The sequence below is a fragment of the Cupressus sempervirens genome, chromosome 4 (assembly GCF_028749045.1).
Source record: "Cupressus sempervirens isolate cs-2001-9-10 chromosome 4, ASM2874904v1, whole genome shotgun sequence".
Taxonomy (NCBI): Eukaryota; Viridiplantae; Streptophyta; class Pinopsida; order Cupressales; family Cupressaceae; genus Cupressus; species Cupressus sempervirens.
The window spans coordinates 284,647,752-284,719,840 of NC_143121.1; the positions used below are offsets into that span (position 1 = coordinate 284,647,752).

General features: G+C 33.9%; 3 long non-coding RNA genes and 1 pseudogene across 3 annotated transcripts; all 4 read right to left on the reverse strand.

The window, feature by feature from the left end:
• Positions 1-1,139: 1,139 nt before the first annotated feature.
• LOC149561113 (uncharacterized) lies at positions 1,140-4,205 on the reverse strand. Its single transcript, XR_016363401.1, has 4 exons — positions 2,336-4,205; positions 2,176-2,245; positions 1,619-2,078; positions 1,140-1,508 (listed from the first exon to the last, which is right to left on the reverse strand). It is a non-coding gene; the product is annotated as an uncharacterized LOC149561113 (long non-coding RNA).
• Positions 4,206-9,789: 5,584 nt separating this feature from the next.
• On the reverse strand, positions 9,790-11,655 carry LOC149561114 (uncharacterized). The gene is made up of 2 exons (XR_016363402.1): positions 10,974-11,655; positions 9,790-10,841 (listed from the first exon to the last, which is right to left on the reverse strand). It is a non-coding gene; the product is annotated as an uncharacterized LOC149561114 (long non-coding RNA).
• A 1,502-nt stretch (positions 11,656-13,157) lies between these two features.
• On the reverse strand, positions 13,158-19,677 carry LOC149561115 (uncharacterized; annotated as a pseudogene).
• Positions 19,678-51,035: 31,358 nt separating this feature from the next.
• On the reverse strand, positions 51,036-53,254 carry LOC149561116 (uncharacterized). Its single transcript, XR_016363403.1, has 2 exons — positions 53,093-53,254; positions 51,036-51,390 (listed from the first exon to the last, which is right to left on the reverse strand). It is a non-coding gene; the product is annotated as an uncharacterized LOC149561116 (long non-coding RNA).
• Positions 53,255-72,089: the final 18,835 nt, after the last annotated feature.

A 72,089-nucleotide genomic window follows, 5' to 3' on the forward strand; every position in this document is an offset into this window, starting at 1 on the left:
TAAAGTTGTCTTGGGAATTTCAAATAGTTCATATTTTATTAAAGTGATGGACAATTTATCTTAAAGGGATTTATTGCTTTTCTCTGAGGGTTACATAGACATTGTGAACAATTGATAGTAATTTGGTGAAGAATCTATTAGTTAAGGTACTGGTATGATAACATTGATCTCCATGGTCAAGGAAAAGTTTTGGATGTTGCAAATATAAATTTAAATGGGGAGTTTGAGAAGGCTGAAATGAAACAATTGCTAGGGATAGGGTTGTGGTGCTCCCATCCTGATCCAATTGCAAGACCCAAAATGAGGCAAGTGGTAAAGTTGTTGAAGCTAGAAGATCGAGTACCTAATATTTCTCTAGAGATTCATACATATACCATAGAATATCATCCCATCATTCTAGAACTACAATGAATGAAATTGATTAATTAATGAAGGTATGTTAATTTGAGCTTCACTTGGTTTCGAGAAAACTTTAATATTCTCTACTTAACGAGACCAACCACGTGAAGATGGAAGCTCATCTGGCCTCACCTGCCCTCCCCCTAACATCAATCTAATTCTCCATTATCATCTAATTGCATACTTCATTCATTTCTTCATCCATTTATGAACTATAACATTCAATCAATACAATCACATAACATTCATTAATATGATATAAAATTCATTAATATGCAATACTAGTCAAGACTTCATTAACACATAACAATATTCATTAACATGACATAAAAATCAATATTAATACAAAATATTCATATATAATTACTTAAAACAACGTTCTTTCATTATCCAACAAAGTTTACCAAACAAGGTTTATCAAAGAGCATTTTAAAAAATTATTGCTTCTTTTTATTTTTCTTAGCTTTCTTAAGGAAAAGGCTGATAGTAGCATCAATATCTTCCTCATTCTCCTCCTCTTGTGGCACATATAATGTCAAATTATTATTCCTCCTATTTTGAGGAGCAAAAGTTTGTTGCACTAAAGGGGGCTCTATTGCAATGACAAGTAAATGAGTTAAATTGGCATACTCTTTTTCTTTTTTTAGCTTTTCAAGCATTTCATTAACCAATAGAACATAACGTGCATTTTTCTTAGCTAACAATGCTCTAAAATATTCAAAAAAAAGTTACACATCAAATTGTAATCGAAGATGTTAAATTGTATTCATAATTATGTAATTAATTTCTAATAGAAAATTAAAACCCCAACCACTATGATGCACATCATGGCCTTCATCATGTGTAGGTTCTATGATAGGATTTGAAGGCTGCAGCGAAATGTTATGCAGTCAATTTATGTTGGAAGCTAACACCAAAAAATAATTTTTTCAACTATTCAATTTGATTTACTTTTCATTTGACCAATTTGCCTATGTCTAATTTGGTGCACCATATTCTTGGGTATGGCTTTCATATTCTTGGCGTAGGCATGCGACCATGACTTTATAGCCTTCCTTCAAGGAAATGTTTTTATCTTCATCCATGGACTCTACATTGAATTCTGAGCCCTATATTTTTTTCTTAATATTGTCAGTTGTGCATGCATGATTTGGTTAAACAAAATTGTTTGCAACATTATATTAAAAAAATTATATGAAATTCCATTGTTGATACTTACAAGTCGAGATTGAAGATTCATATAGCCACCAAAGCCAAGTTTGTGTTGGCCAACCTTTTGTAGTCTCACTTTTGTAGCTTTTGATGTGTCCTATAGACTATGAAAACTTTAAAACATGTTAGATTATATATTTAAAAAGATCACTAAGTAGTGCATGATTACATTGTACTTAATACTATCATGACATACCACCTTTTGCCCTTTTCTGGTTCATTTCCTTTACCACATAGCCTTTTCTCTTTTGTATCTTCTATAATTTCATTCCACTCCACCCATGGAATCATAGGGGGATGCTCCTACTTTGGGTTATCCTTTAGACCCCTTCTATATTGGTCGCTCACAGTCTTTATATGTTTGGATTCTCTTTTGAGAAGTAGGGCACTCTCAAAAAAAAAAAATTCCAAAAAGGTCATCAAAAGTTATAATGAGATGTTTTTTTTTAGGACCCTATTCATTCCACCTTTAAAAAAAAAAAAAAATTCAAATCAATAACTTTAATATAGTACAATAAATGAAAGAAAAGAAAAATATTATAGAAATGATATGAAACTGCGTACATTTTACGTATGGTGGATCCAAACAACTTCAATGTCATTTCAAAAAGATGATCATAGAAAAAATTATTTCCTACAAAACCATCATGGGATTATCAATCCAAAATGAGTTATATATAAGTAAAATACAATTACACTATAAATAATACCAATTTTATGGCACCTGGAAGCTTTGGTAATTTTAACAGAAACATAGTTTTGTTGTCCAACAACAATGTCCCTGCAAATGAACCAGTACTAGTCACATAGGCTACTCTAGGAAATGGTTTAGCTTCAATAGTACTAGTTTGTGTTGTGCTATCAACTAATGGTGTATCTATTAGTGCACAAATTAGGTCCACGAGTATAAAATCCACCCAAGAAAAAGAAGAAGCGTGATGAACACATTACAAAATATCAAAAAACAAGGTTTTACTAGTTGTACTTGTCATTATCGAAGATGTATGCAAGCTACTTGTTCCCAACAATGCAGTCGGCAATATCAGAGCGACGAATGAAGGAGGCATTCGCAGTTGAAGAATACATTGTTAGCAAAGACATTTGCAATAGATAAAGATCAAATGGGATACTAGCTAGAAGCATCCAAAATTAAAATATAAGTGTTATAATGTTGATAAAAACAAATAATGTTGCACTAGTAGGGCCACAATCTTCTATTATTGGTAGTATTGTTTCACATGTAACCGGTGAAATTCATGTACTAATTCTTTCATTTGGAGAAGCAAATCCAACTCTATCATCGTATCAGTATGGAATAATTGGTTTCTATGGGAGAAATAGATAGCTTCTTATTGTGGTTGCATATATAGATGATATGTATGGAATGATGGCAGTTGCAGTTGTGATTGGTTTCTATGGCTGGGCAGGTATAATTCTCACATTGCATTTTTTGGTGCACTAGAGTTAATTTGCATATGCATACTAGGGTTATCTTTTTATAATTGCAACAATGCAAAAATTTGATGTAGGAATGTGGTGTACAATTGCTACATTCTTTTTTCTTATAGGAGTTGTTTTATGGACTTTGGAGCATAGATCAAATTGTGATTTTCATGAATGTCCAAAGGAGCAAGCCATATTGTTAGCAAAGACATTTGCAACATTGTTTGTTTTCATTTGCAATGGATAAAGATAAAATTTAGGTGTTATAATGTTGTAAAGAGAAAGTGTTCCTTACATGAAAGTTGTGCACTACAACCCTCACCATATTGACCACATGGTCTCACAGGTGTCACAAAATCCTATAAGAAGAACAGATAATATTTTATATCATGATCCATAAGATACTATAAAATATAAACATCTATTGAACTTTTATTATTGTTTAAGATTAATTACTTCTTACCTTCAAAGGATTGACTCTAAGTATCAATTGTTCTTTCAGTGCCTCTATCTCCTCGGTTATGTTTCTCTCAGGGACAAGGTTAAGAATTTCATCACTATATTTTGTTATGATTTTATGGGCCATGAATATGGGGTCAATGCTACATGTGATGTCATCTACAAATCACGCCTGTGTTTCAAATTGCATTTGATCTTTTGTCATTTTTTCTTTTCCCTATAAATAAGTATCAAGTTGTGAGATAAATATCAGTAAAATTCCATCAAAATAACTCCAAATCCATAAAGAAAAGAACATAATAATATGATATTTGTTTCTACATAATTTGTACAATTACATTAATTAAGGTTTACCTTCATTAAAGAAGGTGTGTGAGTTGCTACATCCTCACCTGTGCCTTGTGGTGTATCCATATCACCCTATGAAAAAATTAGTAATTCATAGCAACCAAAAACAAAATGAAAGTAATAGACGTACCAAAAAAATTATTAATAAAATAGTAGATTGTGTATTAGAGTCAATATTCTCATTGTATGCACCCTAAAATGGTCACCTAGACTATGGGCCCCAATTCTTCAATTTATCAATTTCCTGAATCAATGCATCACAATATTTTATTGAATCAATTCAAATCATTTTCTTTCATCAAATTGCAATTAATTTAATTATTTCAATATTTCCTAAGGTTTGATCATTTCATCAATAATCTTATTTAATTAAAAGAAAACATCCTTTTAAACAAATAAAATAATCTATTTAATTAAAAGAAAATCTCTCTTTTAATTAAATAGGTTTATCTTATTTAATGAAAATTTTTTTTATATTAAATAATCTTATCTTATTTAATTAAAAGAAAACATCCTTTTAAATAAATAAAATAATCTTATTTAATTAAGATTCTCTCTCTCTCTCTCTCTCTGGTTGATTGGTAAGAGGCCGAAGACAAGATTAATTATTATTATCATTATTTATTAAGCATGAGCGCAAGTAGATTCGAACCCAATACCTCTTCGATAAGAGGCTCACAATTTACCATTGTGTTGTAGGCTCTTGCCTTAAAGAAAATCTCTCTTTTAATTAAATAGTTTTATCTTATTTAATTAAAATCTCCCTTTTAATTAAATAATCTTATCTTATTTAATTAAAAGAAAATATCCCCACTTAAAGCTTTCTTTTTGATGAAAAAGGAAATAAATCAAATAAAGGTTCCCTTTTTTTGCACATATCTCTAAGTGGTGAGCTTTTTCCTCTTACTTGTCTTTTTAGGGATTTATCCCACATTGCGCTTATGAGAAGCCTCCCACCTCCATAGTTTCTTTTATAAGGAGCCCTCTGCTTCTCATTTGGATAGATGTTAGTTGCTATAGTATTGTTATGTTGCAAGTTTGGAGAGCGATTTTGGAGGAGGAGTTTGAGCTTTAGGGATTGGATATTGGTGCTTCATCGTAATGTTTCTCTTCTTGTCTTCTTCTCTCATGCATCCATGAATTCCATCATCATGCTTCATCCTTGCATTTTCATATTAGCTTAGAGTCATATTTGCTTCATAGATTAATCTTGCATTGTTATTACTTTTCCTAGATTAGATTTTCTTTCTTGCATTGTTTTGTATTGTTATCATTTAGATTAACTTGCATATTCATTTACATGCATATTTTGATCTTTGAATCTCTCATTTTATGGTGTACTTGCATGGACACAAACTAGTTCAAACTGAGGGTCTCCATTACAAACCCTTGCACTCCATGAATAGAGAGCTATGAGTCACCATTTGAGACTTCTTTCTGGAGAAATTTTAAATATAATGACTCATAGAAGTGTGTCAACATTTTAGCACACACTCGCATTTTCCTCACCTAAGGAAGACAAATCAGATAAATACCTATTTGGTGATACCTGTAATCCATAAAATGAGAGACATACTAGGACTAAAGTTGATGTTAATGGTAAAGAGAATATATGCAAATAAAAAATTGTACCTATAGGATATATTGACTTATACCTGTTGATCCATGTAACTATGCAAGATCCTGGTCAATGGCATTAAATAGCCTACATATGTAAATCATTTATCTTAAGCTAGGCAAAAATTACATGATATATATGCTAAAAACTATGTAGAAGACAAAAATTACATGATGCATTCATCGAAATCATTACATATTTTTTAATTCCTTGCCTCTACTTTATGTGTAGTAGCTATGCAATATCATTGTATATACTCCATGATAGTAGAGTTCAACACATAAGACTTAATTATAAAAACATACAATCCAAACAAATATTTATAAATAAATCATGACCCCATCATACTTGACATTGATCATACATCAACATACATTTCATTGATCATGTCATTGATCATCATCTTCATCCATGTCATCACCATCATCGTACTTGTCACTTTGATCAGCGTTGTCACCAACACCATCTTCATCGCCATCATCATCATCTTCATCATCATTATCATGACCATCATAACCTTGATCATCACCGTCTTCATCAGCATGATCATGATTGTCATCATCATCACCATCATCGTCAGCATCACCAAAATCATCATCTTCTTCTTCTTCTTCATCATTGTGTAATAGTCATTTCTGATCATCATTTACTTCATCTTATAATTCTTTAGTATCTTCTTCTTCCATCAAATTGGTTTGGAAGAACATAGGTTTCATCCCTAACTGGCTCAAATGACCTTGTATTAATCGTTGTAAATCCACTATCATGTTCAATAATAATCCTATCAAGATAATTTTGATTCAGTCATAGCCTGTACCATTTGACAACAAATAGAACTAATTTGAATGAATTAAAGTAGCACTCAAGTATATCATCCAAAATGTCATAGTATCAATTTTTATATTGTTGAGGATGTATGTAATTTCTAGAGGAAATATTGGTGACCTTGAAGACTGCACTTATCCCAAGATCACAACTTTTCTTCGTTTCATCTAACTTTTTTATATGAAATTTATGGTTATGGTAGTATATAGATTTGTGGTGTTTGATCTGCAATTATTCAAACATGTCAAGATTATTTGCATCGATCTGTGAGTTGATATTAAACTTACGGGTAATGATTAGTGATCATCTAGGTACCTTTCTATCTCTTAAGCCATATGCTAGATCAAGTACCATTGACATAACATTAGGATCTCCATTACGATGATCTTCTTTAACAAATGATGCAACACCATCTCATGTTAATGAATGACTATTTTCTTGAGACTGTTGAATCCATACAATCATCCAATCAAGATTATTTGCAATATACAAATATAATGCATCCCACTCACAAACAACTATAAAGAAAACAACTAGACCAGTTAGAAATAACTTATATTGATGATGGATAAGAATTAATTAACTACAATAACATCTTATAATTACCTCTCACTTTTCTCAATCTACCTTTCCCTATCAAGTATCCTCGTTTGAATTTGTAAATGGAGTTGGGATCCCAAATGCAATCTACATGAAACTTTGATGCAAACATAGGAAGCTATTCACTAATGTACACCATGGTCTGGTATATCATATATTCCTCTACCATATAACCTACAGGATGTGCTCTTTGTCAAACCAAGCCCTTCATAAATTTCAAGTGTCTCTCAACCATCCACATTGACCTAGTTTGTACAGGTCCACACAATTTAATTTCCTCAACTTGATGTATGAGGTAGTGTTCTTGAGCATTGAAAAAAGTTAAAGGTAGACACTTTTTCATTTCACACATAAGCTATGAAATTTTTCTCTTCCAATATTTTATATCTTTTTTATCAATTTCTTTAGATGATAACCACCTTAAAAAGATTCAACATACAAGAGCATATAAACAAGATTTCAAATAAAAATATACAATAAATTACATAAAAAGTAAAGCAAGTCATAAATATAATACATATATACAACAAATCTAAGAAATAACACTTCTAACCTCATGTATTTTTTGAGATCATATATAACTTGTTTAATATTGTTGTCAAACTAGTGTGGGAGGGATAGAGGTAGGATGTACTACAACCATTAAAAAAAGATCTTTTCAATATATTATGAAATAATACAATAGGTAGTATATGCAATTTTACAAATATATTTTAAACAAAGAACACAACTTACCTTGATGAAGGTATGTCAATCATGTGTTTCCAACCCTAGCCCAAAATCACCTTTTTTTGATACAAGACAACTTATATTTGCAACAAATCCCATGTGATTTTTTTTTTTTTTTTAAATGACTTCTTTTAATGTATCACTTTGTTGTTCCATTAATAAAAAAGGAAGGACACTCATATTTATGTAGTCTCCATTGCTATTTGACTCAATAAAAAATTTCAGTGCATGGTTGGATTCATGAATGTCATTAAAAATTTTGATAATTTTTTCTCTATCACGTCTTCAATCCAATATTTTCCATAGTGTCTTTGTTACATTATTTCCAATGTGCATAGCATAAAACAAATGCATGACTAGGTCTGGCTTCCAAATCTCTTGATGCATCTATGACAAGATTCTATTTTTGAAACTATTGGGAATGCTATTGGTGATTTTTTATATGTGGATCCTGACACTTCGGATATTTTCCATTCGACATGTGCATGAATTCTTGTGGAGTTGGATGTTTCTAAAGGCCTTCCTAAGAAGATTTTCTTGGGTTCTGTGAGGGGTTCCTGGACTCAAATGTTGGATTTTGAAAGTATCCCTTTTCGTTGTAGAAAATGTCATATGATAGGTCATATTGCTGATCATTGTGGTGCTAAGAAGTCCAAATCAAGGCAACCACCTTCTTGGTGGTTAGGGGCCTCTTCTGAGCACTATACGGTGCATAAATCTTTGGTTGTGCCCCTCGAACCTATGGATGTTTCTCCCCTTGATGATGCTTCTGGCAATCATTCGGTGCCTATGGTTGAGGATGTTGTTGGAACTTCTGGTTTGGACCCTATTCCCACTCTAGATCCTACCCCTGTATCGAATTCTCTTCCTAGGGGCCATTCATCTTCTAGCTCTCCTAGGGAGATTGTTGTGGCTTCTACTTCCCCTAGGTTCCACCGTTCCATTTCTTCTAGGGTTTGGGTTGTTGAGGCTACGAAGGTGGAGAACAGTTAAATTGTGGTAAAAAGAAAGAAATCTAAGCCTTCTGCTCCCCCTTTAGATATGAACCTTCGGTCACACAAGGCACTAAATTAAAAGAAAAATAATAAGTTCCCTTGTTGTCACTGGCTTTTCGGTGAGATGTTGGCTGTTGTGTTGGTGAGCTAGTTGTGGTACTAGTGTGCTAGTTGCTGGCTTTTGCTTGCCAGCTTGTTTTAGGTTCCTGGTCCCTATAAAATCCAGTTGCTTTTTCTAGTTTTTTCTTTTGGTTTCAGGTCCCTATAAAACTTAGTTTTGGTTTTTTAACTGGTTTTAGGTCCTATTAAAACTTGGTAGTGCTTCATGGTTTATCTTTTTCTTTTATGTAAAGGGTTTTGGAGCCCCTTCAAAACTTGTTTTTACCTTAATCTAAAACAAATGCACGATTGAGAGATCCTTGTAGTATGGTAACCTACTAAATTGAGTAGGATAACTTTTTGTTCCTTTAAAAAGTTGGTCATTGATGACTTGACGACCTTCACAAGCATCAATTATATCATTATTAAATAAAAGACAATATCAAAATATAAATTTCAAACTTCGAACCAAAAACTCGACATTACCTCGACGATTTAGTCGATCGCATTCCAACTTCAATAGATGAGGTGTCATTCTTCATGGGCTTGATGTTGTCTCTTCTTTCCCATTAAATTTTTTTTTTTAGCAATTTGATACTTACGATTATTGTGGACAAAGTGTCTAAACTCATCGAACACATGCTTTCCTAAACTTCTTGAATGACAATATTTCATCTTTGAACCACAAATGTGACATACAAATTTTTCCTTTGTTTGAAGACCTAAAGGATCATGTACAAGTATCATGTGCAACTTAAACATACACCAATAATGTGTAAGCACTATAACAAACCAAAAATATGTCACCTTAATAATATAACATACTGCAAAAATGAGTTAGCCCATGGGCATCATCTATTGTCCATACAAGCATTGCATGGAATTGAAATTGTCTTTACCCTATTGGTCCAGGGATGTCATACATAGTGACCCCATTCCATAACTTCAACATCTTGTCTATAAGGGGTTCAATATACACGTTCATATCTTTAACTTGGTACTTACATAATAATTGAATGAACATAAACAATACATAATTATTATGACCATTTTGATGCACTGTTTAAAAATTAATTTAGATAACTATTAAATGAAAAAATATCTGGTATAATCGTTGACAACATTATATGCTCCCTCTTTATGGACATCCAAGGAGGAATGTTATTATTAATAATAAAAAATGCCACACCGAGTAAACAAATCTCATATCTCTAAATGGATTGACACCATCTGCTGCCAATGCAAGCTTGAAATTACGAGATTTTTCTTTAAAGTGTGCCCATGGTTTTTTTATCTCTTTAAATGTAGAACCATCTACAGGAATTCACATAATGTCATCTTGACTTCGATTACGTGCATGATAATCCATAAATTGTGCCAAGCTAGTGCACCTGAATTATTGTTCAAGATGTGGAATAATGGGAATGTACCGAAGAACCTTACGAGGCACCTTGTTTATTATTTAATTTGACTCATATCTACTAATATGAAAATTAGGGCACTCTATTGCAAATTCTTGTTATTTATGATATAGAATGTGATCATTGGGACATGCATGTATTGTCTGATACTTCATTCCAATTTGATTCATAATGGTAGATAATTCTCAGTATGAATGAGGCATAATATTTTATGGTTGTAACAAAAACTCACCCATCAACCTACAACAACAAATATGAATTGTTAATATAATGAATAGTAATGTTATGATAATATTGAAGATGAAAAAAATGACATACCTTAGCATACGTGACATTGATACATTGGATAAATCATTCATAACCTTCAAGTTCACCAACAACACTATAGAAGAGAGAAGAGTTGTTTAGGAGCCTTGGTATAGGGGATCATATACCTTCTCAAGTATAGATATATCAAGACCATCTTCATCATCATTATTAGATGTGCTAGTACCATCATCACGAGCATTTTCATCAGCTACGCCAATACCATCTTCTTCAATCATGTCCTTTGGCACATTATCATCTTCTTCCATGGGAGTGTTATTCTCAATTTGGATATTCACACCTCCATGTTCCTCCAGTTGGAAATCCACATTCACTAATCAATAAAAATCATTGCCCCCTTCAACGTGGCCATGTTTCCTACAATGACTTCATTTTTGCCAAGACCTTATCATTGATAAGTAAACTCAAAATAATCTCAATGCCCAATCTCTAGCAATCTATAATCACAAATGTAGACAATAAAATCACTTTCTATTCTTTCAATTTTGAGTTGCATACCTCTTATAGAGTTTCAGGTGTTTCGGGCGCCTCTTCAAACAATCCTTAAGACTCAATAGCTTCCTTGTATACAAGTGTATCGTTAAAGTCCTTTGCACCAAAATTGTATGCCCTGACTGCTACTCCACAACAAACAATCTATAAAAAGAAGAGATCAATCTCATTCATTATTGAACACAAATCAAAATCCCACAAATATATAGGCATATTTAAAGAGCACAAGAAAATTATATTGCTTGAAATCCTTCTTGTAGGGCCCATTTGCCGTTGCACCAAAAGCCATGACTGTTAGTGAACATGGAACACCACATAATTAACCACCTGTGGGTAGGGGAGCGCGTCGCATCACCCAACAATCTCCCCCTCGACGCGCATACCAGGTTCTTACGCGGGTCGGGAAGGCACCGGGGAGATTTGAACCCATGACTAGGCCAAAACCAAGCTCTGATACCAATTGTAGGGCCCATTTGTCGTTGCACCAAAAGCCATGACTGTTAGTAAACATGGAACACCACATAATTAACCACCTGTGGGCAGGGGAGCGCGTCACATAACCCAACACTTCTGCCATTAAACATAGAGGAAATCTTTCTGAACTTTGAGCTTATCGTACATTGTAAGATAAATTTCTTCAAATGCCTCCTTCTCAAATAACAATATCATCATCAAAGTACTTTGGCCAAATTGATATCTTCTGTGAATATAATCATCTCTACTTATCATAATAATTATCATTAGATAATAAATAATAAAAAATTTAATATATATTTAACATAATTTATTAAAATTTATGATTTTTTTAAAAAATGATTGAGAAAAAATGTCTTTTAATTCATATTTAATTAATATAATGTTAATGAAAGTAAATTATTTCTTATTTTTAAATCACACGCACACACAAATATCTTTACTTTTTAATAAATTGCTACTTTAAAATAATAATAGTCATGAAAATAATTTTTTAAGACATTAAAATAGAATGTTATTAAATAACAATATTAAAAAGTGACTTATTATGTGATCCTTATTTCATATATGATTATAAAAGTAAATTGATTATATATTTATTATTGTAATATATATTTTTAAATCACACAAGAAAGAAATATTTAAAATGATAAAAAGACAATAAATTATCATCTATTTTATAATAAATTTAAAACAAAAATTATTTGTACAAAATAGTGTCATGTTAAAATCTCATAATAAGATTTAAAAATGTATATTTCCACATTTTGCATGTATCGTGCATGATGGAGACTAGAGAAATTAATATAGAATTAAAAATATTGTACAAGATTTTAAGATTTTAATTAATCACTTAGTCATCAATAATTTTCTACTATTTATCTAATAGAAAAATGGTTTTTCTCCCTTGCATTTTTTTGTGTTGGCCAATAAGAACATAGATAAATGGAAAGATTTATGTGCATGGGCCACTCTACTATGTTCACCTTAGAGATGGAAGACATTTCTATTTGGAGGAACAACATGGACAATCTTGCTACCTTTGATAAGATGGTGAAGGAGGTCAATAAGAAGATTTAAAAGAACAAAAAGGATGCCATTGATGACAAGATTCTCATGTTGGCACAGATCTAAGAGAAAAGGAACATTATTTGGATGGAATGCCCTTAGGGTTGGACTACCTCGGCTGAATCTTAGGATGAGATTCCGCATTAGTCTCACATGGCTTTTCTTTATTTTTCTTGACCATGCTTTTGTAATGTTTTGAATCTTTGATACTTTGATACTCATGTTGTGAGGTTGTGCCTCCCCTCGTTTTGTTGTATTTCTTTTTATTTTGGTCCCCTTATAGTTAATACATAAAAAAAAAACTTTTAATTCATGGTTATGATTGGTTGAAATAATTGACAAAATTGTTCTTAATGATTATAATAGTTTAATTCTTGCCTTTTGAAAGAACTAATAAGAAAATAAATAATATTAAGATTTATTTACTTTGAAGCATTTTTATAAAGATTCATGATAAAAATATCACATTATTTTTTAAAAAAAAATTCCAGAGTATTTGAGATATTAATATTAATTAACCTCATTAATATTAGAAAGGTGTTTTATAGTCTAAATGCTTTATCATAAATAAACTTATACTATAATTTATAAGCTATTGAGCCACAAATTCTAACAATATTTTGCAGAATACAAATGCTATCGTTATATTTAAAATAGAGAGAGAATAATATAATCCATGATTTTAATGCATGGGATACTCCATGTTTTGTTGAGACACAACATTCCCATTACAATTACAAAGCTAGCTACAAACCCTGTTGCCATTCCAATATCCCACCATATATCCTCCTCTAAATCTTCACCATCTTCCTATTGTACCTTTGTAGAATGAGGAGGGCTACTTAAACATGAGACATATATTTGTAGACCACATAGACCTAGATTGTTGTTGAAGTATGTAGAATCAAATGTCATCATTTGTCCTCCCTGTGGTATCATTCCTAATAGGTTATTGTAGGAGACATTAAAGTAACTTAAGGATGTGAGAAGTTGTAGCTCAGTAAGAATTGGCCTTGATATGTTATTTTGAGAAAGATCAAGTGATTGAAGTAGTGTCATCTCTCCAATAGACATGGGAATCTCTTCACTAAAATGATTTCTTGAAATGTTGAGAATAATCAAACCTTTGAGTGATCCAATATCCCAAGGAATGCTACCAGATAAATTATTGCTAGAAAGATCTAGACATTTCACTAATCTTAAAATTTTCACAAACTCCATAATTTTCCCTTTATTGTAAACTGTTATTTCATCTACATAATAGTTTGATGCTTGAAAACTAGGGGCTTCATGTTCAAGCATGTTTGTAATTTCTGATTGATTTGTGATTGTGGTTAACTTCATTAAGTCTTTTGGAATGGTCCCTGAAAATTTATTTTTGGACATATCCAAAATTTGAAGATTTTGCAATTTGGTTAATTGTAATGGTATTGGACCATTGGAACTATTATTTTTTAAAATTAAAATTTGGAGATTGACCAAGGTTTCAAACCATCTTGATATGTTACCTTGCAAATTATTGTTTCTCAAATCAAGGATTTGTAAATTTCTATATTTTCCAAAAGATGATGGAATATACCCTTCAAATGTATTATCTCCTAATTTCAATGTCTCAAGAGAATCCATTCCCTTACATACATTTGGAATCTTCCCTTGTAAATTATTCTTCTCTAAATTTAGGACAGTCAATATAGCACAATTCTCAAGACATTGAGGTATTTTTCCATTGAACTTATTATTTGACAAGTCTAAAATTTCCAAATTCTTTAGTTTAAAAATAGAAGTTGGAATATAACCATCAAGATTATTTCCTGCTAAAGAAAGAAACAGAAGATTTTGTGTATATTTATCTATTGATTTTATAATTGATCAATCAAGAAAGTTATCTAAAAGATCGATGTACTCAATATCTGTGAATCCCCAAAGCCAATTTGGAATAAAGAGTCTAAGAGAATTGTTTGACAAATCTAAATATTTAATAACATATTGCGCTAAAATGAACGCCGAGAAGTTTCCTCCAACATTACAGTCACCTAAAGTTAAGTATTGAGCTGAAATTTGGGAATGATAAGAGTCATTCACTTTTACGGTCAACATATTCCTCAAGAGATCCAAAGCAATAAGTTTGGTGCAATTGTTCAAAATGAAAAATGAGAAAGTTCCATTTAATCTATTGTTGGCCAAATCAAGCACCTCTAACTTGGATAACTTAGCAAGGGAAGTGGGGATTGTACTGCTCAAAGAATTATTCTCCAATTCAAGATCAATCAGGGCTGCAAGATTCCCTAGAGTAGACGAAATGCTGCCATTCAATCTGTTTGAACTTAGATCAGATTTACTAGTTTGGAAAGATTCCCTAGAGCAGGCGGAATGCTTCCATTTAATTTGTTTGAACTGAGATAAAGGAACTCCAGATTGGAGAGGGTGCTTAAAGAGGAGGGAATAGAACCTTCTAGACTATTCCATGAAAGATCAAGATATGACAAAAGGGGAGTTCCAAGTAATGTAGGAATGTTACCTCTGAATGAATTTCCCCAAAGTTCCAACTGCTGAAGGCATGAGAGATTTGTAAAGAAGGGAGGAATTTCTCCTGAAAGCTCGTAATCATTCATGGAAAGTGCGATGAGATTAGCGAGAGAGAGCAAGTATCCTCCCAACCAAGTATCTTCTGCCATTGTGAGATTCATGCCACTCAGTCGAAGATGCTTTGGCGCCCTCAGACGTGTTATCCAGTCACCCAACTTGTTGCTCTGCAAACCATCATTATCGCTAAGGTCCAGGAAACCCAAAGTAGTACATAATGGGAGAAGTAGATACGTTTGAATTTGATTTGGCTCATGAACGGTAATAGGACTACTCGCGAAAATGGAAAATGAAAACAGCCATAGAAAATCAAATGGACCCCACAAGATCCACCTAAGTAGTTAAACACTTAGTGTGTGATCTTTAAGCAAGGCCCTCTGTAGTAACTATTAGACCACTCTCCAGAACGATGTGATGATCAATTAAGGCTTTGCCTAGGTAAATTTCCTATTGGCTAGATAAATCGCCATTGGAATGTTCTTTCGAGACTCTCAATCTAAGACAACCCAAGAATGAGAATTTATTCACGACAAACATTGGCTATAGAGTCTTATTCATTGTATCTAGTTATCGTTTCCAAGTCAATAAGTTAAGTGTATGATTTATAGAGTATGAGTTTTTGGAAATATAAGGTCGGTTAGGTTACTGAGGTGGGAGGGGTGAATTAGGAACCAATAAAACTTTAACTCACTTCGTCAATTAATCCTTCATATATTATTTTGATCTAATTGCATGCATGAAAGAATGAAAGCAATAAACACTCATAACACTTTGTCACAAGATATGGTGACCCAAAACCCTTCCAATTAGAAAGTAAAACTGGGGTGGGGAAGATACCCATAAGCTTTAGTACTACAATATAAAGTGAACCTATTAAGGCTTACAATGGACCACTTTTGGTGATCCACCTTGTTAGGAGAAATAAGGACTTCTAAGTCCACCTTGTTAAAGGATTTACAAACATACAATGAAGTATGCACTTTGTTAGGAGATTTAGCAGAAGATTGTTAAGTCCACACAGTTAAAGGATTGTATTAATGCACCTGTTATAATGAATCAGTGGTTGATCTATGATCTATAACTTTGATTTGTTGAATGAGATTCCTTGAATTGCAATGATTACCTTACTGTGATAGATAAATCATTATCCCTTATACTACTTGTACCCTTCTTCAATTCACACTTATACAATTCATATTCATTCTTATTGACACACTTGGATATGATACAATGAGTTACATATATATCAATCCAAATAATTACCTTTTGGAGTTGAATACAATACTAAATTTATCATAATTCATAAAGTCAACCCAACTGATGTAACTCGGCTTTTGAAGTCAACTCAATGATGTTTTGACACTCTATAAACACTATCAATGCTCGAAAAAATCTCGCACTCAGTTAGCACTGTGTGACTCAGTGAACACTGAGAAACTCAGTAGATGCTGAATCACTTGATTAACACTACATGACTTGATGAACACTAGATTCACTTCGTTAACACTACGAGTTTGGTAGACACTGTAGAACTTGGTTAACACTATACAGCTTGGTTAACACTAAGATTTTCATTGCTTCCACTGGATAGCTTGGTAAAGACTACTACACTTGGGCTATACTGTAAACTAACTCAGGTGCTTAGTAGACACTATGAAGCTCAACATGAACTACACTCTGACTATTTTATCTCAGTAGCAATTGAAAGAATTGGTTAACACTATTGGATGAATAATAAACTCAATAACAACTATAGAGCTTGGTAGCAATGTAACCAACTAACTAAGTGTTAAGTCACTAATAGAAAAATTGACCTTAATGTCAACAATCCCCCCCTTTGGCATTAGTGACAAAGACACTTATCATACCAAAAATCTAAATTCTCAAAATTACAAGTCAAAAAATTCCTATATCAACATTATGTGTCTTCAACTTGGTTTTGACTTACTGCTGCTGTAGCTCAGTATATTACTCTATTCTTTTGATTTTTCAAAATTTCTTTTATAAAAATATTTTTTGCTTATCTGTATATATTACTACTCCCCCATACATATATCTCTCTTATACATATATCTAGAGTATGAACATATCTTCTTCCCTTTATCAATAGCATTCTCCCCTTTATTATTAATAAACATATCTTCTCTCCCTTTTTGACATAAATGCCAATGGTGCAAAGTATTTTCAAGTTAATACCAAAATGTGACAAGAAATAAAAATGTACCTTCAAAATTAGTACCATAGTCTTGTCCCAATTCTCTTGCAATACCTTACTTGCATGCAAGGCTATCTGTACCTCTACTAATAGATCCATCATGTGGTTTAGGTATGGAGAAGTTATTATCATGGATGAGTATATGTTCATGTATAATGTGTTTTTGCAGTGAATCCATGTTTGGAAGAATCATGCCCTGAATTTTTGCAAGTGTGGCTCTAATTCTAGCTTCTTCCCTTAGCAATTCTGCCTAAAGATTTGTCAAATATCTAATCTTTGTAAAGTGTATAGAACTAAAACTCAGATCAAGTGACAACTGATGTGCACTTGCCTTCATATCCTGATCTATCTTGGATAATTTATCCTTGATCTCCTTTGTAAAGATAGATGTGTCACTCGACAAATAAAGAAACAACATTATTTTTAGATGTTTCTAGTGTAGCAAGAATAATAGATAACTCTACTTGATCAATAACAATCTTTTGTGCTACCTCCTCCAAAACTTTATTTTAGATGAAAATTTTCTCTTAGCTCTCTGCAACAATTTTTCTTGTCCATTTAATTCTTCATTTAACTTGTGGACAATTTCAACTAACTTATCCAAAATAGGTTGTTTCTCATCAACCTCAATATTCAAAGCATCAACAAATATGCTCTTTATGTCCTCAAGGGCTTGATTTTTTCCTCTCTTCTCTAAGTTTTTGTTGCTTAGCCCTCTTCTTCCAAAGTTCTCCCAGGGTATCCATTTGATTAGGAGTGAGGTTAGAGCTATCCCAATTTGGAATAACAATGTCCTCATCCAAATCAATTTCTTCCTCTTTACCCTTTTCTGATGGAATAGCAGAATGAACAATTTATTTTCCCTTATCCAGAACTTCAGTGCTCGGTTGAGACTGAGTCTTAACTATCATTGCACTCACCATGATGGAAACAATAGTGGAAAAAGTAGGAATAGCACCAAATGTACTAAGAGTAGAAATAATATTAACAACATGAATACCTTGTTGTTGCTCAGTCAAGCCTAATGCTGGGAAGACTTGTTGCTCAACAGATAGCACTTCAGTCATTGAAACACTCAACATATAAATTCCAGAGATTGTTTGTGTACTTAGTGTTGTAGATTTGACCTCAATCAACTTGGTAGAAGCCTTCTCTAAGCCTGATTACACTAAGACTTTTCTTGGAGAGTGAGGAAAGGTGGTCGTAACTAATGCTACAATCTTTTCTGCATTAGATTCTTCAATACTCTGTATTTTTGGAAGACTTCCTCCAATGGCTTCTTTTCCTTCTTCCTCATCATCAATTTTGACATCGTCTATCCCATCATCTCTAATTTATACTTCTTCTTCCACATCATCTTCTTCACCATCTTTATCATCTATTTGCACAACAAATTCACTAGACTTGTGCAACCCATAGATATTTTTCCATGTAGTAGTAGTAGACTTCACCACAGATTTAATGTATTTTAGCAATATTAGACATGTATTGAATTTGGGTGTGAGCTTCTTCTCATTTTCTTTCAAAGATTACTTCATCTCTTTCTCATTAAGACTTGACATAAGTTTTCTCAAGTTTTTTTCACTGATGTCTTTAGCAACCTTCATTACAATGTCCCATTGAGGTTTTACTACTTTCAAAAGTACATTAGGAACTTGTTGTGTTAACTCATCAGGTGAATACTTCCACTTACCCAATTTTTCTACAAGGGCATCCTAAATTTTCTTTTTCTATTCTTCACTCCAAGTCTCATACTTAATTGACTTAAAACATGTCATACATGTTCCTTCCAATTTCTTCAACTTTTCTTGAAGGGTATTTCCAGATCTCTAAAAGATAATCTGTTCATCTTGATCTTCCTCACCCAACTTTAGTTTCCTCTTGGATTTGGCAGATCGTCTTGTAAACATAGCAAGGGAATACTTGGCAAGTTTGGTTATTATAACCTTCCCCTTCTTCTTTGGAGGCTCCTCTTCCTTAGGTTCTACTTCCTCTACTTCATCCTCTTCATCTTCATCTTCATCTTCCATATCATTTCCTTTTCCTTCTGCCAGCATGAGAGGAGAGCTTGATTGCTTAAGAGTTTTTGATTATTTTCTCTATCCTTTTCCTTCTTCTGCTCACTTCTTCAAATAACTTGATCTCAAACTCAATTCTTTCCTTAGCCTCTTCATAAGTGCCAAAATATGTTTCCTTTGGATCCACATGCTCATTCAGTAGAGCCTCGAAGATATCTTTAGTGTTATCTATGTTAAGCTCATATTCCAAAGGTTTAACCCATGCCACTCTAGGTCTAGCTGCTTGAATGTAAACCTTGTCACAGTCAACCATGAAACAAATATCCTGCTCATAATCTTCTACAAGCTTCATGGGTATCCTAAATATGCTCTACATATTTTCCTTAAATGTCTCAAAATAATTATCTATAATACTCTCAAAGTTCTCTCTCATCTTTGCTATAAATTCATTTATTTGATACAATACTGGTGTATCTTTCTTTTATAGTACAGTTCCTTTGAAAGGGAAAAAATTATGAACATAGAAAAATAGACATGTCAAGAGAGAACTAAACTTACACTGATTGTTCTTTGATACTCATATGCTCTCTATATTCTTGCTTAATTGATGTAGCAGTAGCTCGACAATGTTGAAGGATAAATTGTTCTTTACTAGACCTTGTATGTCAGGTCAACTGCTTCAAATGACACATTGTTCAACCGGCTTGAGTTGTAGATTTTGTGAGCAATCACATGAATGTCAAAATTCAATTCCATGTCAATTACACCACTAAGCTTCATGCCTCTTCCATCCCATTTGACAAGAGTTCACTTTGTCAATTTAGCTTGACCTAGGGTTTTAGTGGTCTTTTCTTTATTCAACATGGGCAATCTAGTAATCTTGTTTATCATCTTCTTAGTTATCAAAATAGGATTATCTAACCATAGTTGCATGTTATGAACATGACTTAGAATGAATCTGATCCACTTCACTTGAAAATCCCTTGACATATGTAAAATATGTGTCAAACCCTTTGTCTCCAAATGTTTGTGCTAAGGTTTCAGAATACCATCCACACATAGTTCATTGAATGCCTCATTCAACTCTAGGGTTCCGAGCTCCTGAATAGAAAAATGATAAAATGTCATGAATAGGAAGTACCTTAGGTAGAATTTGAGATTGTGCTCCAGTAGGGTCAAGTGCTTCTACTATTGCCAGAATCAATTTGAACATGGAAGCCTTGCAATCCACTCCACGGACTAACATTTCAAAACTTTTCTTAACCTTGTTGCTTGAAGATGCTATCACTTAGTAGGGTTTCAAACACAAGAGAAATTTTCAACAACAATTCCTTAAATCACTCGGAGGCTCTAAATTTGCTCTTTTCTCTTTTCTCTAAAAATTTGTGGCTAAACAATACAATCAATTTCATCCTTTAAATGAATATTAGTCTTTACGATCACTATTAATGCTTTGCACATAGATCCACTTGGTGATAGGTTGTCCCCCATTCAATTTGGTCTTTAATGCTCAGAAGAAACCTTCAACTCGATAAGGTCTCCTAACTCGGTAGGAACTACCAACTTGACATCTACATCCTAAAAAAGGTATGCAACTTGACCTTGCTTGGTAAGGTCTTGCAACCTGACCTTTCTCGGTAAGGTCTTGAATTACCATCATCAGTTGGTGATCCTCATGTATCTTGAATGTTGATATGAATCTTTCTTCTTGCTAACTAGAACTAATGTTAGATGACTTCTTCTAAATCAAAGTTCCAATGATCTCCATAGGGAACTAAGTTGAAATGGTTGAACCACCCAACTCACTGACTTGGGTGTCAACAACTTCAGGACATTGGCTTGCATTCTCTAGAGTTTTTTGTACCCATTGATGCCTCATTTGTTTTCTGATATTTTCAGCTTTGGCTTTCTTTTCATCTTCAATTCTACCTGTGTTCGTACAATTCTTGGCAAGATGTCCAAGTTCTGTGCAAATAACGCATCTCTTTATAGTGTCTCTTTTCCTCATGTGATGGTTTAGATAGTTTTCTCCAATGTGCCCAAACTCACAATAGTAGTGACATCTACACCATGCATTGTAATCCCATCCAAATATTGCTTTTACAATTTATTCAGTTGGGTTCCACTTCTTGGTCTTGCACTCTAAAGATTCATGTCCTTGATTGTTGCAATTGAGACACTTTCCTTCAAACTTAGGTTTCTCTGTGCATTCACTTGCTCTATGACCATGCTTATTGCAATTGTAACACTTTCCATTGAATTTTGCTTTACCATTGCTTCAAAACTTATTTGATGTATAACATATCTTACCACAATGATTGTAAGTAGGTTTTTTATTCTTTTGAGCTCCTTGTTGAGATGATTCACCTTCATTTGTATATCCTAATCCATTTGCCTTTGTGTCTGTATTGAGTTTTCTTATTCAACTAATTCATGCTTTCCTGAGATTTCATCATTCTCTCATTGGTTTGCTTTTCTATGCTAAGATTATTCTGTAATCTTTCATTCTTTCCTTACATTGATAAGCTCCTTATTTGCATCATTGATTTGATCAATAAAGTCTACTTGCTAAAGGGATAGTTGTTGAATTTCATTGTCCTTTTCTTCTATCTCTTCTTTGGCTTTGTCATTTTATTACATGAATTCACATAATCTAACTGATTGGATTTCTTTCTCTCTTTTTAGCTTTTTGAATTCTTCTTGAAGATTGGAATTCTTCTCAAGTAGGTCTTTGATTGTTGCATCAGCTTCATCTAAATTTCTTTCTGGGCATAAGTCTTCAATTATTTCCTCAATGTAGAGATTGTCATCCATTTGTGCTGCAAGATCTTTCCTTCTTTTCAATGATTGAGAGAGTTGCTCCTTTTCTTTCTTGATTTGTCCAATAGCCAATTCCAAATCGAACTTTTCATTCTCAATAGCCTTTTCTAGCCTATATACCTCCATTGTGTCTAATCTTTTCTCAAACTGTTAAAATTATTCTGTGAGAACCAAATGCTCTGATACCAATTGTTGGAAATATAAGGTAGGCTAGGTTACTGAGAGGGGAGGGGTGAATCAAGAACCACTAAAAATTTAACTCAATTCACCAATTAATCCTTCATATATTATTCTGATCTAATTGCATTCATGAAAGAATGAAAGCAATAAAAATTCATAACACTTTGACACAAGTTATGGCAACCCAGAAACCTTCCAATTAGAAAGTAAAATTGGGGTGGGGATGATACACACAAGCTTTAGTACAACAGTATAAAGTTAACCTATTAAGGCTTACAATTGACCACCTTTGGTGATTTTCCCTGTTAGGACCAATAAGGACTGTTAGGTCTACCTTGTTAAAGAATTTACAAACATATAGTGAAGTATGCACTTTGCTAGGAGATTTAGCAAAAGACTGTTAAGTCCACTCAGTTAAAGGATTTGACTAATGCACTTGCTAGAATGAATCTATGGCTAATATCTGATCTACAACTTTGATTTTCTGAATGAAATTTCTTGAATTGCAATGATCACTTTACTGTGATAGATAAATATATGTTGTCCCTTATACTACTTGTACGCTTCTTCAATTCACACTCACACTTTATATTCTTTCTTATTGACACACTTGGATATGATACAATGAGTTATATATATATCAATCCAAATAATTACCTTTGGGAGTCAACTACAATACTAAATTTATCATAATTCACAAAGTTGGCCCAACTGCTGTAACTCAGGCTCTAAAGTCAACTCGGTGATGTTCTAAAACTTGGAAAACATTGTCAATGCTCGAAAAACTTTGGCACTTTGTTGAGGTTGAATTTTGGTCCATATTGATCACTCTGGGTAGCACGAACTTGATTAGCACTGTGTGACTCGATGAACATTGAGAAACTCGATAGATGCTGAATCACTCAGTTGAGACTGCATGACTCAGTCAACACTAGATTCACTTTGTTAACACTACAAGATCGATAGACACCGGAGAACGTGGTTAACACTACAAAACTCACTTAACACTAAGATTTTCATCACTTATATTGGATAGCTTAGTAGACATTTGTACACTTGGGCTATACTGTAAACTATCTTAGGTGCTCAATAGACACTATGAAGCTCGACATGAACTGCACTTTGACTGTTTTAGCTTGGTAGCAATTGAAACACTTGGATAACACTGCTAGATGAATGATAAGATTGGTAGCAAATGTAGAGCTCAGTAGAAATGTAACCAACTGACTAAGTGTTAAGTTACTAATAGACAAATTGACCTTAATGTCAACAATATGGTCCCCTTTATAAAGGGACATCCACAAATGAAAATGATGATGTAGTGATGATGTCATGAATAATGTTTTAATAAGATTATTTCAAGTGAACTGATTGTATATTTTTATATTAATTTTTTTTTATTGAGGTTGAAATGGGTTCTACACCTAGCGTAAATTCAATTGAACCAAATCTTTAGAATTTGAATATATTTGACTACCTACTAAAAATACTTGAATTTATTTTGCATGTTCTTGCCAAGTACTTCCACAAATATAAAAAGGTAAGGGGGAAGGAGATCTCCTAGGTGTTGGCTTTTTCATGAGGAAAAGAACCTGAAGCGGAAAACATTGACCAAAGTAGAGAACATAGTCGTAGTAACACAACTGACAATAAGTTTTAAATAAATTATTTTAAACCCACATTTAACCAAAAGAGGTTCTAAAGAATTCTAGTTCACACAATCATAAGCTTCAAAGATCTCCAACTTGAGCATTATCCCTACCTGATTGCTAGAACTCAAAGAGTGGACTATTTCATGAGTAGAGATGATAGCATCAAGGATATTCCTTCCTCCAACAAAACGTTTCCAATTTATTTAGACTAATTTTTTCAAACCACATTTTAGTCTATTGACAAACACCTTAGATAAAATTTAATATAAAGTATTGAAAAGCCCAATAGGTTGAAAGTTAGCCATAGAACTAGAATCTCCATTCTTAGGGCTAAGGTAAACATAATTTGAGTTCATCTTTTTGAGACACAACCTTTCTTAAAATAGTCAAAGACTACATTAAACACATCCACTCCCACAATCTCCCAAAATTCTTGGAAACATGTCAAGGAAAAATGAATAAGTTAGTTTTAAAATGTCTGATGAAATTACTATGTCTAACAACATTAGTAATTTGATATCTCTAATCAAACAACTTGCTAAAGTTTGTGTTGTAATTGATAAAGATGATACTAAAGTTATCTTGCTAAATATTTGAACTTCAAAATATATCAATGTTGTTTTTACTCTCAGTCATCTGTCTTCACAAACTTTAGAAGATGTAATTTCAGCACTCTTGGTTGAAGAAAAGATAATAGTTACAAGAGATTCAAGAAAAAATACTCAACTCATTCATACATTATACTCAAAGAAAAATATGGGAAAGAGAATGTATGGTAAGAATGAAACTGAATGTTTCTATTGTAAAAAGGTAGGACATATTGCAATGAATTCATGCAAATGACCTTCTCAAAGGTAAAAATTAAAGAATCAACAAGTATAGTTGTTCATGTTGGATCACCCGATGTTGTTAGTGATGATGAAATCATTGAAAATGAAGAGCTTATTTTATTTTGAAGAAGTATATGCTCTAAAAATAGGAAAGAATACAGTAGAGGCTAGATGGATGCTCAAATAGTTTGAGGTGTTATAGGATCGAATAAGCTATACATTTACGAGGGTTATGAGGCATTCCATGTGGAGATAGTGTGTCCAATAGTTCAAGAGATCTAAAAGTATGAAAGCTTGGCATCGTACCTTTATGAGGGTTATGAGACATTTCATGTGGAGATGGTGTGTCCAATGGTGTTTCAAAAATGGATGATACCTACATAACTATGAGAAAGTCTTACTCCTCTATTACTTATTTTGAAAGTATAATTTCTACATAATGATTCCTTTAGTTGTCACATTAAGTGGGGGTGTTGGAGTTAATGTTCCAACTAGTCAATAAATAAGTGTTGCACATGTGACAAGTTTAGGTGTGAGTGCAAGAGTTCTAGTTTGAATCAAATTCTTATTATAGATGTGTTTGAGTTAGGTGTCCATAAGTTTCAATTAGTTGTCAAGTTTGTGTGTGTCATCAATCATGAAGTAGTTTGTTGTCAATCTAATTAGTAGTCATTTAAGAATTTTGTTGGGTCAAGCTATTGTATAAATTTGCATCTATTATTCAATAAAATTAAGATAGAAGTTCTTTCTTTCTCTGTTTTATTTTTGCTGTTTTGTTTTTCTAATACCTTGATGGGTGTTTGTCCTTCTAAATTAAAATTCCAAAAAAGATTCCTAAAACTAATATCATGGAGCACACAATTGAAATCCCAATTACCTACCCTTTGATTATGCAGCTTCCTACCCTAGTATCATTTTGAGGATTGACACTGCAAGGTAAACTAAGTAGATCCATTTTCCTGTCAATCATATGATGCGACATGCTAAAGAGGAGGCAAACATAATAGATTACATATAGTTGTAATTTAAAATCTTGTAGAAGAACAAAAATTTTTTATACCAAAGCTCCAAGTTGGGTCTCACTAATCTTCTTGAGATGGTTCCTTCTAATTTATTGCCCTCTAGAAACCTAATTAAGGACAATGAAGAAACTCAATAAGAACACCTACTTTCAAAGCTTTACCAAGCAAGCTGCAATGGAGTGACATAGGAAGTGTAGTGAGTTAACATTTGAAGCTTCTCTGATGATTTTGGAATTTCTCCAGCAAATTTATTGCTTTGCAGTTGTCTTTCACGGACCAACAATGTTGCAAAGATTAGGAAATGTGTAGAAAAAATACCTTTCTAATTCACACAACAAATTTCAGATGGTAGCCAGTCACAGGTGTCTTACAGAATTCTAAGATTCTTCAATGAACTTATGTCTAGAATATGGCCGGACAAACTATTGTTTCCTAGCAGCTATAATAGGCAGCTTAGATTTAGTAATACTGTATAAAGCAATGTGATTTTTATCAAAACCTAGCTTGACATTCTTATTTCAAAGGTAAGTTAGTATACAACTATGAAAAATCTTTCCAGTTGTGTTAGGGCCTGTTTGGCAACCAAGCAGAATAGGCATATGTAAATTCTTAAAATTTTGAATTCTTCGTTTGGATGAACCAAATCAAAATTGGAATACGAAATAAAATAGGAATACGTATTCTAATTTTGGCCCAAAAATGAGGTTTTGCAATTCCACCAAAATAGGTGGAATTGGAATATGTATTCCTATTCTAGTTTTATTTATTTTAGAAAACATAAATTTTGGGTCTACGAATTCCTTATCAAATTCTAGCTGAACCAAACAGAGAATAGGAATATGTATTCCCATTTTCTATTCTAGAATAAGTATTCTAGAATAGCTATTCCTATTCCCCTATTCCTATTCCCGCAACCAAACGGGCCCTTAGTGCTGTTAAGTCCGCTATATCTTCAGTCATGATGCCCTCGAGATGAAAATTTGTTAGATTGCTGCCAATTTTTTTTTTCAAATCAAACATATTAATATCATAAGACATAATTCAAAGAATTAAGATTATTAGATTTTTAGAATATATTCATAAAGTAAGTTTTTTCTTGGATTTTATTGTTTATATTTTTTATCATTAACATTTAAGATCACATTACATTATCTATCTTTAGAATGAGCAAGTGCAAAATTAGCAATAGTGAAAGGATGGAGACAAAACCTAGCTCATTGCCTATCATCCCATATTTGTGAGAAATAATAAATTTTAATTAAATTCAAAACTCACAACCCTAACTCTAAAAACTGCTCGGCAAAAACTATTACCGAGTGCCAAAATTTGCTCAGCAACTTAAGAAACTGAGTGGCAGGAGAGTTTACCGAGTGAGCTCAGTAAATGAAGAACAAACAACTCAGTAGCGAAAGGATGCCGAGTGAGCTCGGTAGTGTGATTATCAAGTGAACTTGGTAGCCATAGGATGGTGGAGCTCGGTAGAAGAAAGCATCGAGTGAGGTCAGTAGCAACTGCAGGGAGGAGCTTGGTAGAAGACATTACTGAGTGAACTCCACTTGAACTGTAGATGACTTCTACCAAAGGCAATACCGAGTGCAGACTTATGACGTGAATATTTTCACCATTATAACCAGAGACCCAAAGCTTGAAATACTCAACAATAAACTTCACAAATGCAATGAACAAGAAGAAATGGAATCATGTATACCTGCTTGCTTACTATTCAACTTAGATTCAAACTATTACAAAATCTGGGAGCATTCGCCTTCAACCAGAAAACCCTAAATTGGTAAAACTTGAACAACTTCAATACTTAGAAACTTTAAACTTGCAGCTTTAATGGCTACATACAGTAACGCCTGGAGTAATCACTACTTCAACAAGACGAATGAAACAATAAAACATTCAACTTACAGAATGATCAGAGAAGAAACACGTGCAACTGTAGGCACGAAATGAACTTCCTTTTCTCTGCACTCTGACGTTTGGATCTGTTGATCACTTCTCTTTTCTTCCTTTTCTGCAACTTTTGATCTACTCTTCTTCTAACTGGTCGAATGAAATAGAATATTCCTTTTGTCTTCTGCCAAAAAAGTTTTCCCCCTCATTCAGATTTCAAAATTTCACCTACCATGCAATAAATTATTTTGATCATTTTGCAAGTCATTAGGGAGGTAGGTGAGTGTTTGGCTCCAGGGACAAATAGACATTTCATTTAATATTCCAACACTCCCCCTTTGTCCCGAGCCAAAAAAATAAGGATCACTGCTAATCCACATCAACTACACCAAGAAACTCTCTTAGGTGTACAAAACTTCCAATGCCTAATGGCTTGGTAAAAATGTCTGCTAGCTGCTGCTCTGACCTGCAAAATTCCATCGTGATATCCCCATTCTCCACCAACTCTCTGATGAAGTGATATTTTATCTCTATATGCTTGCTTCTACCATGGAAGACTAGATTCTTGGACAATGCAATAGATGAGATGTTGTCACAATAGATTGTGGTTTCATCCTCTTGCCTTTCATTCAAATCTGTCAAGATCCTTCTTAGCCAAATAGCCTGATATGCTGCTGCATTTGCTGCTATGTATTCAGCCTCTGTTGTAGATTGAGCAACAATAGGTTGCTTCTTGGATGCCCATGAAATTGCACCCGATCCCATATGGAACATGTATCCAGAAGTGCTCTTCCTATCATCTATACTTCCTACCCAATCACTATTAGTATAACCTACCAACTTGAATTTATTTGCTACAGTATACAAAATTCCAAATCCCTTGGTACCTTTCACATATCTTAGAATCCTCTTTCTCGCTTGCCAATGGGAATCCTTTGGCGTTTCCATAAATCTGGAAATCAGACTTACTACATGCATTAGGTCTGGCCAAGTTGCAGTCAAATACATCAAACTTCCAACCATACTCTTATATAGTGTTGGATCCACTCTCTTGCTAGAGTCTTCCTTGCTCAACTTTAGACCTACTACTGTTGGTGTGGGGGCTGACTTACTATTCTGCATTTTAAGTCTCTCTAAGATCTGTCCTGCATATTTTTCTTGAGAGATGAAGATGCCATCATGCATTTGTTTTACTTCTATGCCTAGAAAGTACTTCAAGAGACCTAGGTCTATCATCTCAAATTCATTTTTCATGGTCTCCTTGAACTCACCAATTAGAGCCTTGTCATTACCAGTAAAAATTAAATCATCTACATACAAGACAACAATTAACACATTATCATTTGCTGCCTTGATGTAGAGAGCAGGCTCACCATTGCTTTTGCTAAAGCCATTACTCATCAAATATGAGTCAATCCTGCTATACCATGCTCGTGGAGCTTGCTTGAGCCCATAAAGTGATGCAGAGCCACACCTTGGAAAGCTCAGGAGGAGAACTCACTCAACTGAGTTACATCAAGGGGCATCTACAACAGCAAGGATCGAACTCGAACCAAACTAAATGCAAATCTTCACATGCACACCAAGATCTTTAACCCGGAATGTCCTTCCAAATCAAATTGTTAAGGCTGAGACTCAAAGAAAATGTATTCCATCTTCGTGCCGCCTATACTTCAATGTGATCAGACTCGGCAAAGGTTTGCATGAAGAATAAAATGGAGTGATAGAACATACAGAAGATCCACCAGAAAATAGACTGTAAAAGAATGTTATAACGTCTCATACTAATCCTCATGCAAGATCATTCGGAAATCTGCACCTTTCTGCTTTCGCACGGACTCACCACAATCTTTCCTCACCTTTCGTATTCCTGTCTTAGAAAATCGGGTGCAACTGAATCATAAATGCCATGCTTGAAACAACAATCTCAAAACTGTATATCTCTGTTGAAAAACATCAAAAACACCATAGAAAACCGAAACTTTGCATAATGGAAATCATTTCATATTTGCCAGATGGAAATCGAAAAATCTCAACGATTTTTGGAGAGTTTTGAGAAAAAAAATGACAACTTCAATGAGACTTGCACAAGAAAACCAAAACGCATTTCATACTAAAAACTGAACCATGCACCAAGAAAATAGAAGAAACGTTCTATTCTCTCCAAAATCCGATCTTCCAAAGCTGAAGAGACACACGAAAAAAATTGCAACTTTTCTATTTTACTCAAACTCAAATGAATCTCTTACATAGCCGAATGGCTTATTTAAAACTGACTCTCCTTTTCTAATAAAAGGATGAGAAACATTTTTTTGTCTTCTACCCCAAGAAAAGGATAAGAATCCGAAAACCGCCTACTACCTATTATTGGAATCTGACAATCGTGCAGTAGGCTACATGTTTTTTTTCCATCTTCTATCCAAGAAAAGGATAAGAATCCGAAACTGCCTACTACCTATTATTGGAATCTGACAATCATTAAAACTATTCTAATTTAAAGAATCTACACCCGGTCCTAGGTGGCTATATCTGGAGAGCTCATCAAACTGCTACTCTAGGTATGCCACCACATGTAGGACGTTTATTGGAAACATTAAATTTAAAATACACAAAACATAAACATTTCTTATTCTATTTTCCGTTCTGCTACTGTAGCATACTCCCCTGTAGAGAGAATCTCAAGTCCACTTGAGATGATGTGTTGTAGAAATGAATCTCATTCTTCTTTCGAACTTTCCAATTTCTTTGAACTAGGATGAGCATATCTATAAAAAAAACAAAAATAATATCCAACTTCTCCACCTTGTAGCTTTGATTCTTTAATGCTGTAAATGTCACAAAAAATTCTCCAGCATGATTCACTATACATGAAATCTGCATCCCTGCATAAACATTATTAGAAGAAAACATATCATCAGCATTAAGATTATTTGAGTTCTCTTTTTGAATATGAGCTTCCTTATACACCATGTAATGTGCATCATATCTATCTTCATCAATAATAACCATAAACTTATCTGCTTCTTGACTATCGACCAGTTTCACATCTTGAATCTTAAGAATCGTATTTATCTCTTCTTCCTTTATTAAACATTTATCATCATCTTGATCTTCTGTAGTAATCTCACTTTCAAATATCTCTTTCTTATTACAACTTTTCTCAAGAACAATAACAGTATTGCACTCTTTCCTTTCTTCTTCAAGCTGAGTTTTCATACTACCGCCATGCCTTTTCCATTCTCCCACAATGGCTGCAAATTTTTCCCATAAATCAGATTCTTCTTTAGAAATTGCTATTACACATTCCTTAGCTTCATCTTCATGCCATTCCTCTTGACATTTTTCTTCATTATGCATATTTAAGGCTTCATCAGTTGCCTCCAAAATCTTTTTCGTAGGAGTACCTTCCAACATTGTACTCTTCTCTATTTTCAAAGGACATGTTACTGTTCCAACCACAGATTGTTTGCATTCAAATCCAATAGGGCTTGTCTTGTTACTGCTCTCGTCAAGAGATACTTGTTGCACTTCTTCTTGTTGCACTTTGTGTTCTTGCTGCACTTCTTTCAACTTAGCTTTATTCTCTTTCAACTTAGCGTCATTCTCCTCAAGTCTCCTTCTCAAATTGTTTATCTCCTCTTCTATCTTACTTAGCTCTTCTCTTTGTTTTCTCCTTTCTTCTTTCTCTCTTTTCTTCTTTTCCTCTCCTTCTGTTTAGAATCCTTTCTCTGTCGATACCTTCTAAAAAGATACAATAAAGTTGCTTCTTCTTGTCCCATCATTCCTCAGTTAGGTTATTTTCTTTTTATCTAGTCTCCTGGACTTCTTCTCAAACTATTTCTCTCAATCTTTCACAATCACACAAACATATACACAACTACTTTTTTCCAAACCTTTTGCTAAGCTCTGATACCAAAAATGATGCAGAGCCACACCTTGGAAAGCTCAGGAGGAAAAACTCACTCAACTGAGTTGCTTCAAGGGGCATCTACAACCTTCAGGATCAGCAGAGCCACACTTTGGAAAACTCAGGAGGAATTAGACACTCAACTGAGTTGCTTCAAGGGGCATCATACATCACCCAAGATCGAACTGCCGCCAAACTCAATAGTCGATTATCTATATCCTTTCTAATCATTTGATTGCATGAATTGATAGATACAGGATTTAACACTAGACATTCATAAAAAATGGTTCTTCAAGAAACGCCATGTTGACACCAGGATATATATAAAAATTTGAATCTTCGTATTCTCTGCTGCAAAACACAGAAGAACACCGCAAGAAAACTGAAATTTGTTTCCAATGAAAATCCGTACCAACCCTCAAACCACTGAAACTTGCACAATAAAACCAAAACGCATTCTTTTCTCTCCAAAGTCGAATCTTCCAAAACTGAAAAAAACACACTAAAACTGCAACTTTCTATCTTACTCAAATTCAAATGAATCTCTTACATAGCCGAATGGCTTATTTAAAACTGACTCTCCTTTTCTAATAAAAGGATGAGAAACATTTTTTCGTCTTCTACCCCAAGAAAAGGATAAGAATCCGAAAACCACCTACTACCTATTATTGGAATCTGACAATCGTGCAGTAGGCCACATGTTTTTTTTCCGTCTTCTATCCAAGAAAAGGATAAGAATCTAAAACTGCCTACTACCTATTATTGGAATCTGACAATCATTAAAACTATTCTAATTTAAAGAATCTACACCCGGTCCTAGGTGGCTATATCTGGAGAGCTCATCAAACTGCTACTCTAGGTATGCCACCACATGTAGGACGTTTATTGAAAACATTAAATTTAAAATACACAAAACATAAATATTTCTTATTCTATTTTCCGTTCTGCTACTGCAGCATAAAGAGCTCTCTTCAATCTATATACTTTATTCTTTTCACCTACAACTTCATAACTAGGTGGCTGCTCCACATAGACTTCTTCTTTCAATACACCATTTAGGAAGGCAAACTTCACATCCATTTGATATACCTTCCATTTGTGTTGAGCTGCAATTGCTATGACAGAACACACGGTTTCCATGCTTGCAACTGGGGCATAGGTCTCATCATAATCTTTGCCATACTATTGTTTGTAGCCCTTGACTACCAGCCTTGCCTTATGCCTATCAATCTTGCCTTCAGCATTGCATTTGGTCTTATAGACCCATTTCACTCCCATCACTTGCTTCTTGGGAGGCAAATCAGTTAGCTCCCATGTCTCATTCCTTTCTATCCATGGCCTTACACCATTTGTTCTCCTTAATAGCTTCTTCAAAATATATTGGATCACTATGAGAAAATAATGCAAAATTAACACTCTCATCATAATCTTCATACCTTTCATCTTAGTATATCTCCCTAAGACTCTTGGTCTTTCTTGGTAACAAGGAGGAGAGCCTAGGATCAGAATCTTCACTACTATTGCTTGGCACTGACACTTGGTCATGCCTAGAGGAGCTCGGTAATAACTGAGGCTGTTTGCTTTTTCTTCTATCTACTCCTTTTTCTTGTTGTTCATTAGCATCCTCTTCATTCATAATTGGCATTTTACTTGAAGTGCTCAATGACTCATCAGTTGGACCATACCAAGACTGATTTTCAAGAAATTCCACATCTCTTGAAAGAGTCATCTTGTTGTTCAATGGGTCATACAACCTGTATGCCTTTGATTCTGAACTATACCTTGTGAAGATGCACTTCACACCTTTATCATCCAATTTCTGCCTTTTCTCTTTAGGCACATGTGCATATGCAACACATCCAAACACCCTTAGGTGTTCAACTATCCATCTTCTTCGTGACCGTGCTTCCATTGGAATTCTATTATGGACTACCTTTGTAGGACACCTATTAATTAGGTAATTGTTGTTGCCACAACCTCTCTGCAAAATTCAATTGGGAAACCTTTCTCTTTCATCATGCTCCTTGCCATTTCAACAATGGTCCTGTTCTTTGTTTTAGCCACTCCATTTTGCTGTCGTGTATAACTAGCTGTGAGCTCTTTCTTTATGCAATGTTTCCTGCAAAAAATTACAAAATAATTGGAGGTATACTCCTCTCCTCTATTTGATCTTAGGAATTTGATATAATGTTCACATTCACTTTCAGCCTGAACTTTAAATTCTACAAATTTATCAAATGCTTCAGATTTGTTCTTTAAGAAATACACCCATGTCCTATGATTGAAATCATCTATAAATGTCATAAAATAAGTACTCCCCCCAATGGAAGTAACTTGCATAGGACCAACTAGGTCAGTATGCATTAACTCTAATGGAAATCTAGCCCTCCTAAAATTTCCAGAATTAAAGGGAAGCCTATGTTGCTTACCCAAAATACAAGCCTCACACTTGTCACATGAATTTCTTATATGTGGCAAACCTTCTACCATTCTTTTATTTGACAACAAATTTAAACTAGCATAGCCAAGATGACCATATCTGAGATGCCATAGACGTGAGGGGTCTTCAATCACACTCCTTAGAGCTGATTGTGTGGGAGGTGCAGCACGAACTTGAGATGAGAAGCATGTCTCTATCCTCAAAGGAAACATTATATTCTTTGTCATTTGAACTACTGCAAGTAAATTCTTGCTCCCATCTTTTTCATGAATGACACACATGTCATTCTCCATTAGCACTTTATATCCATTTCAAATGAGCTGAACAATGCTCATCAAATTGTGCTTCATACCAGGGGCGAAATACATATTTTTTATTTCCTTTTTCTCACCTTTCTTGGTGCGGATCATAATAGATCCTTTGCCCACAACTAGTAAGGTTCCATTGTTACCCATTTTAATCTCAGATTTGAAACTCTTGTCAATGAATGAAAACAAGGTTTCATTACCACTCATGTGGTTGCTACATCCACTGTCGAGGTACCAAACCTCAGGGCTTCCTTCTTCACCAACATTACACATGATGAAGGCAGCGACATTGTTTTCACTACCAACATTCACATCAGCCACATTTGCTTGTCTTGACTGATCACTTTGCTTCTTCCAGCATTCACTTGCATAATGCCCATATTTATGACAATAGTAGCATTCTACATTAATCTTATTTGAGTTGTAGTTTTTCTTACCTCCTCTTGAAGTATTTTGTGAGCTACTTGCTCCATCTGCTCTTCCTGAGCTTTCTACTGCAGCATTTCTTTGTCCTCCATTACCTCGGCCTCTGCCTCTGGAGTTTTTGCTTGAGCCATTTCTTCCTCTCCCCCTTCCTCTTGGATTTGACTGAGCCTTGAATGCTTGCTCTTGGGTAGAAGAAGATGTGGATCTATTGATCCTATGCTCATGTGTTTGAAGAGTACCCATCAACTCATCCATCGTCAAGACAGTGAGGTCTTTTGCCTCTTCTATGGTCATGACCAAATTGTCATATTTATGAGGTAAACTCCTCAATATCTTCTCCACTATCCTCTGCTCTTGATAGTCTTCTGAACATTTGACTTCAGTTGATTAATCACATTGGAGGTCCTTGAACTGAAGTTTGCAACTAGTTCATTTTCCTTCATCTGAAGGTTCTCAAACTCCCTCCTTCTATTATGTAGCTTTACAGTACAGACTTTATCAGTCCCCTTGAAGTTTGTCTCAAGGATATCCCATGCTTCCTTTGCATAATTTGCTGCTACAATCTTTGGGAATACTATTTCTGTCATTGCTGCTTCAATCGAACTTAATGCCTTAGCATCTTTTCTCCTTGACTCTTTCAAATGAGTCTTTTGTGCATTTGTGAGGGCAGCATACTGAGCTGGATCAGTCACATCATTGAATCCATTAACCAAAAACTCTCATAAATCATTTGCAACCATTATGGTCTTCATCTTCTTTTCCCATGTATCATAATTCTTTCCATTGAATGATGATGGTTGCTGCCATATCTTTCCTGCATCTCCTGCCATGATGAATATCCCATAAAAATAAATGCCCTAACTCACTGTGGATGTGGGGCCTCAATGCTCTGATACCATGTGAAAAATAATAAATTTCAATTAAATTCAAAACTCACAACCCTAACCCTAAAAATTGCTCGGCAAAAACTATTATCGTGTGCCAAAATTTTCTCGACAACTTAAGAAATCGAGTGGTAGGAGAGTTTACCGAGTGAGCTCGATAAATAAAGAACAAACAACTCGGTAGCCAAAGGATGCCGAGTGAGCTCGGTAGTGTGATTACCGAGTGAACTCGGTAGCCACAGGATGGTGGAGCTCGGTAGAAGAAAGCATCGAGTGAGGTCGGTAGCCACTATAGGGAGGAGCTTGGTAGAAGACGTTACCGAGTGAACTCGGCTTGAATTGTAAATGACTTGTACCAAAGGCAATACCGAGTGCAGACTTATGATGTGAATATTTTCACCATTAAAACCAGAGACCCAAAGCTTGAAATACTCAATAATAAACTTCATAAATGAAATGAACAAGAAGCAATGGAATCATGTATGCCTACTTGCTTACTATTCCACTTAGGTTCAAATTATTACAAAATTTGAGAGCATTCACCTTCAACTAGAAAACCCTAAACTAGTAAAACTTGAACAAATTCAATACTTTGAAACTTTAAACTTGCAGCTCTAATGGCTGCATACAGTAATGCCAAGAGCAATCAATACTTCAACAGGATGAATGAAACAATAAAACATTCAACTTATAGAATGATCAGAGAAGAAACACGTGCAACTGCAGGCATAAAATGAACTTCCTTTTCTTTGCACTCTGATGTTTGGATCTGTTGATCACTTCTCTCTTCTTCCTTTTCTGCAACTTCTTATTTGCTCTTCTTCTAATTGGTCGAATGAAATAGAACATTCCTTTTGTCTTTTGCCAAAAAAGTTTTCCCCCTCATTCAGATTTCAAAATTTCACCTACCATGCAATAAATTCTTTTGATCGTTCTACAAGCCGTTAGGGAGGTAGGTGGGCGTTTGGCTCTAGGGGCAAAAAGACATTTCATTTAATATTCCAACACTATTCTCTTCTTATATGTCTTGAACTAGGTTTGGTCTGCATCTTTTTACTATTTTTAATCTTTCACTTTCTCATTGTAAAAATAGTGTGATCAAAATATTAAACTTACTGAAATTTTCAATTAAGTTTACATGATAATGACTCATGGAGGATCATCGTGGGTGTAGGTGATCCTTGTTGAAGAATAACCAGCTAGTAAACATGGATCTCCTCTAGTCCAATCATCTGGAACATTTATTGCCTTTGTTATTTTTCTGATTACAACCACTGAACTCACACAATTCATACAAACATTAATGTCCATATAGTATTATCCAATTTACATGCACAACATTTGGAACATCACCATGGAATGGAGAAAGAGGTTTTACCATCTACGAAGTTTGTATTTGTCTACACGTCCAGCTTCCTATGTATTTCTGCTCCATTTATGAAGGTTCCCAACTACAATGTAGAACTGGGTTGTAAAATTATATTTATAGAGTCAACAGTGTCAAGTGGTAGCTCTTTACTTGTTTCTGAGCATATCAGAAAGTTTAGATGTATGACATCTGAAATCTAGTTTTGATTAATGAAGGCAGTGAAGTCGTCTATGAGATTTATTTGGATGAAGTTGTAGAGATAAAGAGAAAAAGAGTACATTCCTAGCTTGACAAAATCTATTAATGGTAGTATCAATGTCTCTACTATTCTCTTTGCAATAGAAGTCCTTGATACATTTAGGGGTAGTTTATTTGGTAACTTGCTACCTAGAGATTTTGTCTGCTCATCATTGATGGTAATATTCATTACAGTTTTGAGTGCATATGAGAATGACCATATGTGTTTGAATGGATCCTCTAGGTACCTGCCAAATGCCATCACAAGTTGGGAATTAGATTAGGGGAATGATCTATTAGCCAGTCATTCGGGTTAACTTTGTACACATACAATTCTTAATCTATATGTTAAAATTTGCTAAGTTTTTTGGTGAACCTCCATAGGTGAGTAAAGTGCTTAAAGATAACCTTTCAACTTTCCCACATTCATGGAGCTCTTTGTAAAACTTGTAGAGTGTGAGGTGGTCTAAAAGTGCTATTTTAAATGTTTCCCGAATACCTACCACTAAAACTCCCAAATAGTTGCTCACCCAAAAAATAGCACTTTTTGCACAAATTGACCAATCAAGAACCAAGGAAAATAAAATTGAACAAAAGAGAACAGCTATTGGTGTACTCATACTATAGTACACATTAGATCTAGGTGATGTTCAAAGAAGTGAAGCACTTCGTGGGATGTCACTCATTCCAGCACTACTCCAACACGGTTAACTATCGAGTTTCCTCCACGGTTAAACTTGGTCTACTTGCAACCCACTTGTTAAGCCAGCAAAGTGGACTTAACCACGGAGAAAACTTTTTAGTTAAGTGCACTCAAGCTAGAGTGTGACCTCCCTGAAGTCACGGTGTTTCACCTTTGTGAGCATCACCTAGATCTAATAGATGATAAGTGTTTTGTTTATTCTCATCAAAGATAGATTCGAGTAAATCACTACTCTAAAACATGAGTCAATAAATTTAACTCTAAGAATTCACACAGATAAATCCTAATAGTAATATCATTATGCTTACCTAATCTTGGAAGATGTATCACAATTTATGCAGCTTGCATGACTCAAGGCATACTTTTCCAAATCCATTGAGTTATACATGGAGGATTAGAGTGGGTGTGGCTTGATGCTTGAAATGAAAACAAAACCATCTTTTCTATTTGAGGATTGCAGGCAAGGCATAAACTCAGGCTCCCTCTTTTGGCAGCCAAGATGATCTCGTAGTATCTCTAGGTTTGATTGTTTATACCAGATAGGTTTACACTCCTCCATTTGATTCCCTTGATAGTTAAATTGAAGTATCTTGCCAAAGGACTTATGGAATGAGGAAGGAAAGATGCTCTTACCAAGTAATTTATGATGAAAATCAATAGCACAACACAACAAAGAAACCAAAGGAGATAAGAAGCCATGGAGAAACCCAAAAATGGGCTCTAATGATGACATACCCAATCTATTATATTTATAGAAAAATACATATTAAATGCTAACTTTATTGTAAACCAAAGTTAGCCATAATATTTATAACATATGGGTGGAATGGATGGTGTAAGATAGCGCTGCACATGGAAAATAAGTCCCCTGAAATTTCTTGTTTGTACCTACCTTGGTCTGTGCTGACAAGTCTAAGATAATTAATTTAACATCTAATATCCCCCCATAAATTAATTATCCATTTTTTTTGGATATCCCCCCATAATCTAGAGATGATGGGTCTTGGCCTTAAGCCTTGTTAAGTACCCATTTACAATCATTTCTCAAACACTATCATTCATATTGTTTCTTTTGCGTCACAATCACTTTTGGGTTTGGTGCGGATTACACATAACCAATGCAATATCAAAGTGGTTTCAAGTTCACCACAAACTTCAAACTGAAGTGGTTTTGGCTCACCATAAACCTCACTAAAAAATTCTTTCAAAATCATCATAGACTTTTTGCTCAAGTGGTTTTGGATTACCACAAACCAAGCACACACTACTCACAAACTATCAAAATGGTGGAAACATCATCACTTTGGCATTTTCTCCTTCCATACCTACATAAAATTGATTATTGAGCTCATATAAAAAGAAATACATCTACCAAGATACATGGGTACCTAGCCGATGTACTCGCTAGTTTTATAGAAATTATTTTCTGATATGGTTCATCAATATGTTAAACCAAACTTTAGGGTGTTAGATACAACTGATAATGCACCCCTTATAACAACTTAGATACAATACAATGTCTAAACTTCCCTTTAACAAACTCAACTCACAGTCAACAAATTTGTCCAAAATACATAGCCCTTTAGGATAGAAAACTATCACAATTTCAATCTACGACTTCCATTGTGATCTTCCTCAAGCACATCTTCTTGCATAATTGCACTCATATGATGAAATCCACTACAAACAATGCTAACTCTCACATATTTTATTAACGCACAAAATAGAAATGCCAAACTTCATAAAAATACTTTGAACACAAACACATAATAAAACCCTTTTAGTAGCAGCAAAATAAACTTCCATCTACTACCTTAAATTCCCTCTTTTCCAATCTTCTATCAAATCTTTGGGTTTTTACCATTCGATATGAGTTCTTCTCTTTATTCTTGCAAAAGACAACTTCAAATGTCATTGCTTGTTAGGCTACGATGCCACAACCTTAATGACAAAAATACTCAATGGCTTAAACTTTTCATTTGCCAAAAAGAACTTCAAGATCATCAACCTCTCCATGACCTCCAAGATAATCTCCCATTAGCTCTAATACCATGATGAATATCAATAGCACAACACAAAAAAGAAACCAAAGAAGATGAGAAACCATGGAGAAACCTAAAAATGGGCTCTAATGATGACATGCCTAATCTATTGTATTTATAGAAAATACTAACTTTATTATAGACCAAAGTTAGCTGTACTATTAATGACATATGGTTGGAATGGACGATGGAAGATACAGCTGCACATGGAAAATAAGTCTAGAAATTTCTTGTTCGTACCTACCTTGGTCTGTGTCGACAAGTTAGAGATAATTAATTTAAGATCTAACAATTTACACGAGGCTCTATGGGGAGCATGTAGCAACACTTTTTCACTTGTAGATTGGTAAAGTAGGCAAATGTCAGGTATTGCAAATGGAGGTTTATTGATGAACGCACTAACGAAATGTTGTGAGTTTTAATGAAAGGGGAGTCCATAATCCAGAGTAGGTCATTCTTGTCTGTTACATTATCATTGGCACTATAGTTGATGTTGAGGAAGCCTATATGGAAAATATCAGACTGTTTAAACATCATGTATTAAGTTTTATTTCAAAACTAAAAGTGTTAAATAGTCGAAATTGATTTATTTTTTCCAAACTTAATTTTCTCTAAGAATAACCAGAAAATATAAGCTATTATTACAAATGTAATATGGAAATGAATTAATTAAGCCTCCATCAACATATTTGGGAATTCCTTTTTTTGTGGGAGCAAACAAAGTTGTCTACTAGAACAACATCATTGAGAGGATAAAACATAGACTTGCAGCTTGGAAAGCGAGATAGATATGACTGTCCAGGAGAATCCTATTAGTCAAAACAGTGTTAACAACGATTCCAAATTATTATTTTGCTGTCTTGAACGCTTCTACCTCTATTATTAGCCAAATTAAGAAACTGATTAGAAGTTTTCTTTGGTCAGATAACATGTCTGGGGATAAAAAGATTCTCCTAATATCTTTAAAAGAGATGTCTCATTCTAAGTCTAAGGGAGGAGTGGGCTTGCATGAACTTCTAAGTAGAAATAAAGCATTTGGAGGCAAACTCGTTTGGTTTATGTATGAGAAACCAGACAACAAGTGGTGGTCTATTATGCGTAAGAAATATTTGGATATTGATGACCCATTACGCATCTTCACTTTAGCAAACCCTCCAAAGGGGTCAGTAATTTGGAATTTTATGATGGCTTCAAGAGAGGTGGTCTCCAACTACATCATGTGGAAAGTACATAGCGAGTTATCTATTTCTTTCTAGTTAGATTCTTGGTTGGGCCTCCCACCTCTTGTAAACTCTCCCCAAGCTTTGGAGATCATGCATGTCACTAACCAACATTGGGGCTCAAAATTGACTGATTTTGTAGATGCAATTGAGTTACACTCGGAGAAGGGTATTTGGAAGGATCCGACTTCCTTACTACTAGACAATAATCAGTGTTCCTTTTTATTGGGAGTTTTTAAGGAAATAAATATTTATTTTTCTCGAGATAAGGATGTAGTAAGATGGTCTCCTTCTAAAGATGGTAGATACCATGTTAAAGAAGGTTATAAGGCATTACAAAATCTGACTGATATTAGGCCTCCACATCATGCTTCCAATCTTTGTTGGAATAATGTTATGCTCCCCAAAGCAGGCTATTTCACTTGGCTTTCTTTAAAAAAAAGAATTTTAACTAGTGATAAATTCTCTAGACTCTCAATAGCTTAGCCATTTAAGTGTGATTTGTGTGAAGAAACATGGGAGACTGCACATCATGTACTATTACATTGTTCTTATGCGCAACAGTGCTATTTACATGTGCTCAAGAAACTTAATTATGAGATGCCACTTCCAAATAGCTTGTGGAATCTTTTTCAATCATGGGCCTTGCTGTATCCTAAGTCAATGTTTCATGGTATTTGGAAGTGTGCTCCTTCAACTATTGTTTGGGCACTTTGGTGGGAAAGAAACAAGCGTATCTTTCGCGATGTTTCTTCGCATGTGAGCAAGGTGCAAGATCAAATTGAGAAATCTATATCTGAAAGCATTAATTCTTCAATTGCTTATGTTAGTTTTAATCACTATTTATCAGCTCGGTATAGTAGTATCATTCAGAATTGGAAAGCTATTCACATTCCTATGGGTACTCATCCAAATCCAAAATTATCTAGCAAAATTGATAGATCAAATGTCATATGGACTCCTCCATTATCCAACTTTGTTAAGATTAACTTTGATGGTGCATCATGTGGAAACCCAAGCAAATAAGGAATTGGAGCTTGCATTAGAGATGAGTGTGGAAGGGTTTTAGCAATTAAATCTCAACCTTTACCTCCGAGGACAAATAATATGGCAGAGGCACACGCTTTACTAGCTAGCTTAATACTAGCAAGAAGAAATGGTTTTCATTCAATTCATATTGAGGGTGACTTAATGATTATAATTAAAGCATGTCTCTCAAAAAATTCTTTCAATTGGAAAATTACTTATATCCTAAAACAAATTTGGGGGTTATTGGATTCATTTTGAGAGTATCAAATATCTCACATATATAGGGAAGGTAATCCTGTGGCTGACTATTTAGCAAATATGGGATGTGATGATCAAAATGTAGAGTTTGTTGCCTCAGCTTCACATCCTAATCTTAATTCTCATCCAATTATTTTATTTTCCTTTCCTGTTCTAGCAGAACTTTTTATCAAGGATTCAAATTAATGTCTCCAATTGCAGCCCTTTGTAGTCTATGTTGTCATAGGGGAAATCTTTTGTGGGTTGCTTTTCTTCTGCTTATTTCTTTTGTATTTCAATGAGGAAATGGGGTTTTGTTTCTAGTTCTTTCCCCATGGAGTTATTGAACTAGCTATGTTAATATGTAGTTTGTGGCTTCGACCACATTTGCCAAAAAATAAAAAATAAAAAATGGAAATGAATGAAATGAAAATCAAAAGAATGTTACCATCTGGATTTGAGTGTGTGAAATTGAACAACCCAACGAAAATAGTGATCAGCTATAAGTACGCTCTCATCAATTCCATGTCTGACAACTCTCAGACCTGCTAAAATCTCGATATACAAACTCCATCATAAAAACAACAATAAAATTAAATTCTATTTTGATTATATAACAATACAAGAAAAGATCCAGCGACAATCATATTACTCTTATGAAAATAGTTCTTCTTGCGATGTGCCAACTGAAGGCATGTTAAGGAATGCTTTGGATTTTTAGAAGAGTAGAGTTTACTTATATAGGAAAAAAAGTTTTCATTTTTACCTGTTTGGAAGAAAATTGGAAAAGGTCAGCAAGGTGTGGGAGAAGCTTCGTAGTCATATATTAGTAATGTGAAGATTCCTAGTGACTGCAAATGTTAAAAGCATGTAGGGTATGAGTGAATCATGACTCAAAAATAGTGAGAAAGGCCTTGAACTCAATGGGAGCTCATATTTTTAAATAAACTCATCTACCTCTTTAGAATTATTTAATGGTAAATATGAGTTTTTTTCCTGAAAGGGTTTACTATAGTCATTTTATTAAATTATATTCTTGGTTGAAAGGTTTGGTTTTGTTTCTATTAGTTTTGATTTGAAGCCATCACCTCTCAATATAATCTAATATTACACAAACAACATTATTCCAACAATTTTATTTTATAACAGTAGGGATAAGGATATGAATGATAAAGAGTGGATGATGAGGCATGCTACTAGATTGAGGAGTAAGGATAAGGGGAGTATGTCTATTGATAATATAGTTAAGATACTCAAAAGTATTATTGTTGATAGTGCTCTTAAGAATGAGAGCTTGGTAAAATGTTTCTAGTTATAAAAAAGAATACAAATTGAGAGCATCAAAATAAATTTAGATTCTTCTAAGACTCCATGGTTGTTGCAACCATTATAAACATAGAGATGGAGAGGTGAAAAATTTTCTCTCTCTCAAAAAATAAAATAAAATAAATAAATAAATAAAATAAAAAATCTTGTTGGTGAGTGAGCCAAATTATCAATCTAATTGAAAGGTTTTATTTTAGTCATGTTTGGATCCTAACATGGGTCTATAGTACTTTCAAAGCAGCCAATTCCCCACTAAGTCATTTGTTGCACAAAAAATATTTTTTTGACATACTAATTAACTTCATGTACTACACAAATTATGCATGCTAATAATTGACCAAATTTAGCCCTAAATGACTTTCTATATGTCTTCTCTTTGGTGTAGCTATTGCACACCAAGGTGTGTTCAATAGTTAGTTTAAAATTAAAATAAAGCAGTTGTAATGAATGGCTTATTAGAGAAGTATGTTGATCGATTGACATTGTAGTAATTTATATTTTAGAAAGATGGGTGAGAATGGATACAATAGTATGATCATATATTTTATACTACGAGATGTAGTTTATCTATTTTATGTGTTCTTTGAAAATGTGTTTTTCGTTATTTTATAGTTTTTCTTCACAAATAGTTTAGTCTTATGTTTCTTCTTTTTTATTTATTAATATCTTTATAAGTTTATGCTTCTTCTTTATAGTATGTTTATATCTATTCTACAAGCCTTCTTCATACTTTCTATGTGACACTTATATTTTCATTCATTATTTAATGCTTGTCTATTACCTTTTATATGAATTTAATCTTTCTTATTATGCATCTTATAGTTTGTGCTTTGTGACCAATAGAATATCAAATCATAACTATTTGTCTCTCCTCGATCCTCTTATGACACTAATAAAGTGACACAAATCACATAATTTTTTTATTGTATTTCATGTGTTTGATATTTATTTATTTTCCATTAAACTTAATTATGTAAGGCCTAGTAATGATCATCTATTGTAATTTCACCCTTTTATTAGTTTATTTATTTATTTATAGAAAACTATATAAATAATCCCTAATATGTCTTGATTTTACCTATTCACACTCACAAAAAGACTTCATCCATACATGCTATTATCTTGGATGTTTAGAACATCACACTTTTCCTAATACTTTAGAGTCTTACTAGAGTTTTTTTCTTTGATCCTTTTGAGCCTTAAGCTAGAATCTTTCTTACCTTATCCCTAGGCTTTTTTTATTTCATTTATATCTCTCCTCTTGAAATCATGCTACACACTTTTATCTCTTCCATAACCATTAGTTATCTCCTCTTTGCCTTGTTCTTTTTTCCATACACCTTGTTCCATCATCTTTCTTCTCCAAACTATTCACATCTACTATTATGTCCTTGTCATCCAGGTCTTCTATTGCATTGTGTTTTCTCTTCAACTCCTAGTTTCCTCCACATCTTCTTTTTCTAATTTGGAGGGTTTTACTTTCAACTACTCTTGTTACCATATTATTTTAACATTCCTATGATTGGAGATTTTAGATATTATCATAACAAAATATACAATTATATTCCATTAATAAGTTAGGGTTCCTCATACATTAAACTTTAGGGGCATTTGTGATAATTCACAACATATCCTACTTTTTGTAATTATTGTTAAAATTAACATATGATAAATATTGTCTAATGTCAAATCATTATAAATGATGCAAAATAAGATGTGCAAGTAACAAAGTGGTTATTTATTATCTATTTGTTTTTGAAATTAAGAAGCAACCAAAAGGGGGGCTAACCCAAAATAGGAAAAAAAACTATCCGAAGATCCGTTGGTATTGATTACCATAAGATCACCCAGTGTCCTTTCAAAATTAAAAAAAACTACCTAGAGACTAGTACATAAATACACCCCAAGAATCATAGTAATCCATCAAACTCAAGAAAATAACCTAAAAATATCTCCTCAAGGGTACGTCTAGACTCAATCCCTGCCCTCACCTCTTGATACCATGTGTCACTAGGCAAAGCCTCCAAGATACAGCCTCACAAATCCACTCCCAATGAAATAATTGATATATTGTATCACCTACTACTCAAGGCATCCACGATGAAATTCTCCTTCCCTTTAATGTGTGAACATCAAAGTCATATTTACATAGGAACTCCACCCAGCATTTAGGTTTGGCCGAGTACAGATATACCGCAAGCTTCTATGATCACTATGCAACTCAAACCTATGTCCCAAAAGGAAATGCCTCTAATGAACAAGTACATGCAGTATGGCCGTAAGTTCTAAATCATGAGTGGGGTAGTTAAGCTCATGGTCCTTGAGTTTTCTAGACTCATATGAAATTACTTGACCATCCTGCATCAACACCACGCCTACGCCTTCCAACAAAGCATCTGTGCAAACCATGAAATCACCTATAGGATTAGGTACTACAAGGACTATCGCAGTAGTCAAACACCCTCAAGAGTAAAAAATCATGCTTCACACCAATTTAACCAAACATAATTCTTCCCTTTTCACTGAAGAGAAGTGATGTGATGAGTCACATGTGAGAAATCCTTCACAAAGCGACAGTAATAACCCGCCAATCCCATGAAACTATAAACCTCATAAACATTAGTGGGTACTAGCCAATTCATGATAGCTCAAATTTCCTTCAGATCCATTGCAATACCATCCCCAGTGATGCTATGCCAAAAATACTTTACCTCCAATTGGAAGAATCCACATTTACCCAAGTTACCATACAATTGATGGTGTCACAAGTACTTCAATACTTTGCATACATGGACCTCATGTTCCTGAATAGTCTTCAAATATATCAATATGCCATCCAAGAATACAATGATACATTGATCGAGGTATGTGTGAAATACTTCATTCATTAGGCTCATGAACACCGATGACACATCAGTTAACCCAAAGGGTACAACTGTGAACTCATAATGCCCATATCATGTACAAAAAGTTGTTCGATGAATGTTGGCTTCATGAATATGAAGTTGATGATATCTTGAATTAAGATCAATCTTTGAGAACACTAGCACTCCCTTCATCTGATCAAACAAGTCATCTATCCTTGGCAAAGGGTACCGCTTCTTTACCATCACCTTATTCAATTGTCAGTAGTCAATACATAAACGCAATGATCCATCTTTCTTCTTCACAAAGATGATTGGTGCACCCCACAAGGACACAATAGGATGAATATGCCCCTTGGCCAACAATTCCTTCAACTATAATATGAGCTCACTTATCTCCTGAGTAGTCATGTGATAAGGAGCTCGTAAAATCAGCTCTGCTCCTAGTATGAGATCGATCTGAAAATCAATGTCATGTTGTGGTGGCATACTTGGTATCTCATTAGGAAACAAATTTTCATTCCCACAAAGGAGTGGGTGATCATCAAGTATCACTGTATGACTCTCGACTTCCTTAAGGTCACTGACAGAAACAAAAAACATCTGACATCCCTTCCACACACTCCAGTTGAACTGATTAGTTGAGATCTTCTGAAGTGAGATTTGTCTCTAGACCCCTAAAAATTCCACCTGCCCACATGTGTCATCAACATGAAGTACCAACTTACGATGGCAATCAATATCTGCCTAATGCACGGATAACCAATCCATGCCCAACACAATGTCATATGATGCTAGAGGTAGGATACAAAGATCCACTATGTTGTTTAAGGTACTCAAGTTCAAACTACAACTATAGACTAAGGAATCAACAACCACTTTGGATCCCATGGCTAACTCAACTTGCCACCTATCGACTTGACGTGTCATCACTAGCCCACATTGTTGAACAATAGATGGTGAAATAAAAGAATCTGAAGCACTTGAGTCAAATAATAATGAAGATGAAATACCATGTAACATACCTGTGGCGTCAACTATGGTACCTTGATACTCAACTTAACAGTTATAAACTGCAACAAAAAATTGATGGCTCCTACCTACATCTCCCATAGTAGGTTTTGATCTAGGCACACCCCTGCTAGGTCCTAAAGGTAGTTTAATAGGAAAATTTGCTACTTTATGGCCATGCTGGCCACAAGAGTATCTTTAATCTCTTGGAAAGCTGGAACTAGGTCCACATCCACCCTAAACAACACTAGAATATGGTGTGCTTCCCTTGCTAGAGTTTTGTTGACTACTCTAAAGGGGAAAATTTTGTTGAGATTTTTGGCCACGGCTTTGGTCATCTCCTTTCTTCCCCAAGGCACCTAAATTTTGTCCACCCTTTAACCAAAAATTTCATTGATAACCATGATGTTTACCACCCTGAGATGGTGCTGACTGGGTTTGGCCCTTTCTTGAGGACTAAGTAAACTATGCATCCTCCCTTGAAGTCCATGCACTATGGTTCTACAAACCTAATTTACCACTAAAACCTCTAGCGAAATTACTCTCCACAATCTATACCTTCTCCACAGCAAGGATAAGTGTCCTGGGTTGATGCATTTGAATCTCTCCAATAAGAAAGTCCTTTAGACCTCTACGGTTTACTTTAGTGGTGAATATCTATCCATCAGGGACCTTGGATTTGGTGAATTTTTTGGCACTTTGGGGTGGCGACGTCACCTGCAATTTATGAAAACTGGGTTGCATGCTCAAACCAATCATCAATTATGATATATAATAATTTTTAATTTGACGATGACTTTGCCAATGGAATCTAATCTTTTCATGTGATAAATTAAATGTTTTTGCCCACAATTTCTAAGGCATGTGTTAATAGATGGTCACATTCGCCAATCTATGGTAAAACTTTAAGTCAGGTTATATGTAAATTACATATATTTGACAATTGTCTCTATTCCAGAGACTTTCTATGGAACTTTTTATGCTTCTAATATTTGGCCCGAAATAGATTATACTGCGGACAAGTGTCATTATTTTGAAAACTTTCTCTAAAACTTGTTGTACGTTAACTTTTTAGCCCGAAATGGGATTTAGACCATTGATTTAAGATCATCCAATGATCATTAAAAGGGTTATTGTATCTTAGATGATATAAATTTATGGTTTCTATATATTTTTACTTTTGGTCATGATTTTTTGAAATAATTAAAGATTCACCGTGGTTTTACAAAATTTTCATATGACGAAAAAAAATTGCCAATAAAATTAAAATTAAAATTTTTCCTATTTTGAAAAAAAAAATCACCAATTCAATTTTTTTTTTTTCACCTAAAATAACATTGGATTCACCATGATTTTATATATTTTTCCAAAGGGGGGTTTCTTAAAGTTATCTCTGCAGATCCCAAACAAAATGTTGAGTAAGGAGTATCTCATCGTGATTATAGCATGAGTACTACCTAAGCTCAAAGAATCTGATCTCATATTGGTCTAGACATATTCCCTTGTCCAAGCTCATGGAACTCATCAACACAAGCCTCTATGAACTAAGAAGATAAAAATCTCTCTCTAAATCTCTCCTCAAAGATCTCCCAAGTGAGATCTATGATGCTGGTCTAAATTTTCTACACCTCTATATTCCACCAAATGGATGTGGTCCCTTAGTTGCATAAGTACACAACAAGCCCTTATATTGGTTTCATATGGATACATGAAAAAAAAAGCTCCATGTCCAATAACCAAGTCTCTACCATGAGGCCACCTCCCTTACCATCGTAGTATGGCAGTTTGGACTACTGAAGATACTTCATGATGTCCAAATGGATGGAATCTTCACCATCACGGTCCCTACCACCTCAATGATACCTTCTACCACTAGGTGGTGTACGGGAGCATTCATACTCATGTTCCTCATTTGTATGCTCAAACATGTGGGAATATCCATGATTAGATCCCTTTTCTTAGCCGTGGTCGCATTGGTTTTCCTCTACACGAGGTCCCAACTGAGCTATTATCTCTTGTAGCAAAGGCATCAGTGCCCCAATGCCACCCTAGTCATTGTTACCCTATTCTCCCTCAATATCCTAATTTTCTTCCTCTTCATGTTCTTGTTCATGGTTATTCCATCAGTTGCTACCCTAACCACTAGGTCTAGGTGCAAGAGGCATCACTATGGGAGCAACAAGATAAAGTCAAAATCACACGTCAAAACATAAGAGTCACACACATGAACCACAACAAGATATCAAAATGAAAAACATAAGATAACAACATACACACTAAAAACAAAATCATAGTGGAAGCATAACATAGAGATCCCAATGTTGCAACATTTTTTCTGATACTAGATGTAATGCCCCACCCAAAGATCCTCAGAACAAGGATAAATAAAAGCCAAGATATTTTTTCTTTAACAAGTATGGATGCACACGCCCATCAACATACAATGATCATAAAGATTGTAACGAAAGACTTAACCAACAACCCCAACAACTAATGAATCTCCAAGTGCCACAACCAAAATGACACGCTCAAAGTGAAGGGTGAAAACCAAAGGTGACAATAGAACATAAAATATCCAATCTGTTGAAGTCTAGAAATTCAAGCAATCCTAAAGGGTACTCAAGACACCAAATTGCATTCTTAAAAAACAACGGAGATGCCCCTTATTTTTTGTGTGAGAAAACACAACTGATAGTCTCATTCGAGGAAGCATGCCAGGACATGCAAAGAACTACCTTCTCGCATAAAGAAATACTTGGCCCAGCTGCCAAAACCACTGCAATAATGTCGAGGCTCATGCAAGGAAGTGCAAGCAACCACGCAAAGAAATGCAAGCCTCCACGTAAATCATCAAACTCTCACACAAGAGAGTACAATCTTGCACAAGAAAACATAATAGTAAGAAAGAAAAACAAAAGATGAAAAGATAGGGAAAACAAATCCTCCACATTGAGGAATACTAGATCCACAAATAAAGGCTTGGACACTTGAACACCATAATAGCAAGATGAAATAAGTAGTAAGATGGAACAAGAAACTAACCATCTAAAACATAGCAGGATAAGGAAATGTACTGAAAGCCACATCACAAAGAACAAAAATAATTACACTATTGCACGGTTCCTCGCAACCATAATAGCATCATGAGACCTCAAAGGTCCTAGTCATCTCCCAAGCATAACATCTCAAACTACCAACTAGATAGTTAGAGCTATCTTATGAGGGTGTCACAACTAAAACGTAATAACATCATTGTTACTAAATTTCTACACATGCTGAAATTTAGCCTAATAGTAACATTACATTAGAATTCACAAGTTGTTCATCCATTTGCTTTTAGTTCATTTCCATTTCCAATCATTTTTTTAAGAGTAAAAGAGGGAAGGACAATGTTCATTGTATAAATCATCATTGATATGTACAACTTTTATGATACAACTGATGAAATGAATTGAAATGCTGAAAGTGCAAGATCTCACACAAGCTGTGACTTTAACTGTTGTCTTTCATATATATTTAGAATGCTTAAGAATAAAACATATGTGAAGGTAAGGTTAGAGGTAACCAATCATTTCCTTTTCAGCTTTTGACTGGTTAGATAATCCTTCATGTTGCTCCTGGTCCAGCTTCTCATCTACCAAGTTTTGGTCTTCATTCCCCTACATAAGGAAAAGAGTGGGGTTAGATCTTGAAAGATCTAAGAAATGACTAAATACCTACAACTGATTAGCCTCACATATATGCTATCTTTCCTTGGTTCTGAATCTATATCAAAGAAAATCTATTGTCAATGTATTTGATCTTGAAATCTAGAAGTTAACTATTCTAATGCATATGTGCCCCTGACTGAGGCTCCCTTTGGGTATGAACCCGGCATGTGCATTAGAATAGCTATATTATAAATTTTAAGATCAAACATAAATATATTATATTAAAGGGACGTGTTATTCTTAACATTGAAAACTTTTATAATAAAACCAGTTGTAGTGTGTTTTTAATCAACATGAGATATTAAAGGGACAATTTGATACTCGTAACATTTTATCTCATATTACCAAATGATATCATAATAGTTGATGCTGAGAAGATTTATGTTATTAATTTCAAGAGGATAGAGGTTTGTTTATAGGTGTCACGAGCCCATGCTCGAACCTTGTAAATAAATTTCATTAATAGGATAGAGAATGTGATAATAATGTGCAAGCATAGGATACAACAACAAAAGAAGCATTAAATTGGTGTTCTTTTACACTAAGCAGGAATGGGGAAGGACTAAATTCAAAAGAAGGTAGGTGTAAAGATGGGAAATGTCAATGGAAATTAGATTATAACAAGTGTTGTGTTAGCAACAGTGCATTGATGCAACAGGTTACCCAAATTAAGATGCTACAGGAAGGATACTTCAAACAAAGAAATTTGAATGTACTGGAAAAAGAATTGAAAGTGTCAAAGTTGCAGCATCTATTAGACAGGATACATTTGTTGATTAAATAACATGATAAGCAAGAACTTCACATTTCAATTTAGAAAAATATAAGTTCAAAATGCTGAAAGCGAACAAATGTCTTGTACTTTCTGAGGTTAGGAAGGGTTTTTGGGAAACAGAGAAATATTCAAATTTCTTAATACCTAGCAAACATACATCTGCAGCTCACAGGTTTGGAATTTTATCAAAAGTCAGAGTCACGAAGCAGCCCAGAAATCCCACAAACATTTCAAATATGGTCGCTTAGGTCAGAAAAGGAGACTCAAATAAGGTAAAGCGCTAATTTTGGCTTTCAAATATACAACAGATGTAAATATTTTATGCTCAAAACTCTGATGATGAAGTTTTTCAGAATACCCATAAGTAGCAATTCAAAAATAAGCAAGTTATTAAACATATCCGTGGGCTCAAATAAAAAAAAAACGTGCCCACAATCATATCATTCCTCCAACGTCCAATCAACAACATTCTAGAAAAGCAATAGCAACATCTCATCCAACAACACAACAGGGAAGCAATAAATATTCTCTCAAGTCATATGGTTTTCTTATTTAAACCTAGTCTCAATTTTTGAAGGCACCCAGAAGAAACAACAATTTTAAATAGAACAGTCAACATGGTGGCTAAGTAAAAAAGATCATCTCAAGCTAGACAATCATAATATAGTGGCTTTGAACCCATATTTCTCTTGTTAGACAAACAACAAAACTATTTTGAAAGAAATAGATAAATACACCAAAATTTGTGCAGATAAACGTATGTAATAGCAGTGATATAATGGTGAACAAAAAAAGTAGAGAAGATACAAATGCTACACTAAAATCCCAGAGAGATACATCAACGAATGAAAAAAGAATGACATGAATCGTTCTTACCTAGTATATGGTGGCAATAAAGAGTTGAAGGCATCAACAACTACGAGTTGAATCTAGTTATGGCGGCCAAAGTAGCAGACTTTCTCCATATTTTCTGGCATTTCCTTAGGGTTTTAAAAAACCTTTTCAGCTGCCGTGTATTCTCCCTAAAAGTTTTGAATGCAAATGAGAGAAAATATCTTGTCTTGTTTTAGGTTAAGGCTTTCACATTTAACTATTTTGTATTTCCTTTGAAATCCAATAGTAGATATGTATTGGTTTAATTTCTTTCATGAAACGTTTCTTTATTAAAATTAGCTCATTCATTTCTATTTTCATTAAATAGTATAGTGATATATTATTTTAGCTAAGTGATAAATTATTATATTATTTTATTTTTTATAAATAAGTGTAATCTTAATCTAGTTTTTTGCAAATATTGTAATTAATAACAATTAATTGATATTATTATAAATCAATTAATTGTTATCAAATTATGCAATTTTAGTTCAAAGATATAAATCCATTTTCGGATTTGAGAAGAAAGGGGGTTGAAAAATCAAATTATGATTAGGTGGATGAGATAGAGCTAGCATTCTGACTTGGTGTTTGTGTTTGTTAGGAAACTAGACTCTTTTATGAGCCATTTGGAGTCTTTTTAGGGGTTTTATGGCTAGATTAAAGTAGTCACTATTAGTTCTTGGACATATAAGTCTTTTTGACTATCTGGACTTCTTAGGTGGAAGTTTTGAGTCCTTTTTGGGAGGGATTTCTCTCACATCCGACCCTTGCTTTATAGGGGTTTTAGGTGAGGGTTTTTCCTATATATTGGATCTCTTCTTTCAATTTAAATGGAGTTTTTTTTTTTGAGAGAGAAGGCTATTGTGACATTCCATTGTCCTTTGTATGCTCATTTTCTAAATTATATCTTTGAAGGCATAATATAGTTAGCTTGATCTACTTTGGGACTCATTTCTGTGTGCAAGGCTGGTGATTGATGTTTATTTTCTGTGTTTTCTCAAGAACCTTTAAATTTATGTCTCATTTTTGCACATATCTATGTTAGTTAAATTGTTATGCATAGGTCATAGGTTGTGTAGTTTAATGGAATAATATTGATTATGGTTTATATCTTTTTGATATTATTAAGTAAAGCCTTCTTCTGAAACACTTTTATGCAGAGATTTTCATCAAGTGTGTCTTATAGTTGATTGTATTTCCCATCATTGTGTTATTAAAGTATCAAATCCTTCATCTTGTTTTGGTGCATCACCTTTTAGGTTTAAATAATCTTCATTTTGTACTTCCTAATCCTTTTCCTGATAATTTTTCAATTTTTTTCAATAGTTTAGGTTGAGTATCACATAGCATCAAATAGGAACCGGCCTAGAACCCGGAGGTTCACTCACCTACATAGTTTACCCACAAACTTGTGATTGTTCCCATGTTCTCCATAATTTTTAAGTATTTAGGTGCTTAGTTTTAGGGAGCAAATTCTAGAGTTAATAGTTTTGGCATGCTCAATGAGACATATTTAATTAGTTTTAGAAGTTGCTTATTGTTCTGATACACAACAACAAAGTGTCAATTGCTGAAAGAGAAGTTTTTTTGTATTTGGTGACTCTGTTATCAAAAGACCAGTATAATCAAAGTTTATGAGAAAATTTCAGACCAAGAGTTCCAATTCTTTTGAATACTTACAATTGGAAACTCTAAAAAGGCGTGGTAGAACTCTTACCAGGACAAAGCCAACCAAAATGACACAATTTTTAGTTTCTAATATTTAAGTTTATAGAAGAAGAAATTAGTCAAGTGAAAGAAATACTAGGCATACAACAAGTCCAACTTGCAGAATAGAGCATTTTGAACCTGAAGATTCTGGTGTTTCTACTATGACAACAATAAGTACAAATTTATAGCAGCAAAACCAAGTGTTTTTGTTACACAATCAGCTCCTATTATAAATCTAGCACAACAACAACAAACTCATTTAGCATAGTAGCAACAAATGTCCATACCAAGAGCCTTTACATTTGTGCCATTTGATCAAGGGAGTCCCTTGAACTTTTCACAACACCATGACATTCCCTTGGCTACTTTAAAAAGCTTACTAGAATTTACTAGTGAAACTCAAACTATAGCATTTGAACACATAAAAGATGTGGCAACATTATGTAACATTCATCATGTCATAGAGGAAGATGTTGCAGTCAAGTTGCTTGTAGCTTCCTTCAAAGGAAAGGCACTTCAATGGTTCAGAAGTTTACCTATTGGCTCTATTAATTCATGGGATGCTCTTGGAGATGCATTGACAAAGCATTTTGAAGATAAAACTGATCATTTATCTCTGGTTGAGTAGCTTGCAACTATAAAGCGTGCTCCCCAGAAACAAATGATGGATTTCAACAAAAGATTCCAAAGGACTTGGACAAGAATACATGTTTCGGTAAGACCCTCAGGAGATCATGCATTTCTATATTTCTTAAAAAGCTTAAATAGTGATATTTCCGTAATGATCCAATCAATGGGAGGTGTTTCACTGCTTCAAGCATATGATATCTTTGTTAGAGCTGAGAATAGTCTAATTCAAGCAAGAAAAATAGCCCCTAGGCCTCCAATGCCTATTTTCCTAGACATCTACTCAAATATGCCTTTGATAGTCCCACCTTTAAATGCTTTGCCCACTGCTCCATGCCATGAGATAGTTGTTGTCGGTCCTTTACAAGAGCTATAGGAGATTAAGAGTAGCCAACTATAATAGATTAAGAGTAGCTAGCTCAAGATTGAGAATTTGATGTGAACCTTTAGTAATGAGTTGGTCAACTTGAAAAAATAGCATTTTCAAGCTAGGCAACAATTTCAACAACATAATCAAGCTACAAATCAGTCATTCCAACAGTGGAATCAAGGCCAATTTCAAGACAATGGGCAGCTATATCAAGCTAATGCTATTGGTTATAAGCAAAATATTAATCAAAAACCTTTTCATCCTTATAACCCAACACCACTTAATGTTGCTAATATAGTGACAGACATTGTTCCTATTCAAAATAACTTGCTTGAAAATTTTGAATGGTGTTATCCCTACAATAAACCACATAATCAGTCTACTTGCACAAATGGGATGATTAATCAGGCTTTGATGGTTCAAAATACCACAATAGGACAATAGAATGTAAATATTGATGTATGTGAGCAACAACATGATATACATGCTCCCGAAACTAGTCTTCTTAATTGGAAAAGAGACGAGTTTTGTGCACTAAATGATGGTACACCAGTATCAGCCAATACTAGAGCAAAAAAGAGAGCTCTGGAAATGGAGCAAATGCCAAGTAAAAATAAAGTACCTAACATTGTTGAACCATCATCTACTACAAATAATATGGGTAGTACTCCTATCCTTGCCACAAAGGATACTTTTCACAAGCAAGCTAAGCCTGTTGCTGCGAAAATACATCAAAAATCACATGTTGTTGTACCTTTCAACATAGTGGATAATATGAAGAGGATGTACATAACTATGTCAATGTGGGATACTTTGGCAATTTTGTGGTAGATTAATATTCTAAGACATGCTTTATCTGATGAAGTGATTCCCAAGGAGATGGGTAACAAATCTCAAGAAGTTGTGCTAACAAATGTTGATCACAGTAATGAAAAATGAGATAGTACCAAGGAGGTCAATAGAAAATCAAGTAAGAGTATTAAGCCTCCTCCTTTCTATCTTTCATCAATTATTGGTGATAAGCTAGTTCATAACTATTTAGTTGATAGTGGAGCTACAAGCTCAGTCATGCCTAAAAAGGTAGCAGATTAGTTAGGACTTAAATATTAGCCTCTTGAGAAGGGAGTTGTTCAGCTGGATGGAACAACTATCACTAGTGTGGGTTTTATTAAGGATGCAAGCCTTACCCTTCATGCTTTTCTTAATTTTTCCATTCAACAAGATATTTATTTGATAGATTTACCTCCATACTTTTCCATTTGCTTATCTAGAGATTGTATTGCTAAGATTGGGGGGTATTTATCATCTAATTGGTCTCATATGTAGTTTGGGACTAGATATGGAACTAAGGTTATAATTAAATCAGAATTGCTTGCAAAAGATCACATAGAGCCTTATGTACCTAGTGCTATAAATAAAAATTTAGTTTCCTTTGATAAAGAAGACCATGCTAGTGATTTTGAAGATAAAACCCGTCTAGATGATATTCTAGATATTCTCCTTGATGAATGGGCAACAAGTCATGCTGCTGAAAATCATCATTCAGATTTTTACCATGCTGGTTTAGGTAACTATGTTATTCATGAGCAAGATGTGGTCATTGCAAACTTAGTCAAGTAAGAAAATCTGGTTGAAGAAGAACAAAATCAGCTATGAGAAATGTTTTTTGATGGATCTAAAAGTTAAAATGGTGTTGGTGGTGGTGTTATGTTAGTGTCACCTCATGGTGATAAGTATTTTTCTACCTTTCAGCTCTTTTTTGCATGCTCTAATAATGTTGCAGAATATGAAGGGTTGATTCAAGAGGTGGAATGGGCAAAGAAAAGAGGTATTTAATGTATAAAGGTGTATGGAGGTAGTGAACTAATTGTGAATCAAGTCAGAGGTTTAAATGCAACTAAGAATGATACTTTGAAGCTATATAAGAATCGAATATGGGAGATTATTGAGGAATTTTTTTCCATCAATATTGTTTCTATTCCAAGAAATCAAAATCAACATGCAAATAGATTAGCAGCTGTGGGTGCTCAGTTTGACATACCTGCAGAGATCAACAAGGAGAATCTCTAGCAGCATGTCAAGATTGTAGTAAGACCTTCTATTCCTGATAATCACACTAATTGGCAAGTATTTGATAATGATGAGAAAATTCTCAATTTTCTTTTGGAGGAAGATGTATTTTCCATTTCAAATTAGGAAAAACTGAAACATCATTATGATGATTAGATAAATCAACTTAAGTCAAACAAGCTTCCCAAGGGCTTGGTCACTTTGGAGTCTATTTAACAAAGATGATGAGTTAAGAAGAAAAAAAGTTGGTATGCAGGTCAAGGAGGATCATTATGAAGACCTTGAGGTGGTTGATGGTAAGTTCCTTAAGCTCGGTAAAGTCTATACACAACAAGAGAAATCTAAATTTATTGAATTATATAAGGAGTTTCCTAATATTTTTTCTTGGGATTATTAAGATTTGAAGGGGTTTGATCCAAATTTAGCCCAACATACAATTGAATTGCTTCCTAATGCTAAGCTTGTAAAACAAAAGTAGAGACCTCTTAATCCAAAGCTAGAACCTTTGATTTTTAAAGAGTTAACTAAGCATATTGAGAGGGTTATTATACATAAAATTAAACACACCAGCTGGGTTTCTAATCTTGTTCTTGTGAGGAAGAAGAATGAGGAGATTAGGATTTGTGTTGATTTTAAGGATCTTAATAGAACCTCTTTAAAAGATGATTATCCGCTTCCTTCTATGGAACAAATTCTACAAGTAGTTGCTAGTTCTGAGAGATTTTCACTTCTAGATGGTTTTTTAGGATATAACCAGGTGCTAGTTAAAGATGAGGATCAATATAAGATAACTTTTACTACAAAATGGGGCACAATGGCTTACAAATGAATGCATTTTGGCTTATCCAATGTTGGTGCCACGTTTCAAAGGGTAATGTATATGTCTTTTAAGGGGCTATTGTATAAGATGGTTCTTGTGTATCTATATGACATTATTGTTTTTTCTAAGATTGCTGATTTACATTTTTCTCATCTAAGGTAAGTTTTGGAAAGTTGCAAATAGTTTGGGATTTCACTTAATCCAAAGAAGTGTATTTTTTCAGTGCATGAAGGCAAGCTTTTTGGGCCATATTGTTCCAAAGGATGGCATCAAAATTGATGGAGAAAGAGTTAAAGAAATTCTAGATTTACCCCTACCCAGTGATAAGAAAGGTTTGCAAAGTTTCATTGGAAGAATCATCTGTGTAAGAAGATTCATGCCTAACATTGCTGCTTTACTTAAGCCTCTCACAACAATGCTTAAAAAGAATATATTTTTCTCTTGGACCAAAGAAGGTAAACAAAGTTTTTAGTTGTTAAAAGAAGCCCTATCATTAGCTCCAACCTTAGTTAATTGTGATTTTTCTAAGGACTTCATTTTATATGCATATGGATCTATTGATGCTATTTCAGCTATTCTAGTACAGAAAAATGATGAAGGGTATGAGCAACCTATTTCTTTTTACAGTAAAGGGCTCGAAGGCTATGAGTAGTATTATAGTTTTGTTGAGAAACATGCATTTGCAGTCATTAAAAGTCTAAAGAAGTTCAGAAATTTGTTGTCAAACAACAAGGTACACCTTATGGTCTCTCACCCTAGTGTCAAGGAGTTCTTTCTTAGTAAAGATGTTAATGAAAAACATGCTGGGTAGATAACTAAGGTGATGAAATATGATGTTGTTATCAAAATTACTAAACTAGTGAGAGGTAAAGAGCTGTATGAGCATATAACAGATTACTCATTTAAAATTTTAGGAAAAGGAGAAAATTCACTAGTAAATGATGCTTTAGCTATTTATGATGAAAATTTACTATTTAATGGTGATGAAAATGTTGTAGAAGAACAAACAACTAGCTAGTTGCATGAAATGGTCCATTTCTTACAAATGAGAGAGTGTCCTCCACTGCTTGAAAGAGCCAAGTGAAGATATTTTAGGTTACAGTCTATACCCTATGTTTTAATTGATGGTGTATTATTCAAAAAATATTTGAATTGTGTTCTGCTTAGGTGTATTGATAATAATCAGACCAGCAAGCATTTAGAGCATTTTCATGAAGTAAGAGGTCACTTTTCACCTAAGACAATAGCCTTCAAGATCATGAAGATTGGGTACTTTTGGCCCAATTTGTTCAAAGATGTTGATGCCTAGGCAATAAAATGCAAGCAATATGCGTTGTTTGCAAGAAAAGAAAGGATGGCTGCTATGCCTTTGCAACCCATTTTGATTGAGCAACCATTCATGAGGTGGGGAAACAATTTTGTGGGACCTATAAATCCTCATTCCAGCATTGGTAATAAATGGATCCTAACTGCCATAGATTACTTCACTCGTTGGATAGAGGCTATTGCATTAACAGAGGCAAATGAGAGTTCTATTTTTGGTTTCTATGATGAATTGGTCACCCCATTTGGGGTTCCTGAATCAATTATTTCTAATAATGCCTTAGCATTTGTAGGGGCTAGAATAGTTGAATGGGCTTTGAGAAATGACATTTACCTGAACACTTCATCAAATTATTACCCTTAGGGTAATGGTTTGGCTGAGAGTACTAATAAGAATCTACTGTGAATTATCAAAAGGACATTGGAGGATAACAAACAAGATTGGCATTCAAAGCTAAGATCAACCTTATGGCTATATAGAATTACCCCCAAGTAGATTCTTGGTAATTCCCCCTATGTTCTAGTCTATGGAAAACAAGCAAGGTTACCCATTTCCACTAAATTTACTTCGCTTGAGGTGGCTGACCAATTACTATTGTTTGAGAAATATGATCCTCTAAGTCTAAGATATGCTAAATTGACAATATTGGAGGAAGAAAGAAGGAAAGCATTGCAAACAATGGAGTACCAATAGTTGCAAGCTAAGCGTACTTTTGACAAAAAGGCAACAACAAGGTCATTTAAGGAGGGTGATCTAGTTCTAAAGTGGGATGTTTTGAAGAGTAGGCGAGACCATCATAATAAGTTTGATCATATGTGGGCTGGTCCATTTCTGATAGCTAAATGTAAAGAGCACAATGCATTTTAGCTTGCTACCTTGGAGGGAGATATTCTACCTATTCCTATAAATGGGATACACCTTAAGCCATGCTTCAAGGTATGATTTATTAGTCCAATCTTGTATATACTAGGTCAGGTATCATGCTTTCAATAAATGTATTTGCATAATAGTTTAGGCTTTCCCTAAGTGATGTCCAAGCATAGGTCTGTGTGTTTCTTTCCTTAGCTTAGTTTTCCTATTTTCCCTAGGTCTGGGGTGGTGTTTCAAGTTGTTGGTTTAGGTTTTCATGTTTTACTTTCATGTATGTGTATGTTCTTAGTACATACATAAATAGGTTTGTTAAAACATGCACATCCTTGGTACATGCATATAGTCACATATGACTAGTTATGTAGTGTCTTCTAGTCAAGTCCTACAAGTTCATAGACCCACTAGATTCCACTCACATATGTATATATGAGTCCACCAAACTTATGCATCCATCTAGAAAATACATTTATGTTTACATATGACCAACATAAACAAACATTAGAGTATTTTCACTCTTAAAGTTTCTACTTAGGCCTGGTCATCCACATAAATTAGCCTATTAAGTGTCATAGGTGAATAGGCTCATTTACATGGATTTCAAGACTAACTAGAAACTTTAGGAGTTAGGTCTAGGTCTTAGGTTGCAAGTTTTCAACCTCTGTGCCCAATGAATAACAAAGGCAAACTAGTTTCAAATATCTAGTAAGCAGACGAGCAACAAAAGTCACCAAAAATGTTACTAAATTTATACACATGCTGAAATTTAGCCTAATAGTAACATTACATAAGAATTCACAAGCTATTCATGCATTTGAATTTTAGTTCATTTCCATTTCCAATCATTTTTTTAGAGTAAAAGAAGGAAGGACAATGTTCATTGTATAAATCATCATTGATATGTAGATTTTTTATGATACAACTGATGAAATGAATTGAAATGTTGAAAGTGAAAGATCTAACACAATTCATGAGTTTAATTGTTGCCTTTCATATATATTCAAAATGTTTAAAAATAAAACATATGTGAAGGTAAGGTTAGAGGTAACCAGTCATTGTCTTTTTAGCTTTTGACTAGTTAGATAATCCTTGATGTTGCTCCTGGTCCAACTTCTCATTTGCCAAGTTTTGGTCTTCATTTCCTTGCATAAGGAAAAGAGTGGGGTTAGATGTTGAATGATCTAAGTAATGGCTGAATACCTACAACTGATTACCCCCACATATATGCTATCTTTCCCTAGTTTTAAATCTATATCAAAGAAAATCTATTATCAATGTGTTTGATCTTGAAATCTGGAAGTTAACTATTCAAATGCATATGTGCCCCCGACCGAGGCTCCCTTTGGGTATAAGCCTGACATGCACATTACAATAGCTATCTTATAAATTTCAAGATCAAACATAAATATATTATATTAAAGGGACGTGTTATTATTAACATTGAAACCTTTTATAATAAAACTAGTTGTAATGTGTTTTAAATCAACATGAGATATTAAAGGGGTAGTTTGATTGTCAAAACCTTTTATCTCGTATTACCAAATGATATCGTAATAGTTGATGCTAACAAGATTTATGTTATTTATTTCAATAGGATAGAGGTTTATTTATAGGTGTCATGAGCCCATGCTCGAATCTTGTAAACAAATTTCATTAATAGGATAGAGAATGTGACAACAATGTGCAAGCACAAGATACAACAACTATAGAAGCATTAAATTGGTGTTCTTTTATACTAAGCAGGAATGAGGAAGGACTAATTCAAAATAGGGTAGGTGTAAAGATGGGAAATGTCAATGGCAATTAGATTATAACAAGTGTTGTGTTAGTAACAATGCATTGATGCAACAACAATTAAGATGCTACAGGAAAGATACCTCAAACAAAGAAAATTGAATGTACTAGAAAAGGAATTGAAAGTGTCAAAGTTGTAGCATCTATCAGACAAGATAAATTTGTTGATTAAATAACATGATAAGAAAGAACTTCACATTTCAATTCAGAAAAATATAAGTTCAGAATGTTGAAAACAAACAAATCTTGTACTTTCTGAGGTTAGGAAGGGCTAAGTCACAGGATACGCCAAATCTCATCCATGAAGTTTGGATTTCAGCAAATTTTTACCCTTTCCGAACCTCACCCAAATTTTATGATATTTAATATAATACAATATTATTTTATTTTGATATAATAATGAGTTATTTAGTTTACTTATTTGGCAATGTCAAACTATTTTGGCAATTTTGTAGATATATTACTTATATTTAAAAATAAATAAATTTATATAAGTTAAATTTAATGTCAATTTTTTTCCAAAGTTTTACCCTTGCTGAATTTCATCCAAATTTTATGATTGACAAAATCAAATTCGAATTCGAACCATGTGACCTAGAGGAAGGGTTTTTGGGAAATAAAGAAATCTTCAAATTTCTTAATACCCAGTAAACATACATCTGCAACTCACAGGTTTGGAATTTTATCAAAATTCAGAGTCACAAAGCAACCCAAAAATTCCTCAAACATTACAAATATGGTGGCTTAGGTCAAAAAATGAGACTCAAACAAGGTAAAGCCTTGGTTTTGACTTTCAAATATATAATAGATGTAAATATTTTATGCTCAAAACTCTTCTGATGAAGTTTTTTAGAATACCCATAAGCAATAGTTTAAAAATAAGCAAGTTATTGAACATATCCGTGGGCTCAAATCAAACAAAAATGTGCCCAGAATCATATTGTGCCTCCAATCTCCAATCAACAGTATTCTAGAAAAACAAGAGCAGCAACTCATCCAACAACACAACAGGGAAGCAATAAATATTCTCTCAATTCATATGGTATTTTTATTTAAACCTAGTCTAGTTTTTGAAGGCACCCAGAAGCAACAATAGTTTTAAATAGAACAGTCAACATGGCAGCTAAGTAAAAAAGACCATCCCAAGCCAGAAAACCATAATATGGTGGCTTTGAACCCATATTTCTCTTGTTAGACAAACAACAAAACTATTTTGAAAGCAAAAAATAAATACACCAAAATTTGTCCAGATAAGGGTAAGTAATAGCAGTGATATAATGGTAAACAAAAATAGTAGAGAAGATACAAATGCTACAAAAAAATCCTAGAGAGATACATCAAAGAATGGAAAAAGAAATACATGAATCATTCTTACCCAGTAGATGGTGGCAATAAAGAGTTGAAGGCATCAACAACTACGAGTTGAGTCCAGTTATGGCGACCAAAGTAGCAAACTTTCTCCATATTTTTTGGCATTTCCTTAGGGTTTTAAAAAGCCCTTCTCAGTTGTCCTATATTGTCTCTAAAATTTTTGAATGCAAATGAGAGAAAATATCTTGTCTTGTTTTAGGTTAAGGCTTTAACATTTGACTATTTTGTATTTCCTTTTAAATTTGATAGTAGATATGTATTGGTTTCATTTCTTTCATGAAATGTTTCTTTATTAAAATTAGCTCATTCATTTCTATTTTCATTAAATAGTATAGTGATATATTACTTTAGCTAATTAATAAATTATTATATTATTTTATTTTTTATAAATGAGTGTAATTTTAATTTAGTTTTTTGCAAATATTGTAATTAATAGCAATTAAGTGATATCACTATAAATCAATTAATTGTTATTAAATTATGCAATTTTAGTTCAAAGATATAAATCCATTTTCGGATTTGAGAAGAAAGGGGGTTGAAAAGTCAAATTATGATTAGGTGGATGAGATAGAGTTGGCATTTTGACTTGGTGTTTGTCTTTTTTAGGAATCTGGACTCTTTTATGAGCCATTTGGAGTCTTTTTAGGGGTTTTATGGCTAGACTGAAGTAATCACTACTTCTGGACTTCTTAGGTAGAATTTTTGAGTCCTTTTTGGGAGGGGTTTCTCTCACATCCAACCCCTGCTTCATAGGGATTTTAGGTGATGGTTTTTCCTATATATTGGATCTCTTCTTTCAATTTAAATGGATTTTTTTTGGAGAGAGAGAAGGCTATTGTGACATTCCATTGTCCTTTGTATGCTCATTTTTTGAATTGTATCTTTGCAGTTGATGATCTTTGGCCTTTAAAGGCATAATATAGTTAGCTTGATCTACTTTGGGACTCATTTTCTATGTGAAAGGTTGGTGATTGATGTTTATTTTTTGTGTTTTCTCAAAAACCTTTAAATTTATGTCTCATTTTTGCACCTATCTGTGTTAGTTAAATTTTTATGCATAGGTCATAGGATGTGCAAATTAGTGGAATAATATTGATTATGGTTTATATCTTTTTGATATTATTCATTAAAGCCTTCTTTTGAAACACTTTTATATAGAGATTTTCATCAAAGTTGTGTCTTGTAGTTGATTGTATTTCCCATCATTGTGTTATTAAAGTATCAAATCCTTCATCTTGTTTTGGTGCATCACCTTTTAGGTTTAAATAATCTTCATTTTGTACTTCCTAACCCTTTTCCTCATAAGTTTACAATTTTTTTCAATAGTTTAGATGGAGCATCACATAGCACCAAATAGGAACTGACATATAATCCTGAGGTTTAGTCACCTACATAGTTTATCCACAAACTTGTGATTTTTCCCATGTTCTCTAGAATTTCTAAGTATTTAGGTGTTTAGTTTTAGGGTACAAATTCTAGAGTTAACAATCATAGGAATAAGGAAATTTAACATCCTAAACCAATAAGAAATAGATACTCCAACTAAGTAAATTACATCATCTAATCATATGCTAAACATCATAATATAGGAATGTGTAAAATAACTAACATCATCTAAACATGATATCCAAGCACTCCAATGAAAACATAAATCACAAGGAAGCATACTTCAAAATCTTGAATATACCAAGTGAAACATCAAGCACTGATCACACTAAAACAAAAGACCATCTCTGTACACCAGTCCCTAGTAGTGGTATAGGTAGCTACACCTCCTAACCACATGGAACCCACAGGTCCACTCATATCATGCTGATGGAGATAATGATCCAACCAAAAACACACATAAAGAAAATATTCATTACTAACACTCACACCAGACAGTAAAGATGACTAAAACCAAGATCATGAGACAATGCAAGTACAACAAGTCGTAGTCAGACACTCAATGGGTAAACTATGTAGGGACTCACCTCAAGGCAAGGAATTTTTAGTGGCTAATATTCGTAAATTGGCTAATTTTAGACATTTTTGACTAGTAATTTGGCTAATAATTTAAGATTTGATACAACCTAAATCACCATAGTTTTATAAAATTTAATTCTAGAATATTTAAAATCTCTCAATAATTTATTTTAGTGAAAATTTTAAACTCAAATATTCGTCACAATATTTGATACATGATTAGATTTGAGTCACCTAAATATTATACATTATTGGAGAAATTAAATTGAATTGACCAATAGTTATCATAATTATTAGTTACTTTAAGAATATATCACCAATATTTAGTTTTCACTATTGATTTAAAGTATATGTAAGGATCCTCATAATATTTTGTGAGGTAAAAAAATGTTCAATTTTAATTTGTAATATTCCATGGTGATTAATGAACTTCCTATTATTATTGAGATTCGTCAATATTTTATATAGGAAAAATTATGATTTGAAAATAATCACCAATATTAATCATATTTAGAATAAAAAATATAGAGATTCACCAATAGAAATAATTTTTCTTTTTCAAAATAATGAAAGGCTCACCAATATTTTATATCTTTTTTTTGGAGGTGGCTTTCTTAAAGTTTACCCTACCTAGAGGGGAAATAGTTTGGCATTACATAGCCCAAGCTAGTAATGTGTGGACTCTACTTACCAATGGAAGGCTCATGCAATGTGTCCTTAGACTAACACTAGGTGCTAACATATCATTTTATTATCTTAAATTATTTACCCAGTTAATTTATTTAGTTATCACTTAATTAGAAATTCTTCATTCTAACCCTCTTGGAAATAGTCACCAAGGTTGCGAGATAGAAGCCCCCTCCATGCTACCCTAACCTACCCATGCTCATCCAACGATGAGTGCCCATAGGCATGTATATTCCCAACCCAACTCCAATGAACATAACTCAACTAAAATAAAAATAGGAGATTGGGCTTCATAAGTAATCGAACAAATGTATGTGTATGTGCTCGTGTGTGGCACACCATCATCACAAAGATCATAAAACAAGGCTAGATGAGAACACAAGCAAAATAACCCTCAACCAAACACAAGATCAGGAGGATGGATGTGACATGCATCCCAGTGCAAAAAAAATGCAACAATGGCCTACCTGACATCCTATGGATAGTCCAAGTCCATGACCAACATCATGCCATGAAAACCCAAGAAAATTAGGTGGCACACAAATCGAGTTAAAAACCTCAAACCTCAAAAACTTCAAAATTAAAACCCATTTGATCTTAGGGCATGAAAACCATGAAAATTCAATAAAATTTGGGTTCAAACACTATATGAAAAAATAACCAACATAATAGTGCGAAACCCCAAACCCTCATCCCAAAAATTAGGGAAACATTCATACCCGACCAATCGAGCAAAACTAGCAATAAAAAATGGAGGGAAACACTATTTCTTAGCCTCTTAACATACAACTACCAGAAATGAAAAAAGAAATGGACATGAAACACAAAAATGGGAGAGCCCTACCTAATAGCCAAAAGGGCTAAAATGGGAGTCAGCCGGATAAAATAAATATCTTGTGGAAGCTACCAAAAGTTGAAACAAAGCAAGGTCTCCCTGAGTTGGATTCAACGAGGCTAATGTCATGAAGATCCCACACTCACAACTCTCACAACAAACAAATTGCAATCCTCTAGAAGAGGATTTTGGAAAAAGCTCTCAAATTTCTAATTTGCAAAAGTGAGAAGTGAGGAATTAATTTCCTTTTTGGATACTTATTCACTTTTTAAGTAAATAATTGATTAGGGTAAATAACCAGGTAACCTAGTTAAACCCTAAATCATCCCAAATGAAAATAGGTTATTCCTTGTAATTGGAATTCATCTATTGCAAAGCTGCTAGAAATTAAAATTAATTAAAATAAAGCCCCAAAACCCTTAAAATAAAATCATAAAAAACCTTACTAACTTTCGTAACAAATGCAAACCTCTAAATGCACAGACATGTTCATAGGTCTAGTCACATAATGCAAATGAGTTCGAATTTAATCAAATCACCAGAAAGTTTATTTTAAATCATTAAATAAGATATGTCAACCATATAGGGACGACATTGATAAAATATGAATAGTTAAATCACCAACTCCATGTGCCACTGCCAAGGATATAAATCTTGCACACTAAAACACATGATCAAGTGCAATTGTATATAATAACATAGCTGAAGCAATAAATGCATTAAATAAACTAACTTAATCATTTATTTAATTATACATAAATAATCCATTTACATCATTCACGTTCGCATAAAGCATAACAAAGAAAGAATGAAGTAAATTACCATAGCATTAAATCCAACACATAAACATAATTAGAGATATGTCCAAATACTGGATAACTAGATATCGTAATAAAACTTATCGTCATCTCAAAATGGCATCATCATGTAAATATGATCAACTGAACAACATAGTAATCTAACATCTATGATACTGAAATCAAAGTATAACATCTGACCCTCAGGTCATCTCAAATGTAAAAATAACATGAGTAACAATACCTCTTAGATCAAAATATAACAAGGTACAGATTGCAAACACAAGAGGCACTATAGGGTTCCACATAGTAGAAATCCCACTAGAAGCACCATTTTCTTCACTATAAGAATATTTTTCCCATGGCCATAAGTAAATGGTTGTTTTATCAAAGTTGTGTTTACTCATCTTAACTTACTAAATAACAACTATGTCCATGTTATGATCTTTGATCATAGATTTGAAAACAAATTGTTTCTTGGGGCTATTAAAACCCCTGATATTTCAAGAGATTAACTTCATTTTTTACCTCTTTAGGTATCCTACAAGGTCCTCTGTAACCCATTAGCTATGTCTTGAGAGGTAACCTTTGTTCTTACTACCCTCATTGGGGGCTTACCAATCCTTGTTTTGCAGCCCACATCTGCCTTATGTTAGCCTCACACCTTACATTTGTATTCCTACCACCCCCGCTCCATTCTAAAAGGGTACCTAGAGTTAATAATGGTGAACTCAGCTTAGCCATCTGAAGCTCAATACATGGAATATTAATAGTAAGGGTGCCCCATGGTAGTGAGCCTTTCATCTCATCTTTTCCCAATTTAGTAGTCATGCCCCCTGAGCCATCCTTGGGTTGGACTCAAGACATCACTTCCTCTTCAGTCTGAGGCTTTGGTGTCTCAGCCTTTTGGATCATCTTTTCTAAAACAACCTCATTATGAGTCCCCAAAGCCTCCAAGGGGTCACCCAAACCATGTGTGTCTACCTTTTTAGTTTGGAATAGTTTTGCCTCCTCTGTCTCTTTCTAAATTTTTCCCTCCTCCAAGAGATCCTTTGGGTCATTATTACTAGTCTGAGTCTTAGCTACTTCTTGATTCATATGTTCCCCCAACATCCCCAACTACTAGGGATGGTCCTGGGACACTACTAGGGATTCATCTTGATTCACATTAGTGGTACCTAAAGGTTTTGTGGATTCTAACTCTTTATCATTCCTTTTCTTAAGGTCCATTTTGCATCCAAAGATTACATGACCATATTGTCTACAGATTTGACAGTATAGCTCTACATTCTCATAACTAATAGCTTGCCTACATGTTCCCATTTTGATCTTGAAATAGTACAACTAGGGAGTTTGTTATTAATGACTACATTCACACCAAAGTCTGGCAAACCCTAATTGGGACTTGTTCTTTGTAATAGAGTCCACCTTAATAAATTGCCCAAATGAATCCTCAATTTATTGGAAGACCTTATCATCCAAAAATTCTAATGGCAAACCCAGGAGATGAATCCAAGTCAAGGCCATTCTCTATAGGTCAACACTAAGGTTGAAATTGGGCTTCCATTTGGCTATTACCAACACGTGTTTCTCCAACTTCCAAGAATCCATCAAAAATTGGTTCCTATCCTCTTCATTTATAAATTTAAAATGAAATATTTCTCCTATCATGGCAGCAACCATGATAGATCCACTAAGCTTCCACCTATTAGAGGCCCATTTCCTAACCATCTCTATGGTAAGTCTATAACCTACAAATCTTTTGACAAGGCTTAGAGAAAAGCTTCTAGAGACATTTGAAACCACAACCACATTTGGAAAGGAAATATATGGGTGAAAGTCCCCAAATAGGATAGTGGGGGTGACCTCAGGGGTGGATCCAGACTCATTTCTACCCACCAGCATGCCTGTCCAGCTCAGTTTAGGGTTAACTGCACCCAGATCTAGCTCAAGAGCCTTGGGCCCAAAATATTATAGAAATATTAGGTCCTCTAGCAAATCTAATGAATTTGAGAATGTCAACTCTCCCCCATCCCACCCTAGGTACCCCTATTATCTAGGCCATTCCTATTTGACATAACCAGCCATAAGTCTAGGCAGACCTCTGAGGTGGGAGGAGTCAGGTTTTCTTGTGCAGTTACCACCATTAACCACCATCTACAAGAAGAGTTGCATAGCTTGATATAATACGCAGTGATATTATATATTTATTGTCTAAGATAGCCTAAGTATTATGTGAGAAATCATATTTTATGGAAAATGGATGATCAACAATCTTAGTTAAATGAAGACCTTACATAGTTTGTTTTATTACGAGGAAACCAATACAATTATGGAGTGTATAAGGTTAATATTTTAAGTCCATTCCAATATAGGTATGAAATTATTTTGCAATACATATGTAGTATGCATGATATTCAAGATCAAATGTTCCCATTATTTAGAAATGTATGACAATGACCATAGGTGTATTACATTTTATTTTATTTTATCGTGGCACATTCTTTTGACTCACTATATTACTTGATCATTTTTTATTGAACACTATTCCATAGATTGGAGCATAATTTAGTTTATTTTGTGGTCTTTTACAAGTTTTCATATGCGACCAAAACAAATGCATTATCTTGAGGTGACTTACATTTCTTATCCATACAAATAAATTCAATCTAAATGCAAATAAATAAATAATAAAATCTATAGAAAATATATAAATGCAAAGAAAAGTAGTTGTTCTCGGAGCAAGATCATATTTTTCTAGTTTCTTATAAATAACATTCAGCTAATCGTAATTATTTAGAAATACAATCAATAACTAGATAACAATGTAGCTTAATTATTATCCATCCTTTTCACATGACTATTTGTGATTACAAAAACTCCTATAAGTCATTTTTCTATGCTTAAAGATGCAATATAACTTAACTAATTATAATTGATCCATAATGATGTCATCATCTATGGAGTCAAATACATTTAAAAATATATCAACATAACTATAAATAATTATACCAAATATAAAAATAACTCACCAAATTAATCAATCAATTAATGATATTGAAGACTTCACAATATAAGATTTATATTTGATAATATCTTTGAATATAATTATGTCATAGATTCTTCATCAATATTTATGATCATATTTTGTGGTTTATCATGATGAAACATATTATTATAACATCTCAAAATAGAAACACTTTATTTTAACACCTTTTAACCCTCCTCGATGTGGTTTTGGTGTCTTTCTCTTCTTTCAATCTTTGCCATATTCTAGGTCATCTCTTTTTTCTATGCATGACCCTCATAGGTTTTATATTATCACCTTTCTAGCCATATCTTCTAGTCCTTTCATTATTTCCCTTTTCTTTCTAGAATTTTCCCAAGACCTCAATATCATCCTACAGGTTGGGATAGCCTTAAGTACAGGTCAGCTTGGTTTAGTTTTTGGGATAAAAATCTAAGTGTGTGTAGCAGAGCATAAAACACCCAACACAACATGGGTAGCGGGACCAAAATCCCTCTAGGTATACAATGACCTAGTTGACCTATACTAGTATATAAGGGAGCTTGGCTATTTCATCTTCATCCATCACTACTCAAGCATAATCATAAGCACTCATCAAGAGCTAACATTTCCTTTTTGTATCAAGTTGCTTTTGTCAAGGTGGTAGTGGAGGTTGGCTTCTGAGGAGAAGATATTCTATTCACTCATTCAACTTCTTCTATTCTTGATCAAGACCAATTAGAAGTGTTCTTA